The 72,089-nt window shown below is 31.5% G+C and overlaps 5 protein-coding genes across 7 annotated transcripts in view; 2 read left to right on the top strand and 3 right to left on the bottom strand.

Annotated features, from left to right (window-relative positions):
* LOC127242693 (amino acid transporter AVT1H) overlaps nt 1-1,283 on the bottom strand; it is a 2,676-nt gene extending 1,393 nt beyond the window's left edge. The window contains exons 1-2 of the mRNA XM_051262345.1: nt 885-1,283; nt 1-486 (exon numbers count right to left, since the gene is read on the bottom strand). The exon at nt 1-486 is cut by the window's left edge and continues 116 nt beyond it. Of these exons, the coding sequence (XP_051118302.1) occupies nt 1-486; nt 885-1,194 (796 nt within the window). The 5' untranslated portion in view covers nt 1,195-1,283. The remainder of the gene's footprint in view (nt 487-884) is intronic.
* A 23,045-nt stretch (nt 1,284-24,328) lies between these two features.
* LOC127242645 (uncharacterized) lies at nt 24,329-33,193 on the top strand. Its single transcript, XM_051262267.1, has 9 exons — nt 24,329-24,772; nt 26,017-26,170; nt 26,772-27,094; nt 27,753-27,834; nt 27,911-28,217; nt 28,770-28,828; nt 28,930-29,019; nt 31,274-31,365; nt 31,515-33,193. The coding sequence occupies exons 1-9, from the start codon at nt 24,375-24,377 to the stop codon at nt 32,698-32,700; spliced, it is 2,691 nt and encodes an 896-aa protein (XP_051118224.1). The 5' UTR covers nt 24,329-24,374; the 3' UTR covers nt 32,701-33,193.
* Nucleotides 33,194-40,099: 6,906 nt separating this feature from the next.
* Nucleotides 40,100-55,228, bottom strand: LOC127242620 (fanconi-associated nuclease 1 homolog). 2 transcript variants are annotated; one of them, XM_051262221.1, is made up of 15 exons: nt 55,064-55,228; nt 54,777-54,924; nt 53,283-53,710; nt 53,092-53,196; nt 52,186-52,450; nt 52,033-52,095; nt 47,868-47,942; nt 47,643-47,761; nt 46,906-46,976; nt 46,738-46,825; nt 45,909-46,049; nt 45,617-45,840; nt 41,796-42,069; nt 41,369-41,602; nt 40,100-40,662 (listed from the first exon to the last, which is right to left on the bottom strand). In XM_051262221.1, the coding sequence occupies exons 1-15, from the start codon at nt 55,163-55,165 to the stop codon at nt 40,231-40,233; spliced, it is 2,769 nt and encodes a 922-aa protein (XP_051118178.1). In that variant the 5' UTR covers nt 55,166-55,228; the 3' UTR covers nt 40,100-40,230. The 2 variants fall into 2 exon arrangements, with proteins under 2 accessions (XP_051118178.1, XP_051118179.1); XM_051262222.1 differs by lacking the exon at nt 40,100-40,662 and adding an exon at nt 40,708-40,932.
* On the bottom strand, nt 49,398-52,026 carry LOC127242621 (uncharacterized mitochondrial protein AtMg00820-like). The gene is made up of 2 exons (XM_051262223.1): nt 49,943-52,026; nt 49,398-49,865 (listed from the first exon to the last, which is right to left on the bottom strand). Exons 1-2 carry the CDS (start codon nt 50,110-50,112, stop codon nt 49,709-49,711), a joined length of 327 nt encoding a protein of 108 aa, XP_051118180.1. The 5' UTR covers nt 50,113-52,026; the 3' UTR covers nt 49,398-49,708.
* Nucleotides 55,229-58,535: 3,307 nt separating the features above from the next.
* Nucleotides 58,536-67,906, top strand: LOC127242659 (aspartic proteinase 36). 2 transcript variants are annotated; one of them, XM_051262294.1, is made up of 10 exons: nt 58,536-58,820; nt 60,755-60,884; nt 60,998-61,242; nt 62,055-62,279; nt 63,210-63,369; nt 63,472-63,545; nt 64,162-64,249; nt 65,103-65,178; nt 65,408-65,479; nt 67,465-67,906. In XM_051262294.1, the coding sequence occupies exons 1-10, from the start codon at nt 58,582-58,584 to the stop codon at nt 67,620-67,622; spliced, it is 1,467 nt and encodes a 488-aa protein (XP_051118251.1). In that variant the 5' UTR covers nt 58,536-58,581; the 3' UTR covers nt 67,623-67,906. The 2 variants fall into 2 exon arrangements, with proteins under 2 accessions (XP_051118251.1, XP_051118250.1); XM_051262293.1 differs by having other exon boundaries at nt 64,159-64,249.
* The last annotated feature ends 4,183 nt before the right edge of the window (nt 67,907-72,089 follow it).

Below are 72,089 nucleotides of genomic sequence, written 5' to 3'. Positions count from 1 at the left end.
CGGGGATGTGGTGGTTGGCCTTGACACCTCCAAAAAAGGCGGTGCATGAGACCGTGACAAAAATAACAAGCGACATGAGAATTCCGACGGTGGAGAGGAATGATATGGAGGAGAGGTTCCTCAACCACAAGCTCGGTAGAGCTACCAAGACGGCTATGATGGCCAAGATCTCGGATGTCGATAGACTAGCCCAACTCAACTCGACTCCCATGAACACTGTCGCCAAATTGTCATGGAGGGATATGGTGTAAGAAACGAGCGCCATGAAAATCTCCATGTAGATGAAGGTTGTGGCTACGACTCGCCCTTTCCACCCAAAGGCATGGTACCCTATGTCTTTGTAGTCGCGGGATTTGGGATTCTTTTGGAGGCATTTTCCGAGCAAATGGGAGCTGTATGCACACGCAAAGGCGAGACCAAAGAGAATGAGCACAGATACTGAGCCCCCGGTCTCCAAGGCATACGGAGTCGATAGTTGTCCTAAACCTGTACAGTTGCATGTAAGGCCATCTTCAATCCATACACTTCGTTTATACAATTTTAACTCCAAATATGCAGTTGCTACGGTATTTTTACATCAACCATAATTCTATTTTTCACCGATATTTCTCAAATATTTTATTTTTCCTATTATTTTAAACAATTTTTTATATATATAATTTAAAATATTTTTTTAAAAAAATCTAGAAAAATAAAAAATAAATTTAAAATTAAAATGAAAAAGATAAAAAAAAATTCAAAAAAAAAGGGAACGCAACGCCATTTTTTTGGCATTGCACTGTGCCAAAAAAATGGTGTAGGATTTGGCGTCGGTTGGAGGCAACCAAATAAGAATATATATATATATATGTATATATAAAGAAAACAATGAACAAAAGGTTTACCAATGAGCATTCCGCTCATGTTGATGACAGCATGAAAAAATGAACTGTTGTTTCCCGAACCAACTTGAACTTCCATCTCTTCTTCTTCGAAGTCTTCTCCTCTTTCGCCCTCTATGCTCAAATTCATATTCAAATTCAAATTCTTCACCTTAACTTGTTGCCCCGAAACTTCCACCGAATACTCCCAAACTCCATGCTCGGATCCCTCCCCTGCGCTTTCACTCGCCACTCGACTTTGGTGGGACAAAATATCTACTCTTTGCACGCTACTTTTTGTCACTCCCGATTTCCAAATCTTTCCCCACACCATTTCACTATAACAAAATAAAATCTAAAGTATATATGCGTGCGATGAAAGAAGAAAAAAAAATAATAATAAAGTTAGCTCGAATATTTTGTTTTGTTTGATGATGGCTGGAAAAAATGAATGGCAATGGTGTGCCTATTTATAGCAGCTAAGGAATTGATGCCTAACTATGAATATATACTACGTTGAAATTAAGTTTTAGTTAATTCATTCCAAACGTAGATATAACAAAGTAGAATTATATTTATATATAATAAAAATTTGTTATTACATAAGCAATTCAAAATTAGTCGAACAACAATATACAAATTAAAATTCATCTATATACAACCACCCGCCGATATTTTGTGGTATGTCACGATTCTCATCCTATAAATACACATGATAATTAATACTCTCTCTAGGAGTCACATTTACTTTTTGCGTCATTGTACTTAACATTAAAAATATTTTTATATTTGTATAATTTTTTGTACAAATATCCTTTTATTAATATTTCAAGACACTAATTGAAGTATTTTTGCAATTTTTTTTCTTAATTTGTACTATGTTTTGATATAATAATTAATATTCAAATATCAATACACAAAAAGTAAATACGACCCTTAGAGCCGGACAGAAATAATATATCGATAAGACATGGTAAGGGCCACGTACATGTTGAGAATAAAGGTGTTGGGGAGGGATTCTTCTTCCAACAACTTTGGGTAAATTCCATGTGTCATGTGATATATAGCACATTGATGACATAGCTTTTGTTCGAAAAAACTTAATTTATTCGTGAAACATAAACATGTGCTATTTAGGGCCAAACATTGTTTCCTTGTGAATCTTCCGCAACAATAACCTTTTTTTTTTTATTATTATTTTTCTATAATCATTTTATTTTATTTATTTATTTATTTACCTGTATTTGGCGTAGCCTAAATATTAGTACGATATTCCCTTCGTCTCACATACACTACAAAAAAATAATATATTTGTAATGGAATTCCGTCCCTAAAGTTCACGTAGCTAATGTAATTCCATTCCTAATTCCGTCTCTAATGTCATTAGTAACAGAAAAAGTAGATTTAGAGACAAAAAAGTTTTGTTACAAAAATGATTTTTTCTTGTAGTGATAATTTATCCTTATTTTTTTATTTTCGTCCGTCTCATATATATAACTTGTCATTTCTATTTTTGAAAATATAATTATGCACTTTAATTACATTTTAAATTTTAAATTTTATAATTTTCTCAATTTATATTAAACTATTTGTTTATCTTAATCTTAATTTATAATTATTTTTACTAATACACTTCTTAATTATCTACTAACTATAGTTTACCTAAATTCTCGTATCTACAGTAATAAATATCTTCGTCCCATATAATTTATCCATATTTTATATTTTCGTCAATCCCTCGTAATTTGTTCTTTCTTTTTTAAAAGAAATATTATTATATACTTTAATTTTATATTTTATGATTTTCTTAATTTTAATTAAACTATTAAGTTATTTTAATCTTAATCTAAATAATAATTATATTTGCTAAATAATAATTATTTTTATTAATACACTTCTTAATTATTTACTAATTATATTTTACCTAAATTCTCGTATTTACAATAATAGACCCAAAATATATGGGACGGAGCCAGTATGTTTTTGCATTTGGTATAACAAAATCTTATATTCAAATCTAACACGTTTGGATGCGAATATTTATTGATGTAAATTTTTATGAATTCGATTCCCCTCTTCATTATATGATGTCTTTGCAAGTGAAAGATATTTTAGGGTTTGTTCATTTTTTTTATTTATACAATTTGATTTTAATACTTTTGGAATACAAATTGTTCTTTGTTGTTTTATACTCGCTTCGTCTCATATAATATTTGCGTATTACTGTAGCTGTGAGAATTTAGATAAAATATAATTAGTAAGTAATTAAAAGGTGTATTTAATAAAAATAATTAAAGATTAAAATTAAAATAACTAAATAGTTTAATTAAAATTTTTAAAAAAAATTATAAAATTTAAATTTTAAAATGTTATTAAAGTGTAGAATTATATTTTAAAAAAAAATGACAAATTATGTAGAACGGACGAAAATAGAAAATATGAAAAAATTATGTGGGACGAGAAAAATATATTTTAAATTAAAAACTAGATTTGAATGCAATATTTTTTTTAATGAAAAATAGTAACTTGGATAGTAAAAAACTTGAGGAGGGTTAGTCACCTTTTTTTCTTTTTCTTTCATGATTTTCTTTTCAGCAATATTCATTATATTTAATTAACAGTTATTATATATTTATTATTTTTGTTAAGAACTAATTACTTTCAACAAAAATAATAAAAATAAAAATTTAATATTATTTAAAATTTTCAGAATTTTAAATTTAATATAAATTACCTATAAATATATTTAAAAAGTATTGACCAATTACCACATTTTATCTATCATGCTTTAAAATTATTTTTTGTTTTCTATTTTTTCATATCTAAGTTTTAAAATAGTAAATTATATACTTCAAATTATTAAAATTTATATAGGTTAAAATTAAAATTTAAAATATATACAAATATGTATAAATAACTAATTATTTATATATTATTTATATATATTATTACATAATAAAAATATATAAATTATCGTGTGTCCTATAAAATATATAGTGAAGGTAATGAGAGGTGATTTACTATAACTAGTGCTAAAAAAAAAAGAATTGAATATTGAAATATATGATTTGAATGAAAGAAAGAAAATAAATAATAGAATATGGATAATAATTTTAGGGTAAATTGTTTTTTAGTCCCGTAACTGGACCGGACTTCCTTATCATTTTAGTCCCGTAAGTGGAGCCTGTCGCAAACTAGTCCCATAAGTGAAAAATTTTCGTTGTTTTTGTCCTCCAGCGCCAGAGACGCCTGCGTGGCTCGCCGGAAGCCACGTTGGATTTTTTTATTTTTTTAAAATTTTTAAATTTTTTTAGTTGGACCAAATAAAAAAATTAAAAAAAAATAAATAAAATTTAAAATAAATTTTGTAAAAAATAAATAAATAAATAAAATAACGTGTTTGTCAGGTGTTGCTGACCTGGCGGACATGTGGCCTCCGGCGAGCCACGCGGGCGTCTCCGGCGCCGGAGGACTAAAACATTGAAATTATTTCACTTATGGAATTAGTTTACGACATACTCCACTTACGGAACTAAAATGATAAGGGATCCAGTTACATAACTAAAAAAACAGTTTACCCATCATTTCAATATATACTCTTTTAGTATAAATGTACGATATAAAAATAAAAAAATCCCAATATGGAAATAGAAAATTTGAATACATTTGAGTGTTTAACTGCGGTCTATTGTTATGTTAGCCTTGAATATATATTTACTTGTTTTATCCAATATTGTTGAAATTATTTATTTTGAGAAGCTGGGGATTTGAAAGGTGCATAAAAGTATATATTCTTTGTGATATTGGGGTATCTTCGTATTTTACAAGGATCTTAAAAGATAAAAACTAACCACGGTTCCAACTTCCAATGCTTATTTATACTGATATTTTTTTCTGAAAAATATTTACAACGTCACCCGACAAAGATTACATTATCATGGAGAATATTATGTCTATATATATATATATATATGTGTGTGTATGTATGGTAGCTAGTGAATCCATCTACTATTTGTACATAAAAAGAAAAAAAAAAAAGTCATTTTAATAATATAAATTTATATACGCTTTGTTGAGATATTTTAAATGTTCGGTTTTAAATTTAGTAGATTTATAATTAGATTTTATTTTATTCATAGATTAGATATTTAGATTTGAGTCTATCGAGTCTGTTTTGTATTGTCTATATATAGGCTTCTTATTTTGATGATGAAGACGACAATTTCATTATTTTTCCTCAAAATTTGTAACATAGTATCAGAGTTTATTTTTTTCCTACCGTAGATATAGTCTACCAATCCGCGTTTTTCCGGGTACATTTGACATGCGATGTACCCGGAGGTCTCCCAATTTTGAAATTTTTTCTATAATTTCTAGCGCTTTCTTTTTCTAATTTTGATTTTGTCTTGAGTCCTGATTTTGTTTTGAGTCATGATTTTGTCTACGATTGAAGTCATCTTTGCGCAGAGTCATATCGTTTTCGGCTCTAGTGGAGAGAGTTATGTTGTTTTCAGCTCCAGTAGAAGGTCATGTCGTTTTCAACTCTAATTCAATTGAGATCATTGTTTCTGGTTTTGACACGGTAGAGCAGTGGCGACAATGACAGACAAACAATGTTATTTTTATTTGTATCTTTTGCATATGTCTTTAATTTTCTTTATCAAACTCAAGTTGGTTAATGTTATATCACTTGAATTAGAGGAGATGTTGAGATATTTTAAATATTATATTTTAAATTTAGTAGATTTATATATAGATTTGAGGGGAACTGGATTGTGAAAACAACCTCAACATTCCAGAAGATTTAAATTATATATATCTTATATTATTAGAAAAAAATCGAAAGATTCAGGAGTCCATTTCTAATGAGTCTCGAAATTTTTGAAACTTTTCTATATATATATATATATTAATTTAATTAATTAAAAAAACTTAGAGGATTCCAAAGCTATTCTAAAGCAACAAAAAGGACTTCGGGATTTTCGAAGTTTTCTTATATATATTAATTTAATTAATTAAAAAAACTCAGAAGATTTCGAAGCCATTCCGAGGCAGTGAAAAGAGCCTAGGAATTTCCAAAGCTGTCAAATTTAATTACTTCAACCACGCATTAGTCAAATTAACTTAGGGTGTGTTCGTTTGATGGATTTGGATTAAATTCCACTATTCATCCAAAATTTTCCCCCCAAAAACATCAAATCAAATACCTATTTTTCATTTTTTATATTATACTAAAAATCAATTTTACATTCAAACCATCACATCATCACCTATTTATATCACATCATACAACTATTCAAATTCAAAATTTTTACTATTCAAATCCCAACTCAAAATTCAAACCCCCAAACAAACACACCCTTATAGTACTTTGTCTCGAAATTTCTGAAGCTTTTATTCATTATTGTAGATTGACAACATCTGAAATCATCCGTGCTCTTGATGAACATTGTCTTCATCTTCCCGTCATCTATGAAAATTAGAAAATTGTATTGTATTGATCATCAAAATAATGAGTCAATATATATTTACCATAAAACAAATTTGATAGACTCAAATATAAACAACTCAAAACAACTTAATATATGGATGAGACCAAATCTAAAATTAATATCTAAGTTATTTCAACATCCCTTCAAATTCAAATGGTGTAACAAAAATCAACTTGAATTTGCAAAGAGAAATAGCAGATGATGTAACACAATCATCCATCATGCTAGAATCACAAGTTGTGTCCTCAATTGGAATAGAGTTGGAAACAAACTCTCGACGAAATAAAAAAAAAAATGAGACTCGCACTAGAGTCGGAAATAACGGAACTCTCACCAAAATTGGAAACAAAGGGACTCTTACCGAAGCCGGAAAACAACAGGACTCTCAATAGAGTCAGAAAATGATGAGACTTTCAACGCAATCGAAAACAATATTTTGTACTGAATCATGACAAACGATCAATGGCCGAACTCATACACAAAATTGAAAAATAAACTTACTGTGTAAAAATATTTTATGGTAACTAAAAAATTGTATTGTATTAATCATAAAAATATGGGCTTCTATATACACCATAAAATAGATTTTATAGACTCAAATCTAATTTGGGCAGCTATTAGTTTCTTCTTCTTCCAAACCTAAAAATGTTAGTATTGTTTAATATTTTGTTCAGCACTTTTAAATTCAACTTGTTATACTTTTAATTTTTATTTGTTCTACTTTTTAAGAATTGCATGTTTGATTAAATTATTTTTTATTTTGATGATAATACTGAAATATTTTTATTATAAAAAAAAATAAAAATTATATTAGTTCATTTTAGAGTTGATTTATATTTTATCTTATTATTTTTTTATTGTTAGGCTTTATTTATGTTATACTGTATTATTTTATTTTATATTATTGTGTTACTATTAGATTAATAAATAGAAACTAATTATATTATTTTATGATTCGTGTTGATTTATATTTTACTATAACTATATTGTTAAATATTTTAAAATAAATTTATACATTTCATCAGTTTAAATTCAAAATACTTTTTTTTATCATTTTCGTATATTTTATTTAAAAATATTTTTTTTTCTATTTCAGTAAAGTAATTATACATTACTATCAAAATATCTTTAATTTTAACTTAAATTACAAATATATCATTACGCATATAAACTTAAAAGGGTAAAAATCTCAAAACATCTTAGATATTTCGCTAACCAATAAAATAATTTTATTTATTTAATATTGTTGATGCAAATTTTTCAACAATAAAAAAGTAAAATCCGAAAATAAGAAATTATCTTCGAATTTGATATAATTAGCGTCTGATATTAGGAATCTCTAAACACTGTACGTTACATAAATAAACTGGAAAGTAAATACTACAGACTGAAAATTTAAAGGATGATCCCCGAATCACTTTGCTGTTGTTTGAAGATGATTGAAGGTGAAAAATCTAAATTCTTAAATATTCCTTCAAGAAAACGTTTCAGAACCGTCGCCTGGTTGGTTACAGCAACCGCCCACTAATTCCTCCTTCATTGACACGTGTCTTTAACCGTCTCGTCAAACGCTTCCACCAGTTCAAGAACTCAACCGGCCCGACCGACCGCCTCTGGGCGCCTTACTTCTTTAAATGGACGGCTAGTCCCGAACGAATGCTCCACAACGCCCAGCATACTTTAGACAGACCGCAGGCCGACCGACTGACCCAAATGCATAACCCAACAATTGACCCACTGACCATTCCAGAGACTAATTGATCGCCAGACCAAACGACTCCTTGGCCACCCCATCAACCGACCACCATCTGATCTCTTGTCCGACCTCGTATTGTCCGTCTCATTCTTCTTCGTCCGACCTCACTTGGTCCGACCTCCATGTCGTCCGACTCAACCGACTACGGACCATCCGACCTGCTTAACCGACTGCGGACCATCCGACCTGCTTATCCGACTGTGGACCATCCGACCTGCTTATCCGACTGCGGACCAATCCGACCTACTTATCCGACTGCGGACCACCCGACCTACTTATCCGACTGCGGACCACCCGACCTACTTATCCGACTGCGGACCAATCCGACCTACTTATCCGACTGCGGACCACCCGACCTACTTAACCGACTACGGACCATTCGACCTGCTTATCCGACTGCGGACCATCCGACCTGCTCAACCTACCGCGAACCAACCGACATGAGTGTATATTTTCTCCTTAGATGGACAACTGGTTCAACAGACTATCCTCTTGACAGACCTCCGTGTCTTCCGATACTTCTTCTTTGCCCAACCTTGTCCTGTCCGACCTTCCGTGCCCGATCTTGTCCTGTCCGACCTCCGTATCGGCCGATCATCCTTCTTTAAGATCCTGCTACCATTATCATTATTATTATTATTTTTTGTACGTAACAAATATACTACGAAACCCGATAGGGGTATATTGAAAAGGGACTGTGGGAGTATTTTGGTACAATAATTTTTCTACCTAAAATGTTGTAGATTTGAGTTTTTAAGAAACAAAATTATAAACCAATAAAAGAACGAATATTATGTGTGTATTTTTTTAAAGAAGTTCCATTGTATGGTTGTTTCTTTATTTTAATAGTTAGTAAAAGAAGTTGGTTCACTAAACTCCATATGCAATCGAGGTGCACAAGCGTTGCAGGAAGGATAAGCACGGGACATATCCTTCGACTAAATTAGCAGTAAATTTTTATATATTTAAACTAGAAATATATATATATATATATCCAAATTCCTTTACATGGAGAAATTATTTAAAAACCTTATAACACCATACTTAATGTATTATGGGGAATATAGGAAAATTTGAAAAAAATATTGTGAAGATTATGGTACTGAGACAACTCCTACAACAAGAAATGAGCTTATCAACTCTTCCACGGTTTCGACAAGAAAGATCGTGTGGCAGGAATAGGCGCCTAAGAGAGCACCGCCCGAATCATCTTACGTTGTTCCTGTTCTCGTGGTGCACATAACACATCACAAGCTCGCATTTGTTTTTACGAATCAGTTATGAAAGCTCAGCAAAAAACTTTTAAGACAGACACAAGAGATTCTTCAACGGAAAGAAGGAAAAATTATTGAAGTAAGTTACCGAAAAATAAAACACTTTGTGGTTAGTGAGCACATATTATTTATTATGTGGATGATACGAGAGTTTTATTTCCACTTCTTGTTAGCCAGGGCCACCCCAAAGATTTGTTAGGACCGGGTCAACTCAACACTAGTATGATATTGTTCGCTTTGGGCCGAGCCCGCACGGATTTGTTTTTGGATATCCTCCAAAATGCCTCATACTAGTAGAGTTCACTTAGACTTATAAAGTGTGAAATTTTCTTCACAACTTTCGATGTGGAACTTGGGTTTGCACCCCAATAATATTATATATTTCAACGAATAAAAATAATGTAATCAGAGTAATCAACGAGAATGATGACGGAGATGATGATAATGCATATCACGATGAAAATAGTATAGACTCTGATCATCGGTGAAACCATACCTCCAATCGAAATTCAATGATTTCCGTAAGTAAAACCTACGATATGTGTGTGTATATATAATAAATTACAAAATTAAAATGTGATCATACAAAAATTAATGACGATATTCAATATTCTACTTTTTCCGTAGATGTAGGGTAGCTAACATCACTATATGTATTTTTTGAAAAAAAAAAAATAAACCAACACGCTTTCTAATTAATATTATTAAAAATACAAATTATACATGCATTTGCATAAAATATAATAATATATATTTCATTAAAAAAAAATAAAAATTAATATATAATATTATATATAAACAAAATATTTTCCATAACCAATATAAAAAATACCTTAAATTACAAACACAAAATAAAAACTTACATAATATAAATTAGGGGATGGTTAAGGATTTAAAAAAAATTGCTGATTTTTCACATGAGCACAGCAGTCCTTATATATACAAACATTAGTATTACAAATAGCACATGTTGTGTATAATAAATATATGTGTTGTTTTTTAATAATAACAAGTGTGTTGTATACAAGTACGTCATGCATGTGCTAAAATCAACTGTTGTGTTATATTTATATTATATTAATATAATACAATGTGTTGTCTGTAGTAAAATTGCGTGTTGTTGAGACTATAGTATGTGTGTTTTGTTCATGTGTTATATTTGTATTATATTAATATATACAATGTGTTGTTTGTAGTAATATTATATGCACGATGTGTTATTCAGCACAGTGATGAATTTAGTCGCCGCCTATAAATTAATATTATCAATATAATGTTTTATCTTTTTATATGTAAAATTATTCGAATTCTTAATGACATAATTATATTCAGATACCAAGGGATTATATAAGTTGACAAACTGAAGGAATAAAAAGTGCTGTCCCAAAGGTTCTTCGAAATATATATGATTCTTACAAAGCATCATGCAAATTAATATATAAAAAAAAAAAAAAAAAAAATGCTGTAAATTACAGCCACATGTAAAATTTGCATCTATTTAATTAAATTTAAATAATTAGATTTAAATTGACAAAAAGTTTTGGCTGTGATTTCAAACTGAAATTATTATTAAATTTACATTAGATTATTTCAATAAAAATATAGTATTTTTCTTGTAAAATATTGTAATAAAATATTATTTACCTAGAAATTTAAAATCAACATCATATTTCAAATAATTTATCAATTTATAGCTACAACCAAATAAACCTTAAATATATATTTGCATAAAAAAATTTTGGGGTATGTTTGTTTGTGTGACTGGGAGATAGGAATTTGGGTGTTAAATGATAAAAATATTTGAATTGCAATAATATTTTAACATGATATAAATATATATATATATTGATATAATATTTTAAATATAAAATTAATTTTTAATGTAATATAAAAATAAAAAATATATATTTAATTTAATATTTTTTAATAAAATATTATGAATAATAAAAATCTGGCTAAAAACTCTCAAATTGAAGTTTTGAAAGATTTTGGAAATGTTAAAAAGTTTTTGGTGTGTTTTGAAATCAAAATCACCACTATTTCTCAATAAAAATATATTATTTTTTACTATAATTTCAAATTAAGATCAAATAAGTCTTTGGTATTTGATGTAATATTTTGTGAAAATATATATATTTGATGTAAAAAGTATTACTCCTTTCGTCCCAAAACAATAGTCTTGTTTACCATTTTTGTCTGTCTCAAGATAATAGTCTCATTTTCATAAATAACCATATCACCGTAAAACTATCCCTATTTTTTCATTATTATTACACAATTATCACTACTTTTTACACTAATATACTCACAAGGGCAAAAAAATAATTTATCCTTACTTTTTTACCAATTACCAATATAATATTAATATTCCTTAAATCTCGTATCCAACGTAATAAGACTATACTTTTGGGACGAAGGGAGTATTACGGATGAATAACGCTTCAATTTTAAAAATTGTGCATATAATGGGAGCATATATATATATATATATAGAACTTATATTTATATACAATGTTATCAATGCAGAATGAATTATATAAGACTATCAACAATGGAGATATCTACCTTTGGGTATTTCTGTTACTTTTTATCATTCATGTCATTTTCTTTTTCCGCTATGTTAGCCAAGATATTATTTTCAATTTTATACCCATAAAAAAAAAAATCTTAAATTTTTTAGTTTATTGTTATTTCCACATTATTATATGTATCTATTATTATTATTAAAAATCATATCTTTTTATTAAATATATAATTAGTTAATAATGAATTAATACTAATTTTTATTAATATTTAATTAATTAAAATTGTATTCAAACAAATATTAATATTTTATAGTATTTGGAGTGGTAGTTTAATTCAATTAATTTTTATTATTGATATATTGTTTGAGCGTTGTATTTTATTATTATAGCTATTATTTGCATCCAAAAAATTAAGTCTCGAATAGTTGTACCTGCAACAAAAATAAATTACTTGTATCTCCGATAGAAGAATATTATATTTGATTATTCTTAGACTTGTATCTGAAAGTAAAAATTACTCCTCCGTCCCATAAATATAATTTTAATTGGGTTGGACATAACATTTAAGAAATATTAATATTATATTTGTAGTAGATAAAAAGTATGAATAAAAATTTTTTTTGCCATTGTGAGTGTATTAGCGTAAAAAGTAGTAGCATTTGTGTAATATAAATAAAAAAGCATGGGTGGTTTTACGGTGATATGGTTATTTATGGAAATAAGACTATTATTTCGAAACAGACAAAAATAATAAGCAAGACTATTATATCGGGACGGAGGGAATATTATACTTCAAATTCAAATAGTATTTTACTAGTTTATTCTAACCACGTTATATTACATACATATATTCTTTAAGGTACACACATCTATGAACTTTTAAGTATTTGTATCGAAAATTAAAATCTCGGATAATTATACATGCGACAAGAGCAAATTATATATATGTAAGTTTAACGTTGTTACTACGATAGACAAACGGTGTACTTGACCTTTGTTATGTTTGTAATCAGTAGAGCTGTTAAATGAATTGAGCCATTCGTGAACTCGGCTCGATTCGGGTTGGTTAAAGCTCGTTCGAAAACGTTAACGAGCCGAGTCGAACAATATAAACAAGTTCGTTTGGTTAATGAATGAGCCCGAACTTTGTTCGCGAACGTTCGTTAAGATAATATATTTATTATAAACATTATATATACATATAAAATTATAATTTATAAATAAATAAAATATCAATTTAAAATAAATAAATAAAATGATTTTAAATTTTCTTTTTAATATATATATAAATTTAAAAAAGTGAGACAAACGAGCTCGAACGAAGTTGAACGAGTTTAATCGAGCTTAAACGAACGGAACACAAATACGAGTTCAAACAATAAAGATTCTTAACAAGCCGTGAACGAACACAAACACTTAAAATTCGAATCGATTCAACTTGTTAAAAACTCTAGTAACCAGCAGCGGAACTAGCCTCCAAATTTTGGGGGGAGGGGGGAAAGGGGCAAAATGTAGATTGATTTTTTTAATACACTGGGTAAAGAAGAAGAAAAATATTAACATAATTATATAAATTTTATTGGTTTTTATTAAAAAAATATAAATATTGAAGAACAAATCAATAAAATTATACTTTCTCCGTCCACAAACTAATGTCCTACTTTTCTATTTGAGACGTCCAACAACTATTGTCCTATTTCCTTTTTTAAACACAAATTTTATATTTTTACCCTTCATTCATTTATTACTTTTAATCTCTACCATACATTTAAGGGCAAATTTGTTCATTCATAACAAAAAGACAATCACCTAAAAAACCGTGTAAATATACTTTAGGACAATAGAAAATGGACGGAGGAAGTATAATATTTATTATTTTTTACACAAATAAAAATATACATGTGTTTACTTGTAAGATTTTGATTTTGGATTTTGGTTTTAAATAGTAAAATTTTGAATTGAAATATCTATTTGATGTGATATAAATATGTATTGATATGATACTTTGAATGTAAAATAAATTTTTTTGTATAGTATAATAAATAAATAAGTAATAGGTGTTTGATTCGATATTTTAAAAAAAAATAATAAAAAAATAGTAACATCAAGTAAAAACCCTACAAGTAAACAAATTTTTAAAGTAAATATATATATATATGTATATATACACACTATATATGTGGGGTTAGAAGAATAGAGTTTATTTTTTAGACAGATGATCTCATGGGCCAAACACTGTATCTAATTGTTCTTTAATTTGTGTCACAAGTTGAAAGATTTTGTACTTTCAATTTTAAAATAAATTATTTGTTTATTTAATTGTGTTAAAATTTATAATTATATTTTATTCAATAAATACAATTATTTTTTCATAATAATTTGTTTAATAAATCCAAATAATATTTGTATTTATATAAGTTAAAATTTAATACAAATTAACAAAATAATTTATACACATACATAACCGATCAAAATAGTGATATTATTTATTATTTAAATAAGTCGAATTTTAATTATTTTTATTTCTAAATTTTATTATCATTTTTTTAAAATACTGATTTGTTCATTAAAGTAAAATAATGTTTATGTTTATATATTTCAAAATTTAAATTAATAAATTATATTTAATATTAATATTATTTTATAAAATACAGATTTTATAAATTATAAAAATATTACAAAATTAAAATATAATAGTAACATATTTAAAACTCCCTCCGTCCCAGATACAGTGTCTGCTACACGGTATTTTAGGAGATGTGTAATTAGTAGATAATTAAGAATGTATTAGTGAAAATAATTATCCTATAATATAAATAATTATAAATTAAGATTAAGATAACTAATTAGTTTAATTAAAATTTAAAAAAAAAAAAATTTAAAAATTTAAAATGAGATTAAAGTGTGTAATCATTTTTCAAAAATGGAAAGTGACATAGTATATGAGACGGACAGAAACGACAACGTAAACATAGTGACGGATGGAGTATAAATTAAAAAAATAATTTATATATATATATATATATCATATGTATATGGCATGTGTCATACCTAAAATGGAACACATAGCAAAAAAATATTTCTCCAAAGATGCTTGGTAGATAATTTTTCTTTTTTTTTAAATATTGAAGTGGCAAGGGAATTATATTTTATGCTCCTTCGGTGTGAAATGTACGTATTCATTTACTTTGGTATTTGGTTTAGGAATATAGTCTCTTCGACACAACCTGTGACTATTTTACTGTAAATACGATCATTTAAATAATATTTTTTTTTCCTATAATTAGGTATTTATTTGTTTTTTTTTTTTTATGTAGTTTTACGAATATTAGTATTATATTGAGATATAGTAAGAATAAAGTAGAAATTACTAAAATAACGTTATTAATATGTGTGATATAAAAGAAATGACATTTGTGTAATATATTGTAAGTTGTAAGGGTATTTGTAATGTTAGGTAGATAATACAGTTACTAAAAAAATGAAATGGATACTGTATTATGGGACGGATTAAAATAGAAAAATGGATACTTTGTTATGGGACGGAGGGAGTATATAATTACTACGTAATTAAAAAGTGTATTAGTAAAAATAATTTTTGTATAATAAAATTAATTATAAATTAAAATAACTAAATAGTATAACTAAGATTAAAAAAAAATTATAAATTATACTCCCTCCGTCTCACATTGGATGTCTGAGTCACTGTAGACGCGAAAATTTATGATAAGTATAATTAGTAGATAATTAATAATATATTAGTAAAAATAATTATCCTATAATATAAATAATTATAAATTAAGGTTAAAATGACTAATTAGTTTAATTAAAATTAAAAAAATTAAATTAAAAAAGTTAAAATGAGATTAAAGTGTATAATCATTTTCAAAAAAAGAAAGTGACATAAGATGTGGGACGGACAGAAACGACAATGTGGACATGGTAAGTGAGACGGAGGAAGTATTTTAAAATGTGAATAAAATATATAATTATATTTCCTAAAAATTAAAGAACAAATAAGATGGAATGAACGAAAATAAAAATAGTAAACGAAAAAGAAGGAACTAATGGAGCAATAATTAAAATACTCCCTCTGTCTCATACACTCACAAAGGTAAAAAAGTCTTTTATCTATATTTTTTACCGACTATCAATATAATATCTGTCCAACTCAATTAAGACTATAGTTTTGGGGGAGGAGGAAATATTATTTTTAATGAAATGTTTCAAGACTATTATAAGATTTATTTTATCATTTTCAATACACTGTAAAGTTAAAATTGTCAGAAATTTTTTTTTATCAAAACCATACTATCTAAAAAATTATAGTAAAGAAAAAAGAAAATAGCAACAAAACAATAGAGGGGATGATATTTTAAACATATTTTATTGAATATAAAAGTGTAATAGATCTTTATATATCAACATCACTTGAAAAAATTTTGGTATATTCTTTTGTCTTCTTTAATACTCCCTCCGTCTCATGTAATATGGGTGTATTAACGTAGAGACGGGAACTTAGGTAAAGTATAATTAGTAAGTAATTAAGAAGTGTATTATTAAAAATAATTATAGATTAAGATTAATATAAGTAAATAGTTTAATTAAAATTAAGAAAATTATAAATTTTAAAATTTAAAATGCGATTAAAGTATATAATTATATTTTCAAAAATAGAAAGGACAAATTATGTCGACGGACAAAAATAGAAAATATGAACAAATTATGTGGGACGGAGGGAGTATATTGGTGAATTTGTTTTCATTATTATATATTTTTATTATGATGTTTCTTTTTTCTCTTTTATAATATTATTATTATTATTATTTGGATTAGGTAGTAGTTTAGTGTCTTCGGGTCTGTTCTTTTAATAAAAAAAAAAAAAATGCACATTTTTCCAAAGTTATTAATATATCATACCTTCATTATTTTTATATTTTCTACACAATTTTTCATACATCACATAAAAAAAAAAAAAAAAACTCTTTTAAATTATCTTACAAAACAAACACGCTCTTGAGGGGTGTTTGATAAACAATATTTTGGAGAGCTTTTATCTCATTGAACAGTTTTTAGCTATTTGACCAGTCAAAAAATTAATTTAAATATTTGATAAATTAGTTTTTTAAAATAGCTTTTTAATCCCAGAAAAACGGATTTCTGAAACATTGTATAACTCAGCATTTCATGATAGTTGTTTCTCTTTTTTTTAAAAAAAAATTACTATTTCTTATTTGCCCTTGAATAAAAGTCATTTCTTTTACGAGCATTAATATATTTTTCATTATAGTATTTATTAATTATTTTAATATATTTTTTAATTTATGTATATATACTATATATTTTTTATCACATAATTTTTTTTATATAAATAATGAATATATTAGAATAATTTATTTAAAATTATAAATTTAATAAAAAAATAAAATAATTAAAAATTACCTTAATAAAAAATATATACATTTTTATTATTTTTTAACATCATTTCTAATGAAAAAAAAGCTCATATTTTTTTAATAAATACATTAATTTTTTTAAAAAACATTTAAAAAATAACAAAATAAATATTTTAATAAAAAAATTTCTAACTTTCAATAATTAATAATAAAAATTCTAATGAATACTACATTCGGAAAAATGCAATTAAATATTTTAAAAATAAAATACAATATTTTTTTTATTTGTCATTTTATATATAAACCGCTAATATCAAACAGTTATTTTACCAAACACTTTAGCACAAACAGTTAACTGAATCCGTTAGTCAAATCAGCTAATTAATTTCGCTAGTCAAATTAGCTAATTAAGAGGGTGTTTGAGAAAGAGCTTTTTTTAAGAGCTTTTAACTTATTGAATAGCTTTTAGCTGTTTGACTAGTCAAAAAGCTAATTAATTTCGCTAGTCAAATCAGCTAATTAAGAGGGTGTTTGAGAAATAGCTTTTAACTTATTGAATAGCTTTTAGCTGTTTGACCAGTCAAAAAGCTAATTTAGATGTTTGGTAAATTAGCTTTTCGAAAGAGCTTTTTGAACCCAAAAAGGTAATTTCTGAAAAGCTCATCCACCCAACGTTTTGAAAGAACTTTTTCATTTTAATTTTTGCTATTCCTGATTTAACCTTAAAATTTAATTATTTATTTTATACATATAAATATATTTTTATAGCAGTTTTTATTAATTATTTTGATATATTTAATTTATTAAATTATAATTTTATTTTTGTAAATTTAAAATAATTACTATTATTAATTATTACATATAAATTATTTTATTTGTAAAATATATAAAATTTTAAAACTAAATCAAATAGAAAAAACAAAGATTATTAATTTATTTATATATATTAAAATAATAAAATTATATATACGAAAAATTTATTATTTTATATTTTACATAATTTCAATAAAAAATTATTATTTTTTAGTAAAAATATTTTTCTCAAATTTAAATAATAAAAATAAAAATAAAAATCTTATAATATTTTTATAATTTTCAATAATTAATAACAAAAATTCTCAAAAATTTCAAATTAAAATGAACAAAATTAAATATTTTAAAAAAATAACAATATCAAATGTCTTTAATAGTCCTTTTATGTATAAATAGCTAATATCAAACAGTTGTTTCACCAAACACTTAAATACAAACCGTTACTTGAATCAGCTAGTCAAACTAACTAATTGAATCAGCTAATAGTTAAAAGCTATCAGATAATTATAAATGCACCCTAAATTCGCTAGCAGCTAAAAGCTAACAGTTAATTGTCAAAAGACCGTCTTAATATATTCAATTTATTTGATTGGTATCGAAAATGGAAATATAACAAGTGACAACATAAAGTAGGTTCTTTTTTTTTCTTCAAATTTAATATCTTCGTATCTTTTTCTAGGCATACGTTGGATTTCTTATTACGGTGCTTGTGGTCGAAAGCGATGCCAAACAAATCCTAATAAAATGAAACAAGAAAGAAATATCGAATGTGTTTGTTTAATTAGTATTTTTAGTTTTGTATATTTTTTTTCTTTTAGGCATCGAAAAACTTATCAGTAACATAAAATAATATCTCATGTTAAATTAATTTGACTTTTTATAAATAAATAGAATATATATATATATATTATATAGGGTATACTGTTTTTTAGTCTTGTAACTGGACCCCTTTATCATTTTAGTCCTGTAAATAGAGCCTGTCGTAAACTAGTCTTATAAGTGAAAATTTTTCGTTATTTTAGTCCTCCGGCGCCGGAGACGCCCGCGTAGCTTGCCGGAGGTGACGTGTCCGCCAGGTGTCGCTGACCTGGCGGACACGTGGATTTATTTATTTATTTTTTATTTTTTAATTTTTTTAATTTGACCAAATAAAAAAATACAAATAAAATTTAAAATAAATTAAAAATAAGTTTTAAAAAAAATTAAAAAAATTAAAAAAAAAAAAAATCTACGAGTCCGCCAAGTCAGCGACACCTGGCGGACACGTCACCTCCGGCGAGCCACGCGGGCATCTCCGGTGCCAGAGGACTAAAACAGCGAAAATTTTTCACTTGTGGGACTAGTTTGCGACAGGCTCCATTTACAAGACTAAAATGATAAGGGGGTCCAATTACGAGACTAAAAAAACAGTTTACCCTATTATATATAAATATTATACTTCCTTCGTCTCAATACAATAGTCTTGTTTACTATTTTTGTCCGTCCTAAAACAGTAGTTTTATTTCCATAAATAACTATATCACTATAAAATTACCCTTACTCTTTCATTATTATTACATAATTGTCACTACTTTTTACATTAATACACTCACAAGGGCAAAAAAGTTTTTTACCTATACTTTTTACCCACTATCAATATAATATCAATATTCCTTAAACACCAGCACTGCTGGCTCACTTCCTCCAGGAAAACCTAGCCATTAAGTAACGTACAGTTCAGACGCAACACCTCTCCTTCAATCTCTACCGCTCAATCTATATACATATATGTTATGCCATCCGTCCATGTCCCTCTTGCTCATCCATCGTTGGCACCTTGCCCGCTCAACACCGCTTCGCTCGCCACCGGTCCGCTCTTTACCGCTTTCATTTTCAACTTTCTTTAGATTAAGATTTAGACCCACTTTGCAGTGGGTCCTTTTACTGCATTTCCGCCGTTTTTAATAAGATCAATACTTGATTGAAAATTGTGACTTAAAATCCCTGTGTTCGATCTGAAAACTCACCAGTCAAAGAGTATAAATAATTATGATAACAATTCAGGGTCTACAACCACAAATTTTTACTATATCTAATCGTTTTCTATAATCCATTACATATCAATCTTCGAATGAAAATTCCCTGTGACTATATATACACCATCAACTAGTTATCACCCTTCTTCTTTTTCCGCTGGCACTCGGACAATCTCCTCTCCAACTACTTTTATCTTCTTCTTTGGTGGAGGGAGAGGAGATTTCGTTTTCTTCTTCCTTTTTTATCTCCTTGAGATCAGGCTAAACACCTTACTCTTAAATAGCTCCAATCAGCTGTGAAATATTTTAAAAAGGAGTTTGAGATCAAAACTTTGGAAAGACAAACTTCTGCCTTGGTTTACAAATCGAATACATGGATAATGGAATATTCATCCACTAAATGACTTATACCCAAAATATATTAAAGCGATTTTATATAAATAAGACACATTCATTGAGTACTTCAACGATCGTCATGTCACTTAATCCTAACAAGGATTCATTTAGACCAAAAGAAGATGATGGAAAAATATTTGGTCCTAAAGTACCATACTCCAAAGTAATAAGTGTACTCATGTACCTAGAAATAACACAAGACTAGACATTGTATTTGTAGTAAAATTATTGACTAGATTTAGTTCATCTTTTACTAAACGACTGTGACACCCCGACCGCAAGCCACGCTAAGCCGGACATGTCAAAATTGCAGACTGACCTCACAGATCAAGACGAGTCCTTCCAGCATGTTTCTGTCCTCACTCATGCGCACCATGGGAGACTTTCCAAGGGGGTCATCCATCATCAAATTACTCTAGTATAAACACGCTTAACTCTAGAGTTCTTTCAGTAGAGCTCTCAAAAAGGAATGTGCACATTGTTAACATGTGTGATATATTTAATCCATTTAACTATTATTCAATCTCGGATGGCCTGGCACCTGCTCATCCACGGGAGTTGTCCTAGCACCGGCTCAACTCCGGGGGTATCATATATTCCTCCACTTTAGAATGCAACGTCCACGTTGCACCCCAAGGATTATCAACTGCTAGACCCTTCTATTCTCACTCAAGCGCACCATGGGAGACTTCCCAATGGGTCATCCATACTCAAATTACTTTGGGACAAACACACTTAACTCTAGAGTTCTTTCAGTAGGGCTCCCTAAAAAGAATATGCACATTGTTAATATGTGTAATATATTAAATCCATTTAATTACTATTCAATCTTGAATGGCTGACACTGGCTCAACTCCGGGGGTATCACATCCTCTTCCACTGTAGAATGCAACGTCCACGTTATACCCTAAGGATTGTCAACTGCTAGATCCGTCACCAGTCCAGTCAACAACTGTAGGCTGTCGCAGGTTGGCTTTGATACCAACTATGACACCTGGGCCCGCAAGCCATGCTAACTCGGGCATGTTAGAATTGCAGACTGACCCTACAAATCAACACGAGTCATTCCAGCGTGCTTCTGTCCTTACTCACGCGTACCCTATAAGACTTCCCAATTGGTCACCCATTCTCAAATTACTCTAGGACAAACATACTTAACTCTAGAGTTCTTTCAGTAGGACTCCCGAAAAAAATGTGCACATTGATGATATGAGTAGTCTATTCAATCCATATAATTATTATTCAATCTCAGATGACCTGACACCGGCTCATCCACGGGAGTTAGCCTAACACCGGCCCAACTCCGGGGGTATCACAACGACATTGGAATGAAGTTAAGCATATTTTGCGTTATCTCCAAATAAGAAGTGATCTCGGTCTATTTTATCAGAATAATTCTTGACACGAGTTATTAGGCTACGCCGCTGTTGGGTATTTGTCTGACCCACATAAAGAAAAATTGCAAACCGACTATATATTAACATGCGGCGATAATGTGATCTTTTAGAGATCCACAAAAAGGCAATAACCACCACATTATCAAATCATGCCGAAGTATTGGATATTCATGAAGCCAATCGAAATATATTTGTTTGAGGTTAATGACCCATCATATTAAAAAAATTGCGGGTTAATGTCTGAAAATAAAAATGCCCAACAATGATATATGAAGACAATGCAGCTTGAATTGCTTAGTTAAATGGTTAATATATTAGAGATTGAACAAAACATATTTCACCAAAATTCGTTTTTACTTATGACTCTCAAGGGTGTGTTTGTTTGGAGGATTTTGGAAGACTTCCACTATTCATAGAAAAATTTCTCTCCAAAATATCAAATCAAACATTTTTTTTTTATTTTTTATATGATACTAAAAATTAATTTTACATTCAAAATATCACATCAAATACTTATTTATATCACATCATAAAACTATTCTAATTCAAAAATTTTACTATTCAAATCTTAATCGAAAATCTAAACCTTCAAACAAACACACCCTAAAAAGAATGGTGAAATCAATGTGCAACAAATTTGGTCACCTGACAATTTTACAATTTATTAATGAAGGCTCTACTAACATCAACATTAAACAAATTGGTGAAAGAAATTGGAATACGTTAACTTAAAGATCTCAACTAAAATTCAAATCAAGAGGAGCAAAACAAAACAAAAACGATTGCACTCTTTTTATTTCACTGGAATATGTTTCCCACTTGAATTTTTCTTAATAAAAGTTTAACAAGACACATTTTTTATGTAAACTATCCAAGTATAAATGTTATACACATAATGAGACACTACGTGTCATGAATATGGGATACATTACAATTAAACAAATATATCTAATGTTGAAAGTTGGTGGCTAATTATATATATATATATGTGCTAATTATTAACATTATTTACTGCATCTTTCTCCTACTACATACACTAATATATATTATACTTCATCCGTCCACGAACTAATGTCTTACTTTTTTATTTGGGACGTCCAACTACTATTGTCTAATTTTTTTTTAAACACAAATTTTATTGTTACGTACAAAAAATAATAGTAATAATAATAATAATGGTAGCAGGATCTTAAAGGAAGTTAGGACACGAAGTCAGACGGAAAAGGAGAAAATATGCATTCAGGTCGGTCGGTCCGCGGTCGGTTGGTCCGCAGTCCGATAAGTAGATCGGAAGGTCCGCGGTCGGACAGGCAGGTCGGTTGGTCCTCGGTCGGATAGGCAGGTCGGTTGGTCCGCAGTCGGATAAGTAGGTCGGAAGGTCCGCGGTCGGACAGACAGGTCGGAAGGTCCGCGGTCGGATGGTCTGCAGTCGGATCGGATGGTTTGCAGTCGGTTGGTTCGCAGTCGGTTGGTCCGCCATCGGTTGAGTCGACCAATACGGAGTTTGTACCAAGTGAAGGTCTGTTAATTAGTTGCTTAATTAAGTGAACAGTAGTTAAGTCGCTTGGTTGGGGCGACCATTGAATCGTCTGGAAAGACCAGAGGGTGGTCACTTGATGGGGCGACCAAGGAGTCGTTTGGTCTAGCGACTAGTTAGTCTCTGGATTGGTCGGTTGGGTTATGCGGTTGGCGAGACGGTTGCCGTAACCGACCAGACGACGTTTCAAAACGTTTCGTTGTGGGCGGTTGACGGCGGTTGCTGGCGACGGTTCTGAAACGTTTTCTTGAAGGAATATTTAAGGATTTGAATTTTTTATCTTCAATCGACATCAAATTCAAGAGAATTTCTTTTGGGGATCACCACTTTATTTTTCGGTCTGTAGTTTTATTTTCCTATTTTATTTATGTATCCTACAGTGTTTAGAGATTCCTAACCTCAGACACTAATTATATCAAATTCGAAGATATTTTCCTATTTTCGGATTTTACTTTTTATTGTTGAAAAATTTACATCAACTTTTATATTTTTACCCTTCATTAGTTTATTACTTTTAATATCTACCATACAATTAAAAGTAAATTTGTCAATTCATAACAAAAAGACAATCACCTAAAAAATTGTGTAAATATATTTTAGAATAATAGAAATTGTGCGGAGGGAGTAATATATGTAATAGTGATTAGCACTAAGAATATTAATATTTTTATAATAATAATTATAACACATGCTTAATTTTTAGGCTCAAAAGTTTTATTTTTCTCTGATTCGGATTGATTTTTAGGATCAAATAAAAGACACCCAAATTTTTATAATCATTTTAATGCCCAAATTAGAAAGCCCAATGAATAGAACCCAGCCCAACCCCCAATTCTTAAAACCCTTCCTTCCATTTTGTGCCTTAGCTTAAACCCTTCCTTCTACAGTCTCTCTCTCTCTCTCTGCAATTGGGATGGCCGAAAACGACACCGTATTGCTCCGCGCCCTGGAGCTCCGCCTCCTCCGCTGTTCTCTCCCGGCGGAACATCCGCCGCCGATCGGCGAAGCCTTGACCCTTGATTCTCTAAGTCTCCCAAGCCTGGTAAGTGATGTAGTTGCTCTTATCGAATCAGGTTGCTACGTCGAGGCTGTCGCCTCGTCCGCCGCTTCGCGAGCACTGTTTAGGGATCTGCGATTGGATTCGGTTAGTTCAGCTGAGTTCTTCTATCGCGAGATACTCCCCGAGTGCGTACGCTCGTTTTTGGATGTTAATTCTGGTCAGGACTCGGGAGAATTGAGGTATAAAGCGCTGCTTGTAATGGCGGTTGGGGTTGCTGCGTTGCTTGCATTCACTCAGTGCAATTTTACAGGGTGAGTATCTCGCTATATCTTCATTTTTGGATTGTCTGTATGGGTGTGTAGGATTTTCTTTGTTCAAACCTGCGGAAATGTAATGACATTGTGTTGAATCTTTTGCTCAAAATTCAAGATGATGCACGTTTTGCACCATGTTTGATTATCATGTGCCTGACCGTCTATTAGGTAGGTTCGTGGCTCAAAGTCATATCGAGTCAATATATGTTTGAATATTATATAATTTTTCTAAGTGTTAACTGTGAAAATGCGAGTTTCCTCTAGGGTAATGTCATGATATTAATAGGCAATCTGATTTATTGAAAGAATGCTGGCAAGACTGTCAAAGAATATTGCCTTTTGAGCTATGCGGCCTTATTCATAATGAATTCTTTGTGACAAATTCATCCATTCCTTTAGGAGAAATATATCTCGTTTTGATTGTTTGAATTCTTACTTTTGCTTAAAGTTTTATTTTAATGATTATATGTTAGGTTATGATGGAGAAGTTATTATCGACCACGGCAGTTGGGTTGGTTGTCTGCTATAAAAATATCTTTCTAGTACAAATTTTGTCTCCTCTAATTTCCACTGAATGGTGTTTCAAAAGCTGTGCCTTTATGATGGACAGAAGTTCAAAGTACCTAGGCAGAACCTTGGTTGAACTCCACTTATGATGCCCCTATCACTAAAAATATAACTATACGAGAGAAATTTTCGACAATACTAATAATGAAGGGTGACATGGCATTTGCTTTGCAAAATTCAAAACAATAAAAATGTCAAATAATCCAAATTTGTTTTAGGAGCTGATGTTCCTAAGTTGGTTTCCAGAAGAATGAATATTCCTGTTTACATTATAGACATATTCAAATTAGAGAGTGAATGCTCACGTGTGAAGCAATTTTGGCTTTAACATATTGCTGAATGCCCTATTCCTCACTGGGGCTCAGAGAATACCTTCGAGAATGCCCCCTTCACCAGCATCTAAGTTATTTTTCTATGCTTGCGGCATGGTGTTTGGCAGAAACACCATATGATTATAGGTGTAAAGCAACAACAATTACACTTTGACTCAGCGCTCACATTAATTTGGGCTCACTTAAATCTTCATTGTTGTTTTATTGAATTTTAAAATATATCATACAGCTTGCTTCTTTACATCTACTTGCACACACACGGACGTGCATATTATGCGCCTATTTTAGGCAAGGAGATCAAATATAAACACCAATTTTCTGCTGATTGGACACCTGTATCAGGCCATCGGACAACCTTCCTTTGATGCCACTGGTGAATCTATTAACACAGAAATATGGAATTGGAGGTGTTGATTGGATAGAGTGGGAAGCATGGGCGCTTAAAGAGCTAACATCTGTTGGTTCCGACTTGCTTGGAAAATTCAAAAATTTGCAGGTACTTGCAGCTTCATCATTAAATTTAGTTCTACCTTTTTCCAATAATGAAAAACTGTTTGCATTGTCCGTGGTTCCTTTCTAGTTGCTTATTATTCAAATGCATTCAACTATTATTTTTTCTTGTAATTGTCACAATAGTTACTATTGAGAATTTTGTTATTTGTCAGGATATGAATTCAACTTCATTTTATTTTGACTTTGACTCTGAGTTGTGCAAGATATGTGCAATTAGTTTTCAGTTTTGCCCTGTCAATTCATTGCTTTGTAGCCATTAAACATCATTCAAGTAACTTTCGACCATGCAGTTGGACAGATTAAGGTGTGGTTGTGTTTTGGTGTTTTGGGAATAGTAAAAATTTTGAGTTGTGATGTGATATAAATAGTAAGTTGATATGATGTTTTTTGAAAAAAAAATACAACTTTTATTTTAAGTATCGTTTGCTCGTTTATTTTGTGCAAGAACTTTTTTCCACAGTTTATTATTGCTAGCTACAATTTTCTATTCACTTATTTATTTGTGTATGTATATGATAGTTGGCCGCAGTTTTACGTGTTATTCATATATGAATCAAAATTTATATGTTGTCTTTGCCTTGCAGTACTTAGTTTTTGCAAAGACTCTGCTAGAAAGAACAAAAGATGTGCTATTTGAAGGAAATTTGTCTTCAATTTATGGAGTAAGAAGCATCTGGTGGTGGTTGGTCAGAGCTTTGTTCTTGCATCAAAAGTTGTTGGATGAGCGATCTTCTCCACTTTTTGATTTATTACAAGTTTATGCACATGAAAGTTTATTTCATCTTGGAACCTTGGAGAAGATAAAAGATTACTGGTGCGTTGGTGAAGGTTGTTCAACTATTCTATCAATTCTTCGTTTGGAAGTAGAGATCCTGGAACTTTACTATGGGCGCGTAGATGCTTCCAAGTGAGTCATGGCCTCCTTTAATTGAGTGACAAACCTTAATCATTCATTATACTGACAGCAGTGGTGTTTTTTTTTTTTTTGTTTTCTCAAATTTATGCTTCAATTTCATTTTAGAATTTTCCCCCTCAAATTTATACTTCGATTTCATTTTAGAAATAGAGCAATCATGAAGTTTTTTGTTGTCATATATACTATAATGGTCTGAATTTTCAAATCTTTGGTCCTTGTCCATAAAATGCAATCAGTAGAAACATTCTGTGATATAAGATTATGTCATTAAGTTGCTGAAGAATGCAATATGCCCTGGTATTGTCAAATCTGAAAGCTTGAATCAGTTTGTGTGCCTGTAGTGAGTGACCCTATCATGATAACCTTCAGTGTTGTACAGTTTCTTATTAATGCTCAGCAAATAGTTCATATTATTTGCCCTTCTTTTTGTGCAACATGGTGTCCTTTTCTTGTCTTTGTTGCATGAGATCAACTGCACAAACTACTGAATAGGTTTCATTCAATCCCTGACTTGTGTTTCTGCTCTCCCAGGATATAATTGTGTGTGTTTACTGTTAAGATTTCTTACCTTACCTTAGTGATCTTACCGTAACATTCTTTTTGAGGTCCTTGGAACTCTGTTTTCATGGGAAAAGGTGCTTTATTTCAGGTTACATATTCAATCAGCTGCAGAAGTTTCCAGCTCAAACTTTTTTGTAAGTGGGGCTCTTGGTTTTCGAACTGTCCATCAGGTATAATTTCGTAAGTTATAGTTGAAATTAGCTTGGACATTATCTGTGCACGCCCACTGATGAATATTGGATATAGGTGGAGCCAAAGGCACAACTGCAACTAGTTTCTGAAACAGCCACCGGACGTCCCAGCATTCCTGTAAGCTCCAACTCAGGCATTAATGACACTTCTCCTCTACTTCAGCAACATTCTGAAATGAATGAAGCTTCTGATGTATTGATGACTCCTAGATTCATAGAAGATGAGACACAGTCTAAATGTGTTGGGCAAGATGTTCAATATCAAGCAGCTGCAAACTCCCAATTAAAGGGATCTCAACAAGCTGTGATTCTGGCACATTGTCTGTTAATTGAGAGAATTGCTCGCAATGATGAATTGCAAAGTATGTGACTATTTATCCTTTAAAAGTTCTCCTGATATCTTTTGCGTATTATTTTGTAGTTATCCTAACTGAACAAGTCCAATTTCCCAATGAACTTGACTTTCATCCTTTACTGAATTGGGGAAGTTATAAAGAGTGAATAGTATTTGTGAAGAAATGTTGGTAAGTATTTGAAGAAAATATAAGATTAAATACAGGCAAAAATCTCTTCCAGTGAGATGTTCTTTGTCTATGTTAGTTTCTATTTGCTACACTTGACTTCAACCCCATGGCCCATATACAAACTTCTTGTCACGAGTTTTCTAATTAGAGGAACCATGGTCAGGTAGCTATTTAATTCTCTATTATTACTAGAAGGAGATAGGACAGATGAAGGATGCTATTTCATTATAATGGATGCAGAAGTTATTGATATTTTTTACTCTAGATAGAGTGTAGCTATTGGAAACATCTTTCTTGAGATATCTTCCTCTAGATTCTACTGGCACTTTTCATATTACTACATATATCTGTATTCGTTAAATCATTACTAATTTGATCATTTTGTTTCAGAATGGGAAATGGCTCCATATATAGAGGCTATTGATTCTCAAAAAATTTCTCCATTCATTGTAAGTGCCATTCGAATACTTCACACCCTCATGGTCCAGCTTTTAAAAATCCACTGGCCTAAGATTATTCCTTGCTGCCTTTCACTATTTTGTTTTTTAAGCTCCGATGCTTCAGCAGCATATTACGTGTCCGGTGGGAGTCAAGTCGTGGAAGAACTAAGCAACGCGCATTGCTAATGATGGATCATCTGGTAATGTTTTGCAACAATTTTGCTTCAGGTTATTATTTATAATGTTCTTTCATTTCCAACCTTCTTTCTCATGCGCATTATCTTACTCCATATTGAAATCAGTTAAGTACATTATTTTTTATCCATAGATTTGTAGTTTAAATTGTGTCATGGACAACAATCATTCTATCATTTTATTTTTATTTGGCTTCTGACAGTTAGGGTTTGTTTACTCTTTTTTTTTTTATCCTCTCTTAAATTTCCTAAAAACATCACATCTAATGCCATCTTCATACAAAACATCACATCTAACCACTATTTCACTTCAAAAATACCAAAACTCAAAACATAGGCACAAAAGCAAACACAAAGAATGTTTTAACTTTATGGTTTTTGGTGTATGTGTTTTTTATGTTAGATATGGGGAATTATGTTGGTAATATAAACAATAATATTTTTTGTTGAATTGTTGTCTTTTTTTAGAGTGGATAGAATGAGTATATATATTATATATATATCGTCTAAATGTGTGTATATATTATATTTTTTTATAATATATATCCGGAATTATTTTAGTAAAAAATTGTTGGGTGAACACACCCTTTAAATTATATTTATGCCTTTTCATCCTTCCTAGTGTAGAACATATTCATTCGTGAAGCCTCCCTTTTTTGATGGAAATACACACACACACATATATGCATAAACTGGACAAAATTCTCTTTATTAGTATGAATTTTCTGCCCTGGTATTAGAATAGTGATGTTTACCAAAACTGTGTAGGAAGCTCAATTATTTTGTTGAGAAATTTTTTAAAGTAAAATATTGAGGAACCAATAGCAAAAAAAGAAACTATTATGTTTATTTCTGCCAAAATAATAGGTGGGTTTTGGTTTAGGTTTCTTTTGGTGTGTGAAATGAAATATTGTATTTTTATAGAGAATCATGAAGATTGAATAGTAAAAATTTTGAAAAAAAAATGCCAACCAAACACACCCTATTTTTATTGTGTTTTAGGTGAAATAGTTGAATATAATGTTTTGTATGAAAAATTGATATGTTTAGGCTAATACTCTTTGAGATTTTTTTCAAATTTTTATTATGTTTTCGAGTTTCAATTTTAGTTCAAAAATATCACATTCAATCAACATTCATTTTCCATATAAAACATTATTCCAACAATGTCATCTCCAAAATATAAAGGATGTATTCTTTTCATATATTCGATTCTTGGTGCTTGTTATTTTGTTTTAGGTAAATAGTTATTTGTTGTGATGTTTTGTATAGAAAATAGGCATGTTTTTATTGGAAACGGTTTGTCCTAGTATGTTTTTTGGCTCCTGGTTTTTACTATTCAATCTCCCCCCCCCCCTCCAAAAAAAAAAAAAATACATCAAAATCTATTTTCTGTAGAAATTATTATATCCAATAATTACTTCCCCTCAAGAACACATCATAACAAAACACACACACAAAAGCACACCCTAATTATCTTGCAGTATGCTTAATTTATTAAATATAAATGAGAACAAATTTTATGATAATGCAGACTTGATTTTTCATATGATCAAGTGCAATTGATGTTTCTGGAATTATTGTGTAGATGCACAAAACATGGAATCCTTTCCTTTTTAGATCTCTTCAAATCATAGTTCAGGTGTTATCATCTTAACCAATACAATATTACTTTATTATTGCAAAAAAAAAAAAAAAAAACCTGAATTAAATTTCATATCATGCATGTAATGTTAAAAGATATTCCAGTTAGACTAAGGGTTTGTTAACTTTGTGTGTTTGTTTTGGGATAAATAGTTTGTTGATGTAATGTTTTGCATGAAAAATTGGTATGTTTTTATTGGAAATTGCATTGGAAAAAATTAAAAGTAAGGGTGTGTTTTGTGTTTTGGTTTGAAGGAAAAAATTTTGGTGTGATGTACAGATAATTGTGTAGTTAACATAAAAATGATTAATGTGTGTAATATATGAATTTTTCGGAAACATGTGTTGGAAAATTTTTGCAAAAGAAACAAACCCTAAAAAGCTCAAAGATAACAGATCTAACTTCCATAATATTATGAACATAATGATGTATGATATCTCTTTCTAAAAGAAAGTCATCCTTACTGTTGAAGGTCATATCCTTTCGATCGTGTATTGTTCCCTTTTCTTACAACTACCATGTTATTCATGCACTTGTTGTGAAACACCACCTCGGAATTTCATTCCTGTAATCAGCACATATATTTTTTACTGCCACTGTACAATTTTCCAACAGGTTGAAAGTATACGCAGCTCTTCTCCTGGAGTCCCCGAAAGACTGCACTACTTTTTTGCAGTTAACATGCCTTCAATTCCTGCTCTTAGAAAGTATGCTACCCTTTCGATTGTTTCTAACTTTTCGTATTGCTCATCCATTTTCTTTTGCTTTGCATTAGCTACAATTCTTTCTCTTTCTTTATTTGTTCTCCTCACTTTACTTCCAATTTCAATCGACTGATGAAAAATTCTCTACTCAGGGAGTATGGTGATCTCTTAGTAAGCTGCGGATTAGTCGGCGAAGCCCTTAAAATATACGAGGATCTTGAGCTATGGGATAACCTGATTCATTGCTACCAGCTAATGGATAAGAAAACTGCAGCCGTTGATCTCATCAAGAAACGCCTGCTTGAGAAGCCATTCGACTCGAGATTGTGGTGTTCACTTGGCGATGTTACTGACGACGACACTGCCTATGAGAAAGCCCTTGACGTCTCGGGAAGGAGGTCTGCACGAGCATTCAGATCTCTTGCTCGGTCCTTGTACAACCGGGGAGATTATGACAAGTCAAAAACCCTCTGGGAATCCGCAATGTCTTTAAATTCCCTGTATCCGGATGGCTGGTTCGCACTCGGCGCAGCCGCCTTAAAATCGAGAGACGTCGACAAGGCGCTGGATGCTTTCACACGTGCTGTTCAACTCGATCCGGAAAATGGAGAGGCTTGGAATAACATAGCTTGTTTGCATATGATTAAAAATCGAAGCAAAGAGTCTTTCATTGCGTTCAAAGAAGCTCTTAAGCTGAAGCGGGACAGCTGGCAGATGTGGGAAAATTACAGCCGTGTCGCTGCAGATATTGGGAACTTTACACAGGCAATAGAAGCCATACAAAAGGTGCTGGACATGACCAAAAGGAAACGAGTCGACTCCGAGCTGTTGGAAAGAATTATGGTAGAGGTCGAGGGCCGAGCAAATACTGATGTTGAATCAAATATAGCCAGCAACAGTGGTACACTTTACGACTCTACTAGAAATCGGGAGACTGATCACTTGATGGAGCTTGTTGGTAAAATCTTGAAACAGATTGTTCAAAGCGGTGGGAGCCCCCCCGACACATGGGGACTGTACGCCAGGTGGCACAAACTGAAAGGTGATCTTGCAATGTGCTCGGAGGCCCTACTGAAACAAGTCCGAGCGTATCAGGGATCCGATTTATGGAAAGACAGGGAGCGGTTTGTAAGATTCGCACGAGCCTCGTTGGAGCTGTGTAAAGTGTACCAAGAAGTCGCCCGGCGTGGCAACACCCGTAAGGAACTATTTGCTGCCGAGATGCTCTTAAAAAATAATATTAAACAGGCGACAGATATTTGGTCCGACACAAAGGAGTATAGAGATCTGGTAGCTTGCCTGGAAAACGTGGAAGGGGCTTTGCATTCTACTACTTGAATATTGATATTGATATTGATATTTATATTTATATTTATATTTTAGGATGGCGATTATCGTGAAGGCAAGGCCAGGCCATTGCGGATGCATGATTCTACCGGGTATGTCGCTTGGCCCGATCTTTAATTTTTGTGGGCAGAAATGGTAGTTTGTTTGTTTGGTTGTTATATAAAAATTTGTTGTGTTTATGCAATTTATATATTTATGTATTTATGTGAGTTGCGCACGGGGTAAACCCTAGGTCGAATTTAATACCCTTGGCCCGACAGATAAATCACACTAGACGAACTATGTATGGCAGATAACCTAGAGACATCAAGGGTTTGAACTCATGACTTAATGATCATAAATCCAATCCCACGCCACTAAGTCATTTTTTACGGACATGTATGTTTTGTTTGTTTGTAGGTGTGAATGTGTGATGTCAAGCCTTGCGTTGATTTTGAGGTTAGGGTAGGCTGTGTTACTGTTTCTTCATGGATGGGTTTTTATTTCATTTTCGTATGATTAATATATATGTATTGTATTCTACTTTCTATGTCATTTAAAGTTATTCCTATTTTTTTGTTATTTAAATTTATTATTTTTTTTTTTTTAGTAAAAAAATATTACTTTTTATACTATTTTTTTACCATGAAAAGAAAAATTATATATTTTTATTTTTTTCTTTTAAAAGTTGTGTTTGGTTAAATAGGTATAAATTTACATGACAGAAGGTGTATAAAATTGTGGAGGGCTAAAGCTCCGTTGAGACCAAACTTTTGGGAGCTTAAAAGTAAAAATAGAAAAAATAATTAAATAATAAATAATTAAAAAATATATTTAATTTAATATTTTATAAAAAAATATAAATTTATATGATATTTTTAATAGATTATTTATGTAAAAAACAATAGCTTAAGTGAATACACTAATGACAATGACATATTTTTATATATTAACGTATAACCAACAACGAATGATATAAACCATTTATATACACATACACACGAAATTATTGTGTTGAAAAAGTATGCTAGTTTTGTGATTCTTGAAACAATGTTTGTACAGATCCATTGTTGTGCTGATTTGGGTCTCCAAAATAGCATTAATTTTTAGTGCAAATAGCATTGTATTTTGTGAAATAAAAACGTGAGTTATATATTTATTTTTTAAAATTAGTGAGAGTATATATTGTATTTTACAGAAGTATGTACAGTGTAGTTTATATTACGTTTAATATTGTGTTACTAGTTCTACAAATAACATCAATTCAAGAGTTCATAGAGCCATCAAAAATTCAGAAAATACTTATCAAGAGTTTAAAAAACACATTTTCAATATAATGCATGTTATTTGAACTCTTCAAAACACACATTTTAAATATAATACTTGTATCTCTCTCTCATTCTCATCTCTTTTCTCTCTCTCAAATATACAAACACACAAATATATATATATATATATACATATCTAATATGTATACTTCTCTCAATTTACAAAGTAAACACATATATTGTTATATCTATACACATATCTTTATTTATATAGTTAATTTATCTACTTATTTTATATATTTTATAACATGTTATTAGTACGAATTTTTGCAGATAACATATTTTTTTGTGATTTTTTAAATCAATTTAAACAGATTGCAAAATTTGCATTAGAAGAGAATAAAAAAAATATCTTGAAATTCTGCCCGAATATCATAAAAAAATATCAAAGTGTTGCGGAAGCTCTGCCAAAAGTTTGAGTTATTTATTTAATTATTTTCTTTCAATAAAATTATTACTAACATAAATTTTCAATTTTTTCACTAGCTATTATAGAGAAAACGGCACCTGAAGATGCCAATATTTAGTAAATAAATCTGAAAAATAATGCTAGTGGTGGTGATATTGAATTATTAACACACAATTAGATGTATGATTTTTTTTATATACCCAGAAGATAAATATTTTGGTAACTCTGAAGGTTTATATTGTAAGAATCCTGAAAGTTCATATTTTAAAAATATTTGATGGTGTATATTAAGCACCTAAAAGTGTATATTGAGAACCTTGAAAATTTATATTTTAAAATCTCTAATGGTGTATATTGAGATATATATTAAACACCATGAAGGTGCATATTATGAAATCCCCCAATATTATATATTGCGTACCCTAAAGGTACATATTTAAAATTTATGATACTTATATTTTGAAGACCCTGAAGGTGGATGTTTTAAAAATTCGGATGATTTATATTTTGAACACCTTAAAGGTGCAATGTAATAATATATATTAGAAACTCCTTATATATAATTATTTTTACCTCATATTTGGTAATAATATAACAGTTATTAATTTTGTTTAAATTTCTGATATATTTATTTTGTGATATTTCTTCAAGAAGAAATATAAATGATGAATGCACTACAATGAATAATATGGAAGACAATTTATGCCTCATTGATCATATCATTCTAAAATATAAGAAATATTTTACCAACCTGAAATTGGGATAAATTGAGGTGAATACTATAGATGGTTATGTGAAATTAATTGAGGGTTCCGGAAGAGCAATAATATTTCTCCCCGAATGAGTAAAATTTATCCAAAATGCACTATTTTCTAGCAAATCTCAAAGAAATTTGTTGAGTTTTAATGATATTCGCATAAATGGATATCACATTGGACATCAAATAAGACAAATAATAAATTTTTGTTGATTACAAAATTCATTATTGGACACAAATATATATTAGAAAAATTATCTTTCGGATTATATTACACAAAGATTAATACAGTTGAAACATATTTAGTAGACCTAGAGTCTACATATTTTATAATTTGGCATGACCGGTTTGGGCATTCCGGTAATATTATGATGAGGCAAATTTTAGAAAATACCCATGGTCATAATTTGAAAATTCAAAAGGTATTAAATACAAATAAGCTGACATATGTTGTTTGCTCAAAAGAGAAATTAATAACTAAACCATCACCAATAAAAGTGAGAACTGAATCCCCTCCAATTTTATATTACACCGGGTAAATCCTTAACCCTTCCCCCTTTTAGGGCTGCTAGAATGCGGTTTGTGGTTTATGTCACCTAACAAATTCAAGGTGCTATATACGGACCAATAGATCCACCATACAGACTATTTAGATATTTTATGGTACTTATCAATGCATCTACTAGATGGTCGCATACTATTTAAATATTTTATGGTACTTATCAATGCATCTACTAGATGGTTGCATATATGTTTATTATCCACTCGCAATTTGACATTTGCAAGGTTGCTTGCTTAAATAATTAAATTATGAGCACAGTTTTCAACTCACCCAATAAATAAAATTTGTCTTGACAACGTTGGTAATTCTTTGATGATTATTTCATGTTTATAGGAATTGATATTGAGCATTATGTACCGTTTGTATGTACTCAAAACGGTCTAGCTGAAACATTTATAAAAAAAAACTACAATTAATTGTCAGACCTATGTTAATGAAATATAAATTTCTCGTATCTGCTTGGGGACATGCAGTTATGCATGCAGCAACACTAATAAGATTAAGACCGACAAGCTATCATAGCTACTTCTCATACAATTGTTGTACAATGAAAAACCTAATATATCATATTTTTGAACATTTGGGTGCGTAGTTTATGTGCCAGTAGCACCGCCCAAATGAAAAAAAATGGTCCCCCAACTGAGATTTGAGATATATGTGAGGTATGAATTACCATCTGTTATTAAATATCTTGAACTATTAACTAGTGATTTATTTACAACTCGATTTGTTTACTGCCATTTTGACGAGTCGCATTTCTCGACATTAGGGGAGAAACTGATCAATTGAAAAAGGAAATTATTTGGAAAGTACCTTTCAATTTTCTTGATCCTCGTAATAGCCAAAGTGAATTAGAATTGCAAAGAATTGTACATTTGCAGCGGATAGCAAATCAGTTACTTGATGTTTTTTGCGACCCAGTATAGTCACCAGATCATATATAGCTGCAAATAATGCACCGGCGAAAATTATTGTTCCTGAAGGACATATTCAAAGTGCTAATGAAACGAATGCACGTCTAAAGCGTGACAGACCTTTAGGTTCCAAAGATAAAAATTCTCGAAAAAAAATAGGAATAAGTTGAAGGTTTGAATGTTTCCTAAAAAAATTGATTCTAATAAACTTTCTGAAAAAATTTAATCCTAATGAACTTCATGAAGAAGTTGAACCAGAAATAATTTCTCTTGAAGAGAATGATGTTATTGCAAATTCAATAAATTATATTACTACTGAAAAATATTGAAACCGAAAGGACATAATTATAGATAATGCATTTGCATATAATGTAGCACTTGATTAAATGGAAAATGATGAGGATCTTGAACCTAGACCAGTTAATGAATGTCAGAAAAGAAAATATTTGCCAAAATGAAAAGATGCGATCCGGTCTAAATTAAATTCATTAAAAAAAAAGAAAAGTTTTTCGAGCCTATTGTACAAACACCTAAAAATGTTAAGCCTGTGGCTATAAATGGATATTTGTTCGAAAAATAAAATAAAAATAATGATATTGTCAGATATAAAGTAAGACTTGTTGCCCAAGGTTTTTCATAAAGACCTGAAATTGATTTTAATAAAACATATTATCCAATAATTGATGAAATAATATTTTGATATCTTGTCAGTTTGGCAGTACATAAAATTTTGGATATGCGTTTGATGGACGTCGTAACTGTCTATTTACATAGCTCATTAGATATTGAAATCTATATGAGAATCCCTGAAGGATTCAGTATGCCTTAAGCATACAAAACAAAGCCAAAAGAATGTTGTTCTATTAAATTATAAAAATCTTTGTATGAGCTCAAGCAATCTAGTCGTATCTGATATAATCGTCTCATTGAATCATTATTAAAAGAGGAATATGTCATTGATTCTGTTTTCCCATTTGTTTTTATAAGAAAAAAAAATGGGAGAAAATTTTTAATAATAGTTATTTATGTTGATGACTTGAATTTGATTGGAACCCCTGAAGAGGTCCAAAAAACTATTAAATATTTGAAAAGAGAGTTTAGAATCAAAGATTTCAAAAAAAAATGAAATTCTGCCTTAGTCTACAACTAGAACATTTGGAAAATATAATTTTGATTCATCAATCTGCTTATAACCAAAAGGTATTGAACGATTTGCAATGGATAAAACACATTTATTAAGTACTTCAATGGTCGTTAGAACTCTCGATCATATTAAGAATCCTTTTAGACCAAAAGAAGAGGGTGAGAAAGCACTCGGTCCTGAAGTACCATATTTACGTGTTATTGCCGCACTAATGTATCTGATTAACTATACAATACCAGACATAGCATTTGCTGTAAATTTATTAGTAAGATTTAGTGCAATACCAATACAACGACATTGGAAAGGCATTAAACATATTTTTCGTTATCTCCAAAGAACGATTGATTTCGGTTTATTATATTCAAAGAATTCCCGACATGAATTGATTGGATATGCAGAGGATGGGTATCTTTCTGACCCGCATAGAGTCAAGTTTCAGACTGACTATATATTTACTTGCGGCGGTACAGTGGTATCCTGGAGATCCACTAAACAAATATTAACCACAACATCTTTGAATCATGCTGAAATAATAGCAATTCATGAAACTAGTTAAAGAATGTGTATTGTTGAGATCAATGACTTACCATATCTTAAAAAATTGTCGTTTGAGATCTGGAAATGATAATTCTCATGTTATTTATATGAATATAATATTGTTTGTATAACGCAATTGAAATGAGGATATATCAATAGAGAGATAGAACGAAACATATTTTACCGAAAAAATTTTATTTACTCATGATCTTTAGAAAAATGATGAAATAGATATGTTGTAGATTTGATCCAATAATAATTTAGCATATTTATTAACTAAGACTTTACCGACTGCAATGTTCGAAAAATTGATAAAAAAACATCGGGATGCGTCGATTGCGGGATTTCAATTGATGTCCACATCAAGGGGAACGGGATTTCAATTGATGTCCACATCAAGGAGAGCGAGATTTTAATGCATGAATTATTACTTTTTTCCTTGACTAGAATTTTTGTCCCATTGAATTTTTTTGGTAACAAGATTTTAGTGAGACGTATTTGTTACAATTAGTGATACATAAAAGAGTGTTATGAGATGTCTTGTGTATGTGTCAATTAATTGAAATCATTTGATGATTCATTTAATATGATAGTTGTTATAAATCTGTATAGACTAATATGTTTGTAAATTGCCTATAAATAGGTGATTGATTAAATAAATGTGATGACTTTGGGGTGTGTTTGTTTGGGTGTTTTGGATTTTGAGTTGTGATTTGAATAGTAAAAATTTTGAATTTGAATAGTTGTATGGTGTAATGTAAATAGGTGTTGATATGATGTTTTGAATGTAAAATTAATTTTTAGTATAATATAAAAAATAAAAAATAGGTGTTTGATTTGATGTTTTTGAGAAAAATAAATGTGTTTGAATAATATATTTAAAATCCAATCCTCAAACAAACACACCCTTGGTGTCTTATGTCTCTCAATCTCAATCTCTCCTTGGTGTCTTATGTCTCTCAATCTCAATCTCAATCTCTCTCATCTGTGTATCTCTCTCTATGAAATATACAAACATACATACATATATATATAATATTATATAATTCCCTCTATTTACTAAACACATATATTGTTATATATAAAAATATCTTTATCTATATAGTTTACTTATCTACTTATTTTATAACAACTAAGTATATAATTATATATATAACAAAATATATTTGAATAAACATGGTTGAATTTAATTTTAATAATTGATTTAATCAAATAAATATATTTAAATTAATATAAATTATTAGAATTAATTTTTATAATTAACCTAATTTATATAAATTTGGTTATATATATAGCTATTTGTACGTAAAATTATTATTTATCTATCTTTTGATTTTAATAAAATTTATATGATCTAATATAAATTGCATTTATTTAGTTATATTTTAAAATATTTTTAATTAAACATTTTAATCAAATTTGTTACATAAAAAATTACATTTAATCAAATTTATTATATAAACTAATATATAATTATATTTTTAAATAAATTAATCAAATCTTATTAAATATTTTTATTTTTCTTTATTTATTTATTATATGAACAAAATACTAAAAGTATTTGATTTTATTTTGTATTTTTCTATTCCATTCCACATAAATCCAACACACTAATTTTAATATTTTCTCCTCTTTCTCCTCCATTAAAACCTCTTCCTCTTTTTTGTCTTTCATTTAAATCAAACAGATCAACAGACTCCATCTAAACAAACTTTTAAGAGCTTTAAAGTTTTTTTTTAAAAAAAAAGAAATAATAATAATTGAAAGAAAAAAGTAAATTAATCTAATAATTTTAATAATATCTGCTTATTACAAAGGAATTAATAATAATAATAATAATGATGATGATGATGATAATAATAGCTCAATTCAAATTATTCATTAGTGGACGTTAACTTACCTTGCAGATCTCGACATGAAAGCCAGAGTCAGTTAGAAGCAGAAGCCATGCTCGTTGCTGCTCCGAGAGCCTATCCTGGGGGCCTTTCACTTCCACAAGCTTAGCTTCCCCTCTGTAGGAGTCGCGGAGGAAGCGCCAGAGGAGTAAGTCGGGCATCCCGCTGGACCAGCTGCGGTAATCTTGAGCCAGATGGCGGCACAACAATGAGAGGCTGGGCCCCCCTATGCATGTGACAGCCGCTCGCAGATCACACAGCGAATGCTTCTCCCAGTTGACCCCTCGACACGCAGTTCCCGCCTGTGATTCCCACGACGTGATGAGCATCTCCTCTGCCATGCCGTTGTGGATTTTCTCAAGAAGGGCTTCTATCGGGCCTTTTCTGGCTTCGTAGAAGCTGTCGCTGCCGAGATCCAAGGGTGCTGTCTGCACAGCACAAGACAAGACAAATCGGAACCTTCAATTCCCCAGTCAGAAAAAATAGATTTTACTGCAGGAACAACTACGTCGCCTTTTCTTGTTCTTGAACAGCCAGAGGTGACACCATAACCATAGAAATCAACTCTCCAATTGATTAGTGATTAAAGATCCATATGGACATGCATGGTTTGAACAAAGGTACTTTGCTTGCTACGAGCAATTAGCTTTCTCCGATTTATGGTGGCTAAGAAGCACAAACAGTTCTAAAAGGCTCGCCTACATAACAAGGTTTTAGTTTAGTGTTGCGCTACAACTAAGCAAGGAAAAGCATTACAAGTATGTAGCAAAAAACTAATTTTAGAAATTACACGCTCAAAATAAAAACATGGACCATCATTTCCTGCAATCTATGCTTTAATTATTCGAGCAGTGCCTAGATTTTTGCTAATAATTATTCTCTAGTTTGGAAATGGACAGCGGGATATATCAGCATAGTACTGATTCATTCCGGTCAACACATGTAAAACAAATTTTTATTTAACACAGCACATAAATATATCTTTTGTTCTAAAATCAATAATAGGATGTATTGTGTAGAACTATGGCACGTGTTGTTAGTTTATATTGTTATTAATTATATCGTGTGCTATCTGTTAACACATAGATATGCTACCGCTGAATTCTCTACTTTTAATTTGGCCCCAAAAGTTACCTGAAATTTGGTGCGGAAAACATCTGGTACATCAGCAAATATAGCATCCCACATCAAGAGGCCGAAAATGGTTAGCCAAATGCCGCTCTCTGAATGAACGCCCTGCCAACCACCTCCTTCCCCGGCATAATATTGCAGTGCAAGCTGTTCTACCCCACATTGCGCTCCATCTTCGCCGTAAAATACGCTCTTCATCCCTGTTTTACAATTCAAGGGTCTTCCTTGAACACGAACCTAATTTTCAATCCAATCAAACAATTAGCCAAATTATATCACGGAAATGGAAATGTTCGACACCAACAAAATGGTAGCGTAGATCAGAATACAGAGTGATTGTGGAGTTTTGGTATTAGCTTTGGAATGAAGTGGAGCTTCCATAAGTCGGAACACCAAGGAAGTTTTATGCAACTCTTTCAATTACACTCACCTCCGGAATCTTCCTCGCAACATATTTTGCATAATTGGGTATTTTCCATCGCCTCGGTGGTTTCCCCAAGCGCAACACTCTCCTTTGCAAGGCTACTTTTGATCCAGCACGTACCCATGGATCAAGTAAACCATCTTCTGCAACCTGAAGGCTTTCATCTATGCGGCCAAGATGTTCTAAATCAACCGACAGTCTTAAAGTCCAATACCCCCTTCTTCCATCAGAGATAAATGTACTTAACAGCTGTCTGAGCAGAGATATGGCTTCAATGTACCTATGAAAGCTAAAAATGTAACTCCCAGAAGAATTCTACACAGAAATTTTCTAAGATCAAACATAAATGATATGCTCAATAAGTATCTTCAAGTACAATAAACATCTAAATGCAACAATTTACCATACAACTAACTAATGATGACTTTGTCCACTTGATTTCATTCAATTTTTTGCATGTTTGACTATTTGACTGTTTGTTAGAACAAGATAAAAACATTAAAATCAAACGATATCAATCGTTTGCCCATAGAATAAACAAACGGAATCAACTGCTTGCCTAAAAGCCACCAAGCTCCTTTATTTTCAATATCAAGAATAATGTTTTCTAAACCCTAATATATTTAAATATTTATACTAAATCCTACTTACTAAAAATAAAATAATTCCACCTAATAGCTAAAGGCAAGCCCAACTCAAAATATAATATTTTAATAGAAAAGCTAAAAAATAAAATTTAAACCCACAAATAGGAGGCCTAAGCCCGTACCCTTCGTAGATATATAAACAATGGCCGAGACTCCACTTTCTTTATTCTCAATTTCATCCCCTTTCAAATCAACCTTGTCCCTAAGGTCGAAGTATGAGAATTGGAAATGAGCTACACTTCCAAGTCGTTTCATCGTTCAATTGTCCGGCCCACTTAAGCAAAATTTGATTTTGTTCTTGTTCTCCTTCATCATGGGCTCAATCCAACATCTCTCGGATGATTGGATTACGACAAAGGCTTGGTCACCCGTCAGCACTACTTGACCACCTTTCCGCTTAAATGACATAGTCAACGCTCCCCAATTTGTTCAGACCTCACCCAATATGGCTAACCAAGCTGTACCAAAAATAACATCAATATCCTTGAGGGGAAACACAAAACAATCGGTCGTTACCTTACAGCCCGATAATGAGACCATAACATCCCGGTATAACCCTTCGGATTCCAGTCTTTGTCCATCCCCTAGCTGAACTACAAATCTTTTTGTACGATCGGGTAGGAGTCGTAAAGTGAATACTAAGGAAAAAAATATAAAATTGTGACTAGCGCCACTACAAATTAATATTGTTACCTTCCTTCCTCACAAAACTCCATGCAACCACATAGTCCGTTGGCTCGGAAAGCCCTCTACAAAGAAAAACGCTAAGGTTCTTTTTTCGATCAATGCATCTACTTGCTCTCCTATCCAATCTTCATGCTCGGTACTTACATATATTCAAATTGTTGAAGATCTAAGACATATTCGCCTTCCTCAGCTATCACAACACGCAATTGTTTAACGGGGCATTTATGTTTCAGGGTGTATGGTTTCTTGCAACAAGAACACAGACCTTTGACTCGCAATTCAACAAATTCTTGGGGTGAGAGAAGAGTAACTGTTGATTGACTAGTTGTCTCCAATTGAGCCACGGAAGGATTATCAAAAAGTTTGCTAATAAATCCATTATGGTTGACCTCTGTTGTTAAAACCCTAATCATGTTGCTTGCTCTGGAAATAAAGCTTACGTGCGGTGTCGGGCTGCTCAAATTTTGCGGTAGCTGTCTGCTAGCTTGCACCTAAAGATTATCCCCAATGCTTCTACACAACTCCATGGCCGTTTTTAAATCCCTAGGCCGAAAAAAGGCGGAGGGAATTTTGAATCGGATCCTTTAGACTTGTCCTAAAGTAACCCTGATAGTGCACATCTGTCAAATCCAAAACTTGGCTATCCAATTGAACAAATAGAGTTCGTAGTCATCCACTGATCCTTTCTGTTTAATGTCCACCAATCGTCCAAAAGGATTTTCCATGAAACCCATATCGAATCTTACCACAAACAAGTGTATCCCATGTTAAACTCGATTTTCGAGAACGCAACCAAATTGACCAGTACAATGCAACCTCTTCTATGGTCATCACGGCCGATGGCACCTTCATCGTTAAACTAGGGTTATGAATCTCAAATTGTTGATTAGCACGGGCTAACCAGCCTATCAGATCTTAACCGTCAAAGGACGAAAGTTGCAATGTTCATTGGCAATCTAGGGTTGGTTTCTAGTTACAGCAACGGAATCACCGGTGGCGGCAGTGTGTCGACCTCCACTGTTGCGCTACCCTCGATGTCATGCCTTGTTGTCGTCTGCTGCAATCCAGAGGTTTTCAAAATCACCTTTGAGAATTCGGCTAGAGTTGCCAAGATTTATCTCAGTTGAATGTTAGTCTATGTGGACGACATCATAGTGACTACAAATGATGAGAAAGAGAAGCATGAATTGAAGCTGAGACTAATGAAAGAATTTGAAATAAAGGAACTGGGAAAATTAAAGTACTTCCTTGGTATTGAGGTGGCATATTCCACACAAGGGATCTTCTTATCTCAGCAAAAGTACGTGATAGATTTATTGGCAGAGGAAATTAGGTGTAAGCCGATCTCTACTACAATAGATCGAAACTATAAGTTGGAAGAAGCTAAAGAAGAACCAATTGTGGATAAAAGAATATGCCAAAGGTTGGTTGGCAAACTCATATACGTTGCTCACACTCGACCAGACATTGCATATTATGTAAGTATAATCAGTCAATTCATGCATGATCCAAGAAAACCTCGTCTTCAGGCTACTCACAAGTACTGCATTACTTGAAAGGTAATCTGAGGAAAGAAACCTTGTTCAAGAAGGACTCTTACTCTGGAAGCCTACACCGATGTTGACTATGCTGGCTCCCTAGTGGATAGAAGGTCAACTACAGGGTATTGTACTTTTCTTGGAGGTAATCTAGTGACATAGAGGAGCAAGAAGCAGAATGTAGTGGCAAGGTCATCTGCGGAATCAAAATTCTTGATTATGTGAATTACTTTAGCTGAGGATCATTTTGGATGATTTGAAAGTCAAATGGGAGGGTCCTATGAAGCTCTATTGTGACAACAAGTCAGCTATTAATATAGCTCATAATCTTATACAGCATGATAGGACAAAGCATATTTAAATTGATAGATATTTTATCAAAGAAAAACTGGAGGAAGGATTAGTATGTATGTCCTATGTTCCATCAGAGACAATTAGCCGATTTTCTAACAAAGGGGCCGAACAGTTCGAGTTTCCATGATCTTGTATCGAAGCTTAGAATGAAGGACATCTATTCCTCAGCTTGAGGGGGAGTGTTATGGAGTATCTGAGCTGACAGCTCTATAAATCTATTAGGAGAATCAATTTGTAATTCCTTAAATTGAGGGGATTAGTCAATCCTTTAAATTGGGAATTAGTTAATTACTTTGCATTTTTCTCCTTGCAATCCCCTATTTAACACCGTCTATTATCAACTCAAAACAACGAGGAAATACATAATCTTTTTTTCTCTCATCTCTGATTTCCCAGAGAACTAGTTGGTGAGATTGCTACAAAGTCACCCATTAGCTCTAGCAAAGTCATTCTTTACATGCTCAAAGTGAACACACCTAAATTAACACTTTATTCAGTTAAGGTAAACTTAGAAGCAATTGGGCAGCATTAAAATATTAGTTACAAACTTTCAGAAAAGGTGTTGCAAATGAAAAAAGATTTTAAAAGTGAATACCATTACCTCTTCTCACGCTCGAAAAACGAGATACCTAATAAGACCACCTTAGAGTAGACCCATGGAGCCGAAAAATAGAATAGAAAAGATGCATTTGATTCACCACCTGACGGCGTGCTTGCTTCCAAAGAAGTTGACATGCGCGAAGCAGAAACCTCTATACATCTTAAAACTAACTCACATTTGTTCTCATCAAGTGACTCGACCATTATTTGTGAGATTTCAATAGCCTGCAGTAATAATTATCCATCAAATGGCCCTACATGTTTTCATGAACACATTCAGACAGAAATCATACCTCTTCATAAGCGAGGAAATCACTCCTGTTTGAAAAGATCTGCCCCGAGATTATACATCTGTAAGCAGGATATTTCACAATGCCTAAATCAACTAATAAAAATGATGATAGATCTTGTTCTCCATTAAGGAAGAAAAGCCTCTGTACAAGGAGAAAAAAAATAATAGATTAGAACTTAACCACAATAAATAATGATCAAGAAACAAGGATGCATCCATGCATAAGATTTGCGAACTTGCAATTGATCATGACATGCAAGTATCTGCCAAATCTTCGGAAACGAAATATATCTGATTTCTTATCAAGCTGAAGCAGGATGTTGAGATGCAATTCATTCAAGCTTCAAATCCTCCTCTTAAAACTATGCTACACAGGCAAACTGAAGGAGAGAGCATAGTAAGACTTGTGACTATATTTGCCCTGATGAAATGTTATCTGTATATTTAAGCCTTAGTTTAAGCATAGATTGTGTGTTTAACATCAGGGTATAGATAAGTTAACAGCTCACAGCTGCATTTTGTTGAATCAGTAAGAGTCTTGAAGTTAAGGCCAGAGAACAGACGAGCATTGGACGTTGCCAGCGAAGGCATTGGACATGGACTGTGGTCTTGATATTGAGTCATGTTTACTACTCACTTCATTCACTATATTCTTAATTGATGAAGAAAGCATAATCATATTTGGTTTTATATTAAGATATATATATATATCCTAATAGAATGTGCTGTCCACTCTTGTGAGCTGTGGCCACCAATGTAAACAACATAATCTTTTAAACACAATGCATTTATGTGTAAGGAGCAATATGCATTAAACAAAAGAAACTCACTTCAGCACGCCATATTAGAGATTCAGCTAATGGAGATATTCTGATACATGAACCCGTTATTCCTATCACAAAGCTCTGCAGCTCAGGCCTGCATGAAATGATAATGCTAAAGCAAGTGAGAGAATAGTCCGGAATTGATGCACACAAAATGAATCGCCTGAAATGTACCTTATCAAATTCTTCCTTGAAGATAAAATCAAATCAATAAGGTCTTGCTTTCGTGTACCATGGCTACATTTCTGAAATATCATTTGAGACGATCAAATTCATAGCTTTTTAAATTTGGTTATGCATCTCTCTCACTTCTCCAAGGAGCATAGGCTGCTTTCACACTAGACAACTATTTGTGCAAGTAGATAGTTAAGGTGAATTTATTGCCATATCTAGTGCACATTGTAGCTATGGCCTTGGTTAATTGTAGCAGATACAGTTAACCAACCTCAAGAAGTCCAAGATCCAAAATATTGCAATTTCGGAATTCTTTTAATGATAAAATACACAATATAGGGAATCCACCCAGACCATCAAACATCGGTGCAAGGTAATTGAGTAATGAATGTAAAATGTACTTCCTAAACTTTACCAATTTTTACATCTCAAAACTACGAAAACAAGTAAACGACATACTGATAGTAAAAAAAAGTCAATGCAAAATATCCACACACACAATAGATGACCACCCTTAACGAGAACCACAGTGTAGAAGGAAAAGATGGTTACAACATCGAAATATGACTTTTTCTTACCCTAGATATTGTTTCCCTTTAATATAAAGTTAAAAATGAAAAGGTGAAGGATAGGATTCATAAGGCACCTCTCTGCAGCACGAGACAACGTTGCATTTCCCAAGTGCCTCTAACTACAGTGTACTTCTACAACTAGGAAAAACTGTGCATATCACAAACCTCATTAAGCACCCGTAAAGCTTCACGTAGCTCATCAACGCTAAGCGTTGTAAGGACCTCCTCTAATATACTGTTTTCTTGTCCATTCTCCCATGGAAAGGTACATACATAGCCTGCTTCTACAATAGCAGAAGTACAAGCCATTTACAACATATAGTTCAAAATGATGAAAGAAAGAGAATAAATTAAAAGGTAGAAAAAAAAATTGTATATATGAGATTTTACCTAAGAGTCCCTTTACTGCTTGGTGGCAGTCAGCTATCTCTGAGTATGAAATATTAGACATCCGAAACCATGGCCCTGAAAGACAAAACAATATTGCCTCATTATGGCCAACTGCACATGTAAATGTAGAGAAATAGGGGGAAAAATAGAATTATATTATTCCAAAAAAGGGTGTGTTTGTTTGGAGGATTGGATTAGATTTCCACTATACATCCCATTTTTTCCCCCAAAAAACATCAAATCAAACACCGATTTTTCATTTTTTATATTATACTAAAAATCAATTTTACATTCAAAACATCACATCAACGCCTATTTGTATCACATCATAAAACTATTCAAATTTAAAATTTTTACTATTCAAATCCAAACTCAAAATCCAAACCCCCAAACAAACACACCCAAAAAGTAAAAGGAATATTACATATATATAGCAAATTAGAAAATCTATCCTAACTAAATTACAAATATGGATAAGATATGAATATGAATATGGATATAAATATGGATATGAATCTAGTAAATCTAACAATTCCCCTCAAACTGGAGCATACAAATCATACGATCCAAGCTTGTTGCAGATGAACTGAGATCTAGGACCTCCTAGAGTTTTCGTAGACATGTCTGCAAGTTGATCATCTGAAGGCACATATTTAGTATCTATATATCCAGATAATAATTTATTTCTGATGAAGTGAAAATCTATTTCGATATGCTTCGTTCGTTTATGAAATACTGGATTTGATACAATGTATAGTGTTGTTTGGTTATCACACCATAACTTCATCTTCATCACATCACATAACTTGAGTTCACAAAGTAATTGTTTAATCCAAAGAAGCTCACATGTAGCTAAGGCCATAGCACGATATTCAGCCTCAGCACTAGAGAGCGCAACCACATCTTGTTTTTTACTTTTCCAAGATATCAAATTGCCTCTAATAAACACGCAATAACCAGAGGTAAAACGCCTATCGATTGGAGACCCAGCCCAATCAGCATCTGAATATCCAACGATTTCAGAATGACCATGATTTGTATAAAGTAATCCTTTTCCGGGAGACCCTCTAATATACCGTAAAATACACATAAGTGTCTTCTAGTGAGTCACATGGAGACTGCATGAATTGACTCACTACATTTACTACAAATGATATATCTGGTTAGGTGAAAGTGAGATAATCAAGTTTTTCAACCAGCCGTCTATATCATCCAACATCAATATCAGCCAATGGCTTCCCGTGTCCTGGAAGCAATTTTGTATTCGGATCCATAGGGGAATCCATAACCTTACATTCATTCATACATGTTTCTTCTAACATATCAAGAACATATTTTCTCTTAGATGGGATAACACCATTCTTCAAGGGTGTGTTTGATTGGGGGATTGGATTTAATTTTCACTATTCATCCCATTTTTTTTTCCAAAAAATATCAAATCAAATATCTATTTTTCATTTTTTATATTATACTAAAAATCAATTTTACATTCAAAACATCACATCAACACCTATTTATATCACATCATACAACTATTCAAATTTAAAATTTTTACTATTCAAATCCCAACTCAAAATCCAAACCCCCAAACAAACACACCCCAAATGGGCAATCTCAATTCCTAAGAGGTACCGTAGTGGTCCTAAGTCTTTGGTCTAGAAATGATTGTGTAAATGCTCCTTTAACTTTGTAATACCATCCATATCATCTCAATTAAGTAAACGAGTCACACTTCTAAATTATGCTTGAAGAATACGGTATGATCAGACAAACATTGTGTCATATACCAAATTCTTTAATAACAAGACTGAAACGTCCAAACCATGCCCGTGGAGACTGTTTCAAGCCATGGAGTGAACGACAAAGGCGACATACAAGACCAGACTTCCACTGAGCAACAAAACCAGGAGATTGCTCCATATATATACATCTTCTTTAAGCTCACCATGCAAAAAGGCATTTTTAATGTCAAGCTGATGAAGAGCCAACCACGCATTGCTGCCATTAAAAGAAAAAGACGAACATAAGACATTTTGGCAACGGGAAAGAAGGTTTCTGTATAATCCTTCCCATACACTTGAGTAAAGCCCTTTGCAACAAGTCGAGCTTTAAGTCGATCAATGCGACCATCAGGTCCAACTTTGACTGCATAAACCCTTCCGCAAGCTACAGGTGTCTTTCCTAGCGGTAACGGAACCAACTCCCAAGTATTGTTAGTGTACAAAGCAGACATTTCCTCCATCATAGTCTAACACCACCCTGAATGACCCAAAGCCTCACGCCAAGAGCGAGGACAGTGATAGAGTCTAAAGCAGTCACAACACTGCACATGAAAGAATATAACGGTGATAACTAAGAAAATTATAAATAGGATTTGGATTACGAGTGGACCATGTACCTCGACGTGGGACGACAGGTGCTGAGGAGTCGCAACCGGGTAAGGAGATGGAACCGGAGATGAGTCATCAATAGGCGTAAGTGATGGTGGAGTAGGTATGTTCTGATGCTCCCATGTATGGCGACTATAGACTAGAAGTGGAGGATTAAGAATGGAGACAACTGGAAAATGAGTCAAGGGCATTGAGGATGGAGATGATGACACTGTAAAGTATGGTGATGACTCAAAGAACGTGACATCCGCACTAAGGTAATATCAACGAGTGAGAGGAGAATAACATTTATATCTTTTTTGAACTCGAGAGTACCCAAGAAAAACACATTTGACGGATCGAGAACATAATTTGTCCAATTCAGGGGAATGGTTATGAACAAAGTACGTACAACCAAATACACGGAGAGGTAAAAGGTACAGGAACATATTAGGCTGAAGACATGTTATGGGAATCTTATGTCCTAAGATAGCAGATGGAAGAGGATTGATGAGGAAACATGATGTAAGAATAGAATCAACCCAAAAATAAAATGGGACATTATAATGTATGAGGACATTATAGTGGCAAGGTCATCAGCAGAATCAGAATTTAGGGCAATTGCTCAAGGATTATGCGAATTGCTATGGTTGAGGATCATTTTGGATGATTTGAAAGTCAAATGGGAAGGTCCTATGAAGCTCTACTGTGACAACAAGTCAGCTATTAATATAGCTCATAATCTTATACAACATGATAGGAAAAAGCATATTTAAATTGATAGATATTTTATCAAAGAAAAACTAGAAGAAGGGTTAGTATGTATGTCATCAGAGAAACAATTAGCAGGTGTTCTAACAAAGGGGCTGAATGGTTCAAGTTTCCATGATCTTGTATCCAAGCTAAGAATGGAAGACATATATTCCTTAGTTTGAGGGGGAGTGTCAAAGAATAGCTGAGTTATAATGTAAATATGTTAGGAGAATCAATATGTTATTCAAATATGTTAAGAGAATTAATTTGTAATTCAAATATGTTAAAAGAAACAATTAGCAGATGTTCTAACAAAGGGGCTGAATAGTTCAAGCTAGGAATGGAAGACATCTATTCCTCAGCTTGAGGGGGATTGTCAAAGAATAACTGAGTTATAATGTAAATATGTTAGGAGAATCAATTTGTAATTCAAATATGTTTAGAGAATTGATTTGTAATCCCTTAAATTGAGGGATTTAGTCAGTCCCTTAATTGAGAGAATCAGTTTGTTTATTTCCTTTTTTCCTCATTGTAATCTCATTTTTTTAACTCTGCGTACTATCAATTCAAATATAGTGGAAATACAATCTTCTTTCCTCTGATTTCCCACACTCACAAAATATCACATTATAATATTATTTAACCCCAAACTCAAACCAAACAAACCCAATTTTTTAGTTAATTTGAAGTTCATTCAGCATCCATCAAATGACAAATCCTGGCAGATTATTCATTGGTAAATTTACGTTACTGATAACTGCCCATGCAGAACGCCCACTTTCATAATATATTCACAGGGTACTATGTACAGAAACCAGAAGCTGGAAACTTCCAAAGGCAATTAACAGTGCTTGGACTCGCTATATGCCGATACCAGATTAGTCACAATCATATTTATGATCATGTCAGCTAACCTATTTTGAAACATACTTTGGCACCAAGACCTTTAAAAACTTGGCAATATATGTTAAGAAAGCAAGATAACAATCATAAAATCCATCACACATTCTACACTGCAAGAAAAGTGTGATATAACATTACACCTTTGCGCGTGTAAAGCCGAGCAAAAAGCCTCTGACTATCATCTGAAAGTTTTGTGAATGCTTCTGGAGCCACCAAAATGAACAAACTTTATCACTATTTTGTGAATGAGAAAACATATTATACTTAATGATAACAAGTACTTAAATTGGTACCTAGGAAAGACATCTCACTGACCATAAAAAGATGCGGGTGATTCTTTAAAACGTCTTGTATAAGCATCACCAGGTTCTGCTGATACCTAGTTGTCCCATTGGAATTGGTCTCTTTAAGCTTGACAGCACATTGGACATCTCTCCATAATGACATAAAATGCAACATGTTATCCTTATATAGTTGATCAAGTAATTGAGCATTACTGCACACAATCTGAATTGGAACAGCAGCATGAGATTTTTTTGGTAGTGAAGCTATATGTCCCTGTTAAAAGAAAAAACCTATCTTAGAAACAACTAAGTGCCAACAACCAATAGATGTCATGTCATTCCTCAATCATATCATTGATAACATGCATGAAGAAAGTGAAAACAAAGGCATGCCTTGGATGTAAACTTAGGTGTGGGAATTGGTGCAGTTTCTTAAGTTGAACAGTAAAAGAATTTTTAATCTATTGATCCATTGATTTCATAATTAATAACTGAATGGTGTGATTGAATATAGGAATGATGGCAAGTCTTTATATTTAAGAATATGTGTATGTGAAGAAAATAAAATTGAATTTAAAGTGAAAGATAGGGTAACAATAGATTACTATTACATCTGAATTATTGTATATGTATATAAAAGAATTTACGAGGTAGAAGTTCTGAACAGGGACTTTGGTGTTTTCATTAAATTTGAGCAGAGAGTAAAAGTTAATGATCAAAACAAAATGCATGGCATACGTATTTGTGGCTAACTGATATACTTCAATTTCATGAACCATCAATGAGAATGAATCTCATTTTAAAATAAGGGTAAATGCTTTGTTTGAATTTTAACTATTTTTTAGCAAAATTGCGACCAATATTCTACTATATTCTATTCTAAAAATAACTCCTTCGACGGTAGAGCTTTGTTACCTCAAATTTTAAGTCAAATCGATCTATTAAAGGAGCCAGATACTGTGCCAACTCCCGCGGTATATAACCGAGCATATCATCATTTTTGCCATCTTCACAAAGTACCTGGCCAAAGGACACATAACACTCTCTTATTAAGTGAATCAAGTGGACAAAATTATAGAACAAAGGCCCAAAAATAAAAATCAAACCTTAATAGCATTTGAATCTCTAACGTTTTCAGGATCTCTGGAGAGGCATATCCTTGATTCGAGATCTAGCTTGTGTCTACTACCATGCCTGCGCCCAACAATAAATGTTGGAAGGAAAACTTTGGATATGTCATAATTGTCCGGATATTCTTCCATATCATATACATGGTGGTCACTTTGTAAAGATAATGGTGCTGAGACAAAGTCGTGATTGACAATATCTTTCTCCACCACATTCTCGACAAAGTTATCCAACTCGGTTGAACTATGAAGTTGGCCATATGTGTTATTAGCATCACTTAGTATAACTTGATTTCCCTCATCATTCAGTGGACTGGACTCAACTTTAATTTTTGACCGTGAGAAATTCAAGTCAAGAAGTGTAAGCTGACTCAACTTCCTTTTACTTCCCCTAGAAAGGCACTCATCTGCAGCCGTCAATTATACGATGCATTGTTAAAATCAAATATTGAACAAAATATACAATAAGGAGGTGGGAAGGGTCAAAGCAATGAATAACTGGTGTACTTCACGAATAATTCTGGGTCTTAGTCAGTACACTAGGGTGTGTTTGTTTGGGGGTTTGGATTTTGAGATGGGATTTGAATGGTAAAAATTTTGAATTTGAATAGTTGTATGATGTGATGGTTTGAATGTAAAATTGATTTTTAGTATAATATAAAAAATGAAAAATAGGTGTTTGATTTGATGTTTTTGGGGGAAAAAAATGGGATGAACAGTGGAAATCTAATCCAATCCCCCAAACAAACACACCTGGAAAGAGGTAAAAATAATGGAAGGGCCACGAGGGAGCGAGGTTTGTTGGAAAACTGAACCAAAATGAATAAATAGAAAGTGTTCCTTAACTCTAGCCACAGTTCTTAGTTTATTGTTTCGTCTAAATGCTTTGGCTAGTTTAAAGAGCTCTCTAAGAAACAAAGGAAACTTAATCACACAACAACCCTCACTGCTCACAGGGTAAAATATGATAAACAGTCAACACCCAAATCAATTCTTGTACAATATCATCTTGTGCCTTAGACTATCCTTTTAATCCCACCGAACTACTGTCAATGACTAAATTATAAGATCCCCATATCACTGTAAAAAAACTAAATCACTTTCTTATACCAAGCAAAACATATATTCTTTTACTCAAGACTTCATTTGTGCGAGACTCAAATTAAAGGATAGAATCAATAGCAAAGCTATGATTTATAATCAAGACTAGATAATAACTGGTGTTGGGACTGCAAAGAAAGGGACATAGGAAACTCAAATATAATAAGATTCCTTTCTCATAAGCTAAATTATATTTCACCAATCCTACCTTCTGCCCATTTCTAATAAACGATTGCAACATGAAAAACATGAATTGACGATGGTAAGTACAAATTCTCATGTACATTTGATACACTGATAGCCTAATATCTGGAAGTACACACACGTCCGCGCGTATGTATGTATATATACATACATATATGTCGCAGTTACCTAAATGAGAATTGATGGCAGTATTATCCAGTGCCGGAAGCCTAGCTCCGCAGACAGGACAACACACTGATTCCGCACCGCCGTCAACACTGTTCTCCCCTGAAGCACTCTTCACGGCATCGTCGTTCTGGGACCGGCTTGCGCGACTCTGTCATTCAGGAACGAAAATGCACAAAATCAATTCGAGCAAAGATATGTAAATCTAAATAAATATTTACATATAAGTACGAAAAGATGGTCTGATCACTCAAACTTTTGTAAAGTGCAAAAAACGACGAATTAAGTACCTTAAGAGTGGATGATGAATCGGAGAGTATGGAGCGGCGGTTGGGAAGGAACCGGCGAGGTTTTCCGATGACCCTGAGCAAACTTTCGCGGCCGGTAAGCATGTCTGATGGAACCCTAGGTATAAATTTGTCCGCCGTATTGCAAACCCGCTCCGGCGCGCGGGAATGAATGACAGGCGTAAAGACGGGGTTTTTATAAAAGTATGACCCATCAATCATCACTTTTAGGGTGTGTTTGTTTGGGGATTTGGATTTTGAGTTGGGATTTGAATAGTAAAAATTTTGAATTTGAATAGTTGTATGATGTGATATAAATAGGTGTTGATGTGATGTTTTAAATGTAAAATTAATTTTTAGTATAATATAAAAAATAAAAAATAGGTATTTGATTTGATGTTTTTGGGGGGAAAAAATTGGATGAATAGTAGAATTTTGTTGAAATTCTACAAACGAACACACCTTTAAAAAATTTTGCCTTTGAAAAAATATAAAAATTAGCCTTTTAGCGTAAGAATTTGTTAGTGCGTTTGTCTGGGTGGGTTTGGATTTTGAGTCATGTATGTGATATAAATAGGTGTTGATGTAATATTTTGAATGTAAAATTGATTTTTAATATAATATAAAAAATAAAAAATAGATATTTGATTTGATATTTTTAAAAAAAAAAATTAGATTAACAGAGGATTTAAAATCCATTCCTTCAAACAACAAACACAGGGCGTTTCTTTATAGAAGTTTGATATGTATTTTTATTTTTATTTTTAATTTAAATTTTTAGATAGTTTTGAAAAGAATGTTCTTTTATTCATGGCTATGTTTTGTTTAATTTTAAAAGAAAATTAATGATTATGATTTGACATATTATACCTAAATTAGAGAAAAAAAAAATTATGTTTATTGATTTGATGAAAATAAATAAATAAATAATGATATAAAATATGTATATTAAATTAAATTTATGTAATTATAACAGTGTATTTGAGTATTATTTTGCGAAAATTTTATTTTTTACATTGTCATTTATTATTATGTTGCAGGTTATTTTCTTTCTATTCATTTTATGTACTGCAATCATCTAGTTTTTCTTCGTTAAATGTTATTTTTATTTCATTCAACTTGTTTTTAAAGGAACTTAAAATCTTATGTTTAGATTTTGATCTGGATTTTCGATTTTTTAAGTTTATTTATTTATTTATTTATTAATGAGTCCTAAAATATATATATATATATATATGTGCTGAATGAATGAGATAAATTGTAAAATCACGTTGCAGGAGAAAGAAAAACGATTATGCAGACTTGTAGAAGAAGATAAAAAAAAAATTACATTTTTATTATTTTATTTAACATTAAGTATTGGATTAACTAATAGCTTATAGTTGTTAGAAGATTCAATTAGTTGTAGCTATTTGTTTGACATTAGCTATTAGCTGTTTATACATAAAATGACTATCAAGAATATTGATATATTATTTTTTAAAATATTTAATTTTATTTATTTTAATTTGAAATTTATGATAATTTTTGTTATTAATTATTAAAAATTATAAAAATATTATAAAATTTTTATTTTTATTTTTATTATTTAGATTTGAGAAAATTATTACTAAAAAATAATAATTTTTTATTAAAATTATGTAAAATATAGAATAATAAATTTTTCGTATGTTAATTATTATTTTAATATATATAAATAAATTAATAATCTTTATTTTTTCTATTTGATTTAATTTTAAAAATTTATATATTTTACAAATAAATAATTTATATGTAATAATTAATAATAGTAATTATTTTAAATTTACAAAAATAAAAAAATAATTTAATAAATTAAATATATTAAAAATAATTAATAAATATTGATATAAAAATATATTTATATGTATAAAATAAATAATTAAATTTTAATGGTAAATAAGGGATAACCAAAATTAAAACGAAAAAGCTATTTCAAAATGCTGGGTAAAGAGCTTTTCAGAAATGAATTTTTTTGGGTCCAAAAACCTCTTTCAAAAAATTAATTTACCAAACACCTAAATTAGCTTTTTTACCGGTCAAACGGCTAAAAGCTCTTCAAAAAACTGTTTCCCAAACACCCTAAAAAACTAATAAGTACTATGCTTATTGATATTAATCAGTAGGCTAACCACGGCGATTATAAATATATTATATACTTCTTCCGTCTCATAACTGTTGACACCTATTTTATTTTTGTTTATCCCATAACTATTGACATTTTTTTTTTATTTTGAGTAAAATTTATTAAATTTAAACACATTTAACAATTATAAATCAATTTAATTAACTACATAATATATACAATCATATATCCCATACACATTCAAAACTTTTTTATTTTTATTAATTTCATCAAAAAAAAAAATTCAATCTACGATTACAACCCTGCATTTTTTATAAAATTAGTTTATATTAATTATAAGTAAATGATAATCATATTATATATATTATTGCGATATAATTTTTAAATATTTAAATATATATTTTAATTTTTATAAATCATATAGAAATATTAAATTTATTTTAAAACTACTAATATTACTATTAATTACATAAAAATAATAAAATAATACTATGACTTATTATTATTACTTAATTATACATCATTTATCTAAATACCATGTCACTAACAGGGTCAATTATGGAGGAAATATAGAGTGTACTTTTGTTATTTTTTGTTTAGAGAAAAATTTAATTTGACCTTTCATATTTGTCTATCCATTTACTTTTTGTATGAATTTAAAAAATATTAATATTATATTAAAATATAGTATAAATAAAAAAAAAAACTAAACTAACATTGTTAGTATTGTATTATATAAATATAATGACATTTGTGTAATATATCGTAAATTGAAATAATATTTGTAATGTTAAATAAATAGTACAATTATTGTAAAAAAAAATGTATACTTTGTTATGAGACGGACAAAAATGAAAAAATAGATAGATTGCCAAGGGATCTATCTATCAACTTACTTTTTATACGAAATTTTAGAAATATTAGTATTATATTGAGATTTAGTAGAAATAAAAGTAAAAAGACTAAACAAACTTTATCAGTATTATATGATATAAAAGTAACGAAATTTGCATAATATATTATAAATGGAGAGGATATTTGTAATGTTAAATAGATAGTATCGTAAAAAAAAATAAATTAATACTTTGTTATAAGACGAAATAAAAAATAAAAAATAAATTATCGGGACGAATGGAGTATTTTTTGCATAATTTAAATAATAAAAAATCGGGGTTTAAGACATAGAACATCCTATGTTTAACTTTTAAACATATAACAAAAAAAATAAAAATAACACAATTATGCATGACTAATTAATTATTATTTGCGGGCATGAATTATTATTATTATTATTATTATTATTATTATTATTATTATTATTATTATGCTTGAGAAATAAATAGACAGACGCTGCCAATATTGTTCATACGAACTCCTTCGAAAAAATCCAGGAAAACAAAAAAAAGGAGAAAAGAAAATGGATTCACGGCGACGGCACTCGCTGCCACTATTGTCGCTGCTGATCAACTTCGTTCTTCTGAATCCAACCTACGGAATTGGAGAATTCGGCTATGAAGTCATCCGAGTCAATTACAAGTTCGACGGCTCCGGACCCACCCTCAGTGCGCTTAGGGCCCACGACGCCGTCCGCCACCTGTCCATCTTCGCCGGAGTCGATCTTCCGCTCGGTGGCACCGGCCGCCCCGACGCCGTTGGGTGGGCTGTTTTTACCCCTTTTTTCTCGTGGTGGTTTGCTTGATTGCGTGAGTTTGTTAGCGCATGTGCTTGATTGAGTTTGGTGGTGGTTGTTGGATGGGTTTTTGATCCTGGAGTTGTATTAACTTCTTATGATTCTAGGGTTTATGAGTGTTTTGGGGTTGAAATTTTTTGGAATGGCGCGATGGGGACTTGTGCGTGCTTGAATGCTGCGGGAAATGCTCTGTTATAGTTGAGGATTCTAGTGTTTGTGGTTTTTTTTTTTTTTTATTTGGAATGGAATTTGAGGACTGTGCTGAGTCTCGGGATTTATGTGTATGTAGTTTTGGTGTGAGTGAAATAGTGTATTACTTTTGGCTGATGTGAATAGGAATGAATAGGATTCATCCCTGAGGAATAGATGAGCTCACAGGCGCATTCGAGGTTGAATGTAGATTAATTAGGGTTTTGTCTTGGATATCGAAGAACTCGAGCAAAGAAAGAGATACTATTAATGGATAGTTATTTTTCCCAAGTATATATTTGGTTTGGTTGGTATTGTGGAATGATTAGATAGTGTGGTTGTATGTGAGATTGATCGTGGATTTTCTGTGTGTAGAGTATAAGTTTGTTTGTTTTAAAATTTCATGATGCACCAATTTGAATAGGTGGTGATGATTGAATAATTATTTACCAGTTGATCTTTTAATTAAGGGTTTCGTCTTCAAAAGATACATCAAAGGTAGGGATTAGATACCACTCTTTATGTTCCATTGTTTTCTAAATTTCTACTTGTTTGGTTCAGAATAAATATAGAAAACATGGGGAGGTCACTAATTCTATGATTAAGTTCGCTGATTTGTGTTGTCGAATTTTTCTTGAATGCCAAGCAGGGATAAATGATCAGAACTATATGTTTTATGTTCACATAACCGAATGACGAAAGAAATGATCCCTGATGGGGCTTGGAAATAATATGTTCAATAAGGTTGTGTTCGTATGACATTTGCTGTATTCAGGAGGTCTATGGGTTCAAACACTTGTTCCAACTTTGATGACTAAAAGTTTAGCCTAATCCGAAGAATGATTTGTTTTCAATTTTTATCGATGTTTTTAATCCATTCATGATATCTTGATGCACCGGATAATGTTATAGATCTTATCAGTTACTGTTCATGCATGATGATATTATGACCGATGCTGAAATGTATAGGCGAACACGTGATTCCGTTCCCATACATGTATATTGCCATATGAATTTGGATAACTATGTATTCTGTATTACAGCAGTTGTTGAGGCTAAATTCTTCCTGTATTGCGTTATTGCATTTTTGTTGTGCGTTCACATCATATTTAGGTACTTGACTAGCTGAATAATAATTGTCTCGATATGGTATGCTCATAGGCAAACGATTTTATGTGCACAGATGCACATGCCAAGTAACGGACTAATGCTACAAACTAAATATTTATTCAAGTGTAGGTGTCAAATGGGATAATGTTAGTAGTTGGAAATCCGTTCTACTAGTTTTGCATATATCATTAAATGATGACAAGCAGCAGAATGAAAATTAATGCTGTGGCAGAGACTTAAGTGTTTTTATTGCTAATCGTAGTCTTTAATAAGTAATTAACTGTCCATTGTGATACCGACTTTTCACTTTGTATCACATTGCCTAAAAAAGTTAAATAAATCCCTTCCTTTCCTGTTTCTGCAAGCAATTTTTGTCTGCTGCTCTTAATTTACTGTCCAAAATAAGTTGAGTTTATACCCCCTTTCTATATATAGACATACTTATATTTATATTTTCCATTAGAATTGTTATCAGATCTCTGACTCTTAGTTTCCCCTGCAATAACAGTAGAAAGAATTAATCGGAACTGTTATGCTTATCTTGACCTGTCAAATCTGGCAATGTTTTGTTTTACTTGTGTTTTGATTATTCACGGTGCAGGCTTTACTATGCGAAAATAGGGATTGGAACACCTTCAAAAGATTACTATGTACAAGTTGACACAGGAAGTGACATCACATGGGTCAACTGCATTCAGTGCCGCCAGTGCCCCAAAAAGGGCTATCATGGTGTATGACTCTCATCTTTATGTTTCTGCATATGTTGATTGGAGTAGATTTTGTATGAATAGGAGTGTTTCGCCCTTGATTCTCATCTTTGATTACCTTGTGGTTATTTTGGCAGATAGAACTTACCCTCTACAATCCGAAAGATTCTCTTACGGCAAATCTAGTATCATGTAATCAACCCTTTTGTAAGGCGATTGGTGGAGGCTTATCAGGATGTGGTGCTAATGCGTCATGTTTTTACACTGAGGTTTATGGCGATGGGAGCTATAGCATGGGTTACTTCGTTGAGGATGTCGTCCAATATGATCGAGTCTCTGGTGATTTACAAACCAAATCAGCTAATGGGACTGTTATTTTTGGGTATGTATTATTCCGTGTACCACTGTCGCTTTTATCACTATGTAACATTTCTAATCTAATCTATATCTTGAAAAAATGCATAGTTAAATCATTCTTAAGTGCATGCTTTCTTGTATGGTTAATGGTCTGATACTTAGATTCGGACACTTTCTAATTAACAATCACTTAGATAGCATTGTATTCAACAGAAGCCCTATCCTCAAGTGTGATGCTATGAAACTTTTCTGTCAGAGTACTTCATACAACATGGGTTCTATTTCTACTAAATATGTCTCCATGTTCCATGCTGTAGTGAAAACTCAAACCAAATGTAATGTGATCTTAAGGTGATGATGATGACAAATGCAATATGATGAACTTGGTAGGTTACTATAGGTCTCAGTTGCCATAGTTAATGTTATCAAAAGTCCTAGAAGGTATCACAAACTACGGATTGAATTTTCCTATTGCACTAAACTATTTGTATTATCACTGATCTTACTGGACATTTTTGAAGCGGCAGTAAGTGAAGTGTCTATGCTATTTTAGTAGAAGCACAGTTACCCACTTTTGTTTCAAGAATTAATCTGGTATTTATAGTCATAGACCCAGCAACAGTGGTTGCACATGCAAAAGATATACAATAGTGACCTCCCCTTGACTTGTGGCTGTTGTTAATATTAATAAAGTAAAATATTCATACTATTGCTATAACTTTTATGAACAATCTAATTCTGATGGACTCTTACTGCTGGCTTATTTGTTTTTCTTGAATCACCGATTGCATTTATATTTTGTTTGTGCTCTGACTCGATGCAATTTTGTTTGGACAGATGTGGCGCAGGACAATCGGGTGATCTGGGATCACCAGATGATGCTCTCGATGGAATACTGGGCTTTGGAAAATCGAATTCATCAATGCTTTCTCAGCTGGCTTCATCTGGAAAAGTTAAAAAAATGTTTGCTCACTGCTTAGATGGCGACAATGGTGGAGGAATCTTTGCTATTGGACATGTTGTTCAACCACAAGTCAACACAACACCGTTGGTGCGTGACCAGTAAGTCATGCCTTTTCATTTGTTTCTGATTGTCATTTGTCACAGTGTATTTTGGTATGTTGGTTTATTCTCTGCTGTCACAATGTTTGCATCAATTATTATGTACTTTTATCCCCATACTAGTAGCCCTCTGCTAGTTACTATGTCTAATTGTTGGTCTATGGGGTCATCTGGCTTGCAGTTCATTTTCTGTGTCTACTATGATTGTGTTGATTCTTTAGCCTCGCTGAGATCAAAGCGACTTTTAAGCTACCTTGCACGTCATCATAGGTAATTAGCATGAGTTATGTACATAGATAACATTCTGGTGTCCTCATAACAGAGAATAATATTGATGGAAGGATAACCTGCGATGGTGTGGACATACTGGAAAATGCTATGCATTGATGCAAGTTTGGGGACCTGTTGCACACTGTATAAAGGGTTGGTTTGTTTGAACACTCACACACACTTATTAATTAATGGAGCGTCGTCATGGGGAGTGATTATTGTTGGATTGAAGAGAATGATATCTGGTGCAGGCAGGACTCATGGAAATGATTTTTCAGGTCACAGACATCAGGAATCACCGTGGCATTCACATTCTGAGAATTGCTTCAATATTTTTTTAAAGAAAAAAAATAAATGCTACGCCCTAGCTTCATTGTCAACATTGCTCAAATTTTGAACAATACTAGTATAGGAACTCATTGATCCCAGGACTAACTTGTGAGCTTTGAAGGTTAATAAACATCCTTATGAGTGATAATCTTTTTTATTACGGCATCGACGTCCCAATGAAAATGTTATTGTCAGTCTAGTTTTGAGTTTATTATTTTCACCCACAATTTCCCCCATGAATGACACTCATTATCTCTTTTTTATATGCTTATGTTAATTGTTAACCCGTAAATTTCAGTTTTCATATAATATATTTTTATTAAATTGCAGGCCTCACTACAATGTCAATATGACTGCAATCCAAGTAGGTTCCGATTATCTGAATCTAACTACTGATGTCTTGTTTGGAGATAAGAAAGGAGCAATTATCGATAGTGGTACTACACTGGCATATCTGCCAGAGGCGATTTATGTTCCGCTAGTAAAAAAGGTATCAAAATTCACCACTGTATTTTTTTATACACTTTGCCTACCCAAGAGTACAAGTGGCAGCTTACCATTGTATGTACACTTTATGTTTTGTTTCTGTTAGATACTCTCCACACAGCCGGATTTGAAATTGCAAACCCTTCATGACCAGTATACTTGCTTTGAATTTTCAGAAAGGTATCGTGTGTTTTTTGATACTCTCTTGTTTCGGTAATGTACTAAATCTCATCTGTGTGTTAAGAGAACTTTGTCATAAGTTTTATCCGCCAAACATGCATAGTATTTGGTCTTTTGAGTTGCTTTACATTAGCTATCATCAAACTCCTTGGCACTTGTAATTCATGTTCAGTTGAACCTCCCACATTGCTTCAAAAATGTTATCATATTTTATGTGAAATTTTGTGTTGTAATTTGAATAAATAAATCTGATTCACAGTTGACAATAATTCTCGGGAGCAGACATGTAAAGATTAAAAAAATGTTGCATCAAGAAATTTCCATGTATAACTGCATCCGGAAACAATTATCCAAACCAATCTTCTCTCCGTATTTCTATTATAATTTGTATGTTAAACCCTTAAAGAAATCCGTGATAAAATAATTTGAGCAAGAATTTCCCATTATGCTTCAAATGCTGAATAATGATTCTCATTTTCATATATATTCTTATATATAGTACTATCCTTCAATCATATTGAGTTTTCTATATATATATATTTGGTATCAGATCAATGTGTTTGGTCTTTCATCAGCAAATGTTGTGATTTGGTATGATTTTGTACCATTGCAGTAGGGTGGATGAAGGATTCCCGAACATCACTCTTCACTTTGAAAATTCACTTTCTCTGATGGTTTATCCCCATGATTATCTGTTCCACTTTGTAAGTATACTCTTCCCTACAACTATTATGTCACAGGCTGTTAGCATGAGCTATGATATCGGCCTAATTCATTTTGTTTTCAAATGTAATGCAAGTTTATTCCCTTCTGTTTAGCATGATTTTTATTATGTTTTCTGTGTTCTTAGCAAAATTTTACATTAATAAATACCTTGGTCTGAAAGTGATATCTTATTAGTGGGTATAGTAATAAATTCATGGTGCTGGAGAAATTCCTATTTCAAGATATCAGTTATCATTAAGAAGCAAAATTATTAAATGTAACCTATGAGTTCTTATTATGGAAAAAAACTTGAAAGTAGATTAATCCACACGTCACTACAGTTTCTATAAGAAATCAACTAGCAGATAATTTTGAAAGTGTACAAATTCAAATGAATTATTCTCCAGTTGGACAATGGTGAGATTCACCTACAGCTTGGATGGGTATCTAATGAAATTATTTTGTTTCGAGTTTTCTTGTGGCCATTTATGATGAGAGAGTATTGAATGAGTGAGTAGAGTTTTTTTTTTTTTCGGAAGCTGCATATCTTGGAGCTCAAAGAACGGAGAGAGAATTGCATATCTGAAATGAAAGACTTGATTACTTTCCTGACCTTATTGCATCCATACCCTATAGATAGGGTATAGTTTTAGGCAAAAAAGACATTCTAGTTTCCAATAATTGTCGATGCAGTTGTATATTTAACAACATTTATGATATTTTTTTGCTTAAAGGAGTGATATAAACCTAAAGTTCCTGCACTTTATACTTGTAAGCCTCAGTAAGGATCCTCTTAAGATAATGAAGTAGGTAAGGAGGCCATAATAAACTTTCGATATTTTTTTTTGGCAGGAAGATTTGATGTGTATTGGTTGGCAAAACAGTGGCATGGGTTCCCAGGATAAAAAGAACATTACTGTTCTAGGAGGTGAGCCCCCCACCCAACCCAATTTTGATTTTTGCTCAGCACTTGAATTTCAACTTATAGCAATTACATTGCATCCCCAATCATATATCAATTACATTTCAAACCTGATCATAACTGTTGAGGTTTTCCGGTTTCCAAACTCTTCAGCTACTTTACTCTTCCAGTTTAGAAAGTGTAAACAAACTGAATTATAACCTCTTTTGACTCTTGCATGTTGTCATGTTTCAAGATTTGGTTCTGTCGAACAAGTTGGTCCTGTACGACCTTGAAAAGCAATCCATTGGTTGGACTGAATATAACTGTAAGTATTTAATCGCTTTGTACTTTGATGGATGAAGCACAACATATTGCATGATATAAAGAGCTTTTAGCTTTTTTACTAATTTAAATATTTGGTAAATTAACTTTTTCAAATAACTTATTGATCCCAAAAGTTGACTTTTGAAATGCTTAATATCCCAGTTTTTCAAAATAATTTCTTCACTTTCAACTTTTTTAGCTTTTTCACTTTAATTTTTTATTCTTTTTTGCCCTTAAGAATTAAACATTCATTTCACATGTATTAATATAATTTTTTATTGCAGTTTTTTTTTTTATTATTTTAATATATTTTCTTTTAATAACTTATAAATTTACTTTTATAAGTTTAAAATAATTCAAATTATTATTAATTATATGAAAATTATTTTATTTGTAAAATTTTTAAGTTTGTTAAAATAACATTTATTCTTATATACTCCCCCGTCCATTAAAATTAACACATTTTGGTATGGTGTGATAGTGTATTTTTGAAAATTTAGTTGGAAAATTAAAAAAAGAGATAGTGTAATAAATATAGTGACATTTGTTTTAAATAAATATGAATGGATAATAATTAGTTAAAGGGTTATTTTTTTACTTTGTTAAAATTAGTAATAGATAAATTTAGCCGATGAAAGTGATAATAAATTTGGAGGATGGTGGAAATATATTTTTTTATTATATAATTTTTGTTATTAAAAATGAATATATTAGAATAAATTTAATTAAAATTATAAGTTTAATAAAAATCAACCTAATAAAAAGACATGCTAATAATTTGTTATTTTATATTTTACACTATTTTTAATTGAAGAAATCCCATATTTTTCAATAAAAATACATCAAATTTATATAATTTTTTTTTAAAAAAAAAACAAAAGTAAATTTTTCATAAAACTTTCATAATTTTCAATATCTAATAATAAAAATTAAAAAAATTCTATGCACCGAAAGAATGCAACTAAATATTTTAAAAATTAAATATAAAATATCTTTTAATTGTCAATTTTAAGTATAAATAACTATTTTACCAAACACTTTAGCGCAGGTAGCTAATATGTTGAGCTAGTCAAACCAACTAATCTAAACTCTAATCGAATCAACTATCAACTAAAAACTAACATCAAATTGTTAAACACCTTCATCTTTTGCATACTAGTCTATCTTTGATACGGACTTGGTTTGAATCATCTAAACATGCCCAATAATTCTAGATGTTTTAAAAGGAAATGGTAGTGGTGGATTATTGATCTAATCTAAACTCACTATATACAAGAATCACTGTTGAGATGTCACTATTCGTAATCGGGTTCCTCCTCCGTAAAAACTTGAGTTGTGTTTAGATATGTTTTGAAGTTTTTGAGAGTTTTGGTAATAGTACATACTTTGATATAACTTAGGTATTTCCTCTTATGTTTTGTGTGAGTAAATAGGTATTTGTTAGTGATTTTTTGTTTTGTTTTGTTTTTTTTTTACAATAAAAGATAAATAGTATAAAAAAATTATAAAAGTGTGTATGCAAGAAAAGCTGAAAATTAGATATTTGATGTGACATTCTCTTGAATAATATACTGTCGAATAGTAGCAAAAATAATCTGAAAACATATGTAAACAGGGTCCTCGTTTTGAAGTCAAAATGTGGCAATTTTAGTTCAACAAAATTTGTAATCCTAAACAATGCTTCTACCATTTCTATTTGGGTGTGTTTATTTGAGGGTTTGGATTTTGAGTTGGAATTTGAATAGTAAAAATATTGAATTGTAATAGTTGTATGATGTGATATAAATATGTGATGTTTTGAATGTAATATTAATTTATAGTATAATATAAAATATGAAAAATAAGTGTTTGATTTGATATTTTTAAGAAAAAAAAAATTGATGAATGGTATAATTTGGAGGACTTCCCCCAAACGAACACACCCAAAGTATCCTTAATTCAAGATGTGTTTTACCTACATTGATTCGACTGCTTCTTTGGTGTCAGGTTCGTCGAGCATTCAACTTAAGGATGAAATCACCGGTTCAGTACATCTAGTCGGAGCCCACTCACTATCGCGCGGCTGCATCACAACTTCAAGAACTGCTGCATTCTTCTCGTTGGTAGCTCTTCTGTTCATCCTATTTCTGCAGTCGATGTTGTGATATTCTTGGTCGCAATCTGAATAGATAGATCAATAGATAGATAGATGGATAGGTAGATCTCAGAAATCAGAATCAGTGGAAATGAATACACAGAGATACAGATGATTCATCATCATCATCATCCTCATCCTCTTAAATGACCACAAAGACAAAAAAGATTGTGTATAATTTTCACTAATTAGTTGGTTTCAAATGTCATCTTAATATTTGATTTCCAAATTTTGTAGACAGTCACTACTCAAAGAGAGATGTAAATAGTAATTTGTATAGATCACTTTTGGATTTTTTTTTGGTGTGTTTGTTGGATTTGAGTTTTGAACAACAAAAATTTTGAATTGAAATAATTGATTCATGTGACATTTTGAAATGTAATATTAAATTTTGGTATAGTATATAATTTGTACATATCACTTTTAGTATATATATATATTTAATAAATGGTAGAAAATTTACAAAAATCTCCATAGAAAATAGAACCTAAGTTTTGAAGATTCTCGACATCATTGATTCTAGAAGAATTGTATTTTCTAGTTCCCGAATCAATTTTTTTTTTTTTTTTAGCTCTCAAAACAATTTGCTGCTATTGTAAATTGAGTTTAAACTAGTCGGTTATTCTTTAAATTATTTTTACTTTAAAAAGAAAACAAAATTACTATGTAATTCTCATAATTTTTTAGAAATATATATATTATAAATATTGTATTAAACCGTGTTTAAATAAAATTATAAGTCAACTTTACATTTGGCTAGAGTAAATCAAATTTGAGTTTTATATATTTATAAATTTAATGCTATAATTTCTACATAAATATTAATATATATTACAAAATTTATATACAAATAATTACTTTTTAGCTAAAAATACTTTATTATAAAAGTAATTATGTGAAAAACATGTCTTGTAAATGTAATTGGAAAGAATGATTAATACGAAAAATTTAAAGTGTTATCATACGATACTGAATGAATTTGAAAATCTGCAAGAATTATTTTATGTAATTTAGAAATTAATCAGCTTGTTGAGAATCTAAAAAGCTTGTGTAATTATTTTTATTTATTAAATAAAATATAGTTAAATAACACACAGTTAGAATTTGAAAGATTTTAAATTCAAAAAAAAAAATGATCAGCTTTTGTGACATTGAGACAATGACTACACAGAATGAAAGAAAACAAATTCAATAATAATGTTAAATGAAATGAAATAAATATATTATTTTTATTTTTTAATTGGGTCATAGTATTTTCTAAAAAGAATAATAAAAAACTACCTTACAATTCAAATGATCTAATATCGTGATAATGTTGGGATTCATTTTAATTATTTGGAGGTCTAATTTATATCGTCATTATTCTATCATACACACAAATTATTGAATAGAAGTCTTATTTTTACTTAAAATATTTATTAACATAAAAATTTTATGTTGTGTTTTTTTTATTATTATTATTTTATTATTATTTTAATCTAAATATTCAATATTTATAAATTTAAAGTTTACTTTCAAGGCTACGGATCCTGGTGATGGACCATTGGCAGGTTAGTGATCACTCAACAATCATCCGTCTAGGATAATGAAAAATAATGGTTTAGATCGCGCAGAAGTACGATTCTTTTTTTTATTTTTCTACTTCTGTTATTTCACACTAAGGTAATTTTTTTTCAATTTCATCGTCTTCAACTCATCCAAACAGAGGAGTTGTCCTCTCGAGCCGTCGTAAATATATATAAAAAAATAAAATCGATTGCCTTTGACTCGTAAGTTAGTGAAGGAAGCTTCTTCGCCTCGAACCCGTCGTCACCGGAAATAAAAAATGCCATCGTGTACAACTCGCAAGTCAAGGAAGGGAAGAACTTTTTCTCGAACTCGTCGTTAACAAAATAAAAATAAAAATGGAGTAACCTTTGCAATCGAAAGACTCAATTATTCAGTTTATGTGTGTCCCAAAGAAATTCGCGCAATTGAATGAGTCTCTATTTCGTCCTTCCAGTAATAATTTTCGTTAGTTTATTCATTCTTAGTTGGTTAATGATTGGGAGCGTCAATTCAAGGCAGAACATCTCGAAGATAACTGGATTGAGTCCCTGAATGCTGACATGTAAGTGTGCTTCTAATGTATATAAGAAATGATGAGTTTAGATATTTGACATCATGATTTAGTACATTCTGAAATGCTGACACAGTTATGTTGTATGTTACTTTAGTATTTTTTCACATTTTGTTGCTCGAACCATTAGGTCCTATTTTTTTGTTTTCGTTGTATGTAAGAAGATATACTACTTCAATGACCTAAATATTGTGAATGGTGTTAACTAAAAATTTGGTGTTTTGTATGCATTCACAGGGAATTTTCATTTGAAGAAAATAATGTGGTGGATTATGGAAAATGATCAGATAGGGTAAACATTGGTGGTTGTAGACCTTGAGTAGTTATCATAATTATTTATACTCTTTTAACTGGTGAGTTTCCAAGTCGAATACAATGATTTTAAGTCATTAATTTCAAATCGAGTACAGATCTTGAAAAAGCGGCAGAAAATGCAGTAAGGGGATCCGCTTTGCAGCGGATCAAATTCTAATTCTACTAAAAGCTGTAAGTAAAAGTAGTAAAGTGAGCGGAGGCGGGCGGAGCGGAAATGAGCGGTGGAGGTGCTAGTGATGGTCGAGCGAGCGGGACACGAGCGGATGACATAGTGTATATATATACATATTTTAAGCGATTGAGAGTGAAAGAGAAGTGTTGTGTCTGAACTGTGCGTTACTTAATGGCTAGGTTTTCCTGGATGAGATGAAGGAGTGGTGTTGGTGTTTAAGCGAACATAGATGTATAATACGGAAGCGGGAAGAGGAAGTGATGTAAATATATAAACCATATTATAGAGAATCCTTATCACTGATATTTGACCTTAAGGGATTTACAACAAGACTTCAATGACACCCAGAATCGGAACATTATAAGAAAGAAACTCTATTGTCACTAGGAATTTCTGCGACCTAATAGGCCACCGCCTATGCCCCATTAATTATCTCAAATTCTGCCTCATTAGTGGCTTTACCCTTCTGTTAGCTCTTTTTAATCAAAACTGAATTTGAACCAGTAGTTAAGCAGGTCAACAAGGCTCCCACAAACTTACTACATTAAACTACCTTGAAAATGTTTGTGACAAAAGACAAGGCTTGGATAATCAATTTTTCTGTGCTCTAAACCAGTGAAGTGAAATTTTTTTAAATAAGGGTTTATATAAGTGTGAAAAAGTGTGAAAAAAGTGAAGATGAAGAACTGGAAGATATTTCATTACTTACTAGTAAAGCTAGAATTTCTAATTCTACAAAAATTGTAAATGAAAGTGAAAAAAAACTACACTAATTAAGCAGTAAAGTATTGGCCAAGGGAGAAGGAGAATCCCCACTCCCTTGGCCATTCACGTGGAGAACTCCCTTACAGGGTTGGAGCTCTCGGAGAATAGGAAGACAACTAGAATACACGGAAGAGTAATCGCTATTATACTCCAATCGAAGTATATCTACATACATGTATCTGGCCCTATTTATAGCAGGTAGAAATAACAGTTACAAGGCGGTTTCAACCGCTAGGTAGTTAGGCAGTTGATGATAGTTATTCTGTTGAAGCAGTTGCTGGCCATAACTCCTAGTGTGCTCGCTCCGCTTGCATAGTTTTGTAACGGTGCAGATCTTCCTCGCTTGTCAGATTACTGGAGGGCATCAGCATAGCTAGGCGGGCTTGCTTGTGCTGACTAGCAGTGGAATGGATGTACCGCTGCAGTTGGGACACTTGGTCAATATTTGAGTTGGGTTGCCGTCACTCTACAGCGGTGGGTGTCTAAGGCGTTGCTTGCGAGCGGGAGAGGCTGCCGCTTGTGAGTGGTGGAAGCTTCCTCTTGCCTCTCTTGCCTTAGTTTTCTGGGCGATGGACTCACCGCTTGCGAGCGGAGGTGACTGTCGCTTGTGGCGTCTGCCTTAGCTTTTCTAGCTCCAAAACACCACTTAAAATGACAAAAAATTGTTAATAATCTTAACAAACCAATTCTGGATCATGCTAAGCGATAGAGATCAATAAAGTATGTCATTAACCAGCTATTGTGATAGTTTTTATACAAAAAATTCAAGTAATACGTAGTTTTGTCAAGCGGAGAATATGCTTATATTTGGAGTCATCAAATGGATGGACAAAAGATTCTTTATTTTTTGAATGACTGTTTGAGAATTTTCAAACTATTGCAAAAATTATTTTTCATGACCTACAATGGGATGTTGAATATTCAATCGATGAGCCTCCACATGTGAGACAATCAGATATCCACATTTGTGGAATCATTTCGATATTTTATATGAAAAATTGGCCCCTTGAATTGAGTAGAAGTGTATATAAGAAACTTGGCAAACGTGAGGTTTGGATACACAGATGAAGTAATTTTGTGTCCAAATCTTGTTGCAGAAAGAGAAT

This window comes from Andrographis paniculata, unplaced genomic scaffold (genome assembly GCF_009805555.1).
Source record: "Andrographis paniculata isolate CXL003 unplaced genomic scaffold, ASM980555v1 Contig87END, whole genome shotgun sequence".
Classification (NCBI taxonomy): domain Eukaryota; kingdom Viridiplantae; phylum Streptophyta; class Magnoliopsida; order Lamiales; family Acanthaceae; genus Andrographis; species Andrographis paniculata.
The sequence above is the reverse complement of the archived record's forward strand: the minus strand, read 5'-3'. Positions and strand labels throughout refer to the sequence as shown.

Bases quoted from the DNA above. Each gene is read 5' to 3' on its own strand.
- LOC127242645 (XM_051262267.1), top strand. From the start codon at position 24,375: ATGGCCGAAAACGACACCGTATTGCTCCGCGCCCTGGAGCTCCGCCTC. The intron at 24,773-26,016 runs GTGAGTATCTCG...CACCTGTATCAG, and splicing joins ACTCAGTGCAATTTTACAGG to GCCATCGGACAACCTTCCTT. The intron at 27,095-27,752 runs GTGAGTCATGGC...GCTTTATTTCAG, and splicing joins GGGCGCGTAGATGCTTCCAA to GTTACATATTCAATCAGCTG.
- LOC127242621 (XM_051262223.1), bottom strand. From the start codon at position 50,112: ATGATGGAGGAAATGTCTGCTTTGTACACTAACAATACTTGGGAGTTG. The intron at 49,866-49,942 runs GTATGGGAAGGA...TTTTAATGGCAG, and splicing joins GCAAAGGGCTTTACTCAAGT to CAATGCGTGGTTGGCTCTTC.
- LOC127242620 (XM_051262221.1), bottom strand. From the start codon at position 55,165: ATGCTTACCGGCCGCGAAAGTTTGCTCAGGGTCATCGGAAAACCTCGC. The intron at 46,826-46,905 runs GTACATTTCAGG...CATTTCATGCAG, and splicing joins TCAAGGAAGAATTTGATAAG to GCCTGAGCTGCAGAGCTTTG. The intron at 46,050-46,737 runs GTGAGTTTCTTT...CTCCTTGTACAG, and splicing joins CTCTAATATGGCGTGCTGAA to AGGCTTTTCTTCCTTAATGG.
- LOC127242659 (XM_051262293.1), top strand. From the start codon at position 58,582: ATGGATTCACGGCGACGGCACTCGCTGCCACTATTGTCGCTGCTGATC. The intron at 61,243-62,054 runs GTATGTATTATT...TTGTTTGGACAG, and splicing joins AATGGGACTGTTATTTTTGG to ATGTGGCGCAGGACAATCGG. The intron at 63,370-63,471 runs GTATCAAAATTC...TGTTTCTGTTAG, and splicing joins ATGTTCCGCTAGTAAAAAAG to ATACTCTCCACACAGCCGGA.